The sequence below is a fragment of the Myodes glareolus genome, chromosome 10 (genome assembly GCF_982192425.1).
Source record: "Myodes glareolus chromosome 10, mMyoGla1.1, whole genome shotgun sequence".
NCBI classification, from domain to species: domain Eukaryota; kingdom Metazoa; phylum Chordata; class Mammalia; order Rodentia; family Cricetidae; genus Myodes; species Myodes glareolus.
The window spans coordinates 10723754-10784701 of NC_142035.1; the positions used below are offsets into that span (position 1 = coordinate 10723754).

Consider the following 60948-nt stretch of genomic DNA (forward strand, 5'->3'; position numbering starts at 1 on the left):
GGGCCTCAGGATGTCACCTTGGGCTGAGAAGACATCCTCTTAGTGGCCCAGATTTGATGTTGTGGCAATAAAGAAAAAGCTGGGGTAGGAGCAGGAACGGCCTTTAGACTCTGGTTCTTACTGCCTGGTTTCTATCAGGCTCCGCCCCAACTAGCACACTGACTGGGTCACTGTTGTACCTACAGAACTTCACCTGAGCCCGCATCCTCAGACTGCTGCCCACACGGGCCCTGGGAAAAAGTTACTGTGGAGGCCAACTACTGGGTCTCATGGCTGCTGGACTGTGCAGGCCCTCTGAGGTTATCTGACCCACTGCAGGCCCTCTCTTCCCCAACTCCACTCAACCCTCAGCTCAGCTCTCTCCTCAAACCACAGTCGCTCACTTTGCAAGCCTGGTGCTCTCCTCAGGTAGATGCAGCAACCCTATTAGAAGACAGTCTCCAGGACTCGAGGACTGGTATGGGCTGGGGAGGTGGGAACTGAGCCACGCTGGGACTGCGTGGTAAATAGTGACATAACTTTCCGGTGTCCATCCACAGTGAGATGGAAAGACAAGTTGAAGAGCAGATGGAAGCACATCCTGAGTCTAGTTTTGAGTATGTTACATTTGACAGGTCTGTGGAAGCCTGTGGGGATGTCCTGGAGGCCCTAGAGTTAGGGCTGGGTGGACACCTCATCTTGTGTTCAGCACCCGCCTTAGGTGTCAACTGCTGTGGGAGGCCTCAGTGCCCTGCCTCAGGTGTCCACTGCCATGGGAGGCCTCAGTGACAGCTTGAGTCCCTACTTTCTTGCCCAACACTGCACAAGTCCACCAGACATCACCATGTGCTGGCTACAGCTTGTGCTATGAACCCCCCACCTCCCACCCCTGCTCCATCATCAGACACAACCCACTTCTGCCACAGAGCCTCTGGTCCCAATCTTCAGAGCCTGTCGTGCTGTCTGCTTCTGGTGATGGGGCCTGAACTCTCCTCAGAGCCTCACCGTGCTGCTGTCTGTCTGATCATGGCATGAATAACTCGTCTAACAAACTTACTCCCCAACAATCTGACCCCATGTCCTTCTTGAACCCCCATCTGAGACCTCTCACTGAGGTATAGCAAGTCTTTCTCTGTCCCACCAGCCAGCTCCCAAATAGTGACATGGAAACTTATTAATTATGAACGCTCATCCTTAGCTTAGACTCATCTCTACTGGCCCTTATAATTTAAATTAACCCATTTATAGTAATCTACATTCTGCCACATGGCATTACCCCTCTTCCATCTTGCACCTCCTGTTTCCTCTCTGTGTCTGACTGGTAACTCCACCTTTCTTCTTCCCAGAATTCCCTCTCTGCCCGGAAGTCCCACCTATACTTCCTGCCTACCTATTGGCTGTTCGACTTTTTATTACACCAGTCACAGCAATACATCTTCACACAGTGTACGAATATCCACAACATTCTCCCCGTTCCCCCTTTTTGGCATCTTGAGACAGGATTTCTCTGTGTAGCCCTGGCTACCCTGGAACTCACTCTGTAGACCAAGTTGGCCTTGAACTCAGAGATTCTCCTTACTCTGCCTCCCAAGTGCTAGGATTAAAGGCATGGGTCACCACAGCCTGGTTTACATTTCCTCCTTTTTGTCTAAATAAAAAGGAAGGGTTTTAACTCTAATATTGTAAAAATTATATACAATAAGAAGAATTATCAAGTAAGAATTACATTCACAACATCCAGTCCATTAATATTTAGCAAATTTAAGAAATTACTCCATTATCTATCCTATCTTGGTGAGTCCAAAGTTTTATACCTAAACCATTTTCCGTCATTACTTGTATGATCCTAAAAATATCTTTTTAGTCCTAAAAACATCATCTTAGATAAATGACTTAATCTTTTATGTTTCTCAACCTTATAAACTTTACAACTTTTATGGAAGTTTCTTTCCTGAATTTGTTAACAAGGAAAATTGTAACTACAATCTATCTAATCTTCAACCCCATCAGAGACCCGAGAAGGTTGTAATATAACCTGAGTAAACAAGAAGTATAGAACAAACAACTTTCAAAACTATAGAAACAACAGAAAGATCTGGCTGCCTGGACAGCCACCCGAGTTTTCTTCCTCTGTAATGTTGGGGCATCCATCTTCAGCCCATAGGTCTAGAATATCTGACAGACTTTTCTGTGAAGCGGGAATTTTGTCTGTCTTACTTTATCTTGCAAAGTCCAGCTTGGAGAACCAACCAGTTTACTGGGCTCCTTTACCAGGACCATAGGTGACTCAAAAACTGAGAAGCCCACCCAGCAGCGGGCAGGAGGACTCAAGAAGACTGTCTCTCCGAGATTCCTCACATAGCTCGCAACAACCATCATAGACAGTCTCCTCTCCCAGCCTGGATATCCTGGGGGGGAACCTCCTGGTCCCAGGCATTTCTGATGAATCTCATGAGCCCTGTGAACCCTCCCCCAGTGCAGGAGAGAATGTTGGAATCCAGGAAACAGCCTCACAGCACCTACCCTGAGATGCATCTGACTGGTACTTCCTGCCTCCTGCATCTACTCTTCCCGCTGGCAACTGGGAAGCCCTGAACATTGAATCTGGGTTTCTTTCATCTCTTTTGTAACTGTGTTCCCACACATGGAGTAGACATGCACACTGCAGGACTTCAGTAAGTCTCTCCTTAATGAAAGATGAAAACACTTGTGGGAATGTTTTTCTAGGGAGTATTTTGAATCCTCTCAAAGGGACCTCTACCCTAAACTGATTGAAAACCACAGATCAGCTGACTCCAGCACTCAGATTCCAATGGCAAGGAGCGTGTCCTCCATCATGTGACCACAGTGGAGAGTGAGGGAAGAGACAGAAGGATGCTGGGCTTGCTAACTGACAGCCTAGCTCCAGGCTCAGTGAGAGACCCTGTCTCAAGGGTAAGGAGGTGAGTGATAGATCAGGACACCCAACAACCTCCTCTGCCTTCCACACACATGCACGGGCATGCACATCCTTACATGCATGGCACATACACCACACAAACACACACACACACACATATCACATATACACTCACATAAAAAAATTAACTTTAAAATGAAGGTCTCCTGAGGAACCACAGACAAAGTTGGCCTCTGGCGTATACACACACACGCACACACATAAACACATACAGGAGAAGAGAGTAGATTCACCAGACCCATGTGCCTAGCACTGTGCACATAGCTGGGATAGAGCCTGGGTTTCTGAAGAGTGGATCAGCAGATGTGACTGAACGCCATAGAAGTTGGGCAGGATGGGTCTCCATTCCTCGGATGAGTCTAATTAACATCCTGGCTCAAAGCTTGAATTAAATAAACACAGGCATGTGTGTTTTGAAAAGTGAGTTGGCATAACAAATGGGGCTACGGAGAGGGCTCATCCCTACTTGGGTGGCATCCGAGCCGGACCGTGGTTATCAGCCAACATTTCCAAGCCAAGTAGATTGATCTCCTGCAATCAGATAAACAGAGCGAGGACTGCAGAAATCTGCAGGCAGGGGAACCATTGCAAACCGGAGCTTACCCTGCTCCTCCTCGCTGCTGAGCCCACCGCCTCTGAGTTAGCCGTCTAACAAGAGATGATGGGAGGTGTTGGTGGCCCTGGGTGGCTGCCCACCCACTGTCGGTTTCTTAAGATCACTAACAAAGTCATCTCAGAAAACATCAGAAAAGCCACCCCCAACCCATCCTCCGTGGTTCTTTGGTGAATGCTTGCAGTGTATTTACCCTGAGACTCCAGTGGCTCCTTGTGGGTGGTTCCAGATGCCCCCTGAGGGGGGCAGATAAAGGCTCCCAGGGGACCCCCCCACTTTTTAAATTTTCCTTTGCAGGTGAGAGGCTTGAAGGAGAAAAGGCATTAAGACAGGAAGAATTCTGATCCCTGGTTCTGACTATTGGCTGGTAATACTGTTCTCGGTTTTTCTCAACTGGTGGGTTTCAACCCCTTTATGGCCAACTTCCTTTCCACAGGGGTCACATAAGACCACCAGAAAACACAGATGTTTTCTGTAGCAAAATCACAGTTATAAAGTAGCAACAAAATTAGTTTTATGGTTGGGGTGGGGGGGCAGTCACCACAACATGAGGAACTGTATTAAAGGGTTGCAGCATGACTGGGGTAGAGAGTGAGGACTATTCAAAAACCTTTGATGACCCCTAGAGGAGCCATGTGTCGTCAGACATGTCCCTCTTCCAGCTGCCTTGACCCCCAGTCTGTCTTTCTGTGTCAGAATCCTGCAGTAGAAGGCCTCTTCCCGGAGAGGGACCCAAGAAGCCTCATGAGTGTCCGTGTAGAAACAGCCACTTGGACACACATTCTCACTGCCCATCACAGTGGCCCTGCCGTGGCAGCAAAGGACACAAGCTCAGCACCACCCACCAGGAGTCTGGGCTTGCTGACCTTTTACCTCTAAGATTTTTTAACAAAGCAAGTGGCGGCAGTCTCCTTAATGGCATCCACTCGGGAGGCATCAGAGCCTTGTCTGTGCAGCGGAAGTGTTCTTGATAGACTGGAGCAACGCTTCGAGTCTACCAAGGAGATCACAGAGTGCATGCTTCAGGTTTAAGCATGGCTGTTCCCAGAGAGAGAGAGGCTTACAATGGGGAAAATCACTCACCCAACACATGACTGGGGCTTCTCAGGACAAAGTCCCCTTAAGTGTCCTTTGTTCGTTTTGTTTTTCAAGACAGGGTTTCTCTGTGTAGCCCTGGCTGTCCTGGAACTCGCTCTGTAGACTAGGCTGGCCTCAAACTCAGAGATTCACCTGTCTCTGCCTCCTAAGAGAGTGATTAAAGGTGTGTGCTATCATCAGGAAAGCTAGCCCTGACTCCTGCCTGGGCAGTGTGGCGGGCTGGCCCACTCACCTGCCACCCAGGCCCAGATCCAGGGCTTTGAGTTGGCCCACCCCAACATCTACCTCATCTATGACCTGCGGGAATGCGTGAAGGGGGTGATCCTGCCGAACCATAGCCACAGACCTCCATGATGCAGGACAACAGCAGGATATCAGAGAGGAGTCTGAGTGAGGGTCCAGTGTTAACGACACAGCAGCAGCCAGAGGCCTCACACCAGACCAATGACTCACTGTCATGAACGTGTGCAGGGGAAGCTGTTGGGACAAAAGAGGCACAATGCAGCTTCTGATATCACTACTACCAACAAGTATGTGCTGGGGGAGGCAGGAAAGATGAAGGAGTGGAGTGGTCCATGTACAGAGGGACTGGAAGTGTGACAGCTGTGTCAGGAGTGAGAGAGGCTGCGCCGACAGAGGAGCAGGTCATGCCCAGGGGTTCAGCAAGTTGGTTTTTGTTTTTTTCGTTTGTTTGTTTTTATTTTCTTTGGTAAGGGGTTACAAGGGTAGAGGGAAGATATGGAAAGACTGGGAAATGAGTGAGATTGGAGTGCATGACATGAGATTTCCAGAGAATCAATTTAAAAAATTATGTTTAAAAAAAAATATGTGCCATCATGCCTGGCACCCTAAGTGTCTTAACAGTGGCTATATATAGGATTGTGTGTGGAATAACTCCGCTCAAAGGATATAATTTATAACAAGGTTTAAAGATTAAGCAAAGTTTTTTAATTAAGTACAAAAATACAAACCAGTTTCTATAGTGATATTTCATTTGTATTTTAATAAATAAAGCTTGCCTGAAGATCAGAGAGTAAAACAGCCACCCTGGTCAGCCTTACAGACCAGGCAGTGGTGACACATGCCTTTAATCCCTGTAGCCACACTAGTTTGCCATAGAAACCAGGTGGTAGTGGTGCACACCTTTAATCCCAGCACGAGGGAAGAACATAAGATGGGAGGAGACAGCTCTGAGACACAGTCTCATTCTGAGATTCCTGGAGGCAGGATCGCCATTTCGGTCTGAGGTAGAGATAAGAGCCAGTGGCTGACTGCTTTGCTTTTCTGACCTTCAGGTTGAACCCCAATATCTGCTACAGGTTTCCTTTTTTAATTAATTATTTTATGTCTGTGGGTGTTTTGCCTGCATGTATGAAAGTCCACCATGTGTGTGCAGTGACTACAGAGGCCAGAAGAGGGCACTAGATGCCCTGAAACTCAAGTCACAGATGGTTGTGAGCTGTGTGTGAAGGTGTGTAGGGAACTGGACCTGGGTCCCCTGGAAGAGCAGCCAGTGCTCTTAATCTGAGCCCTCCCCCATACACACCCCTTTTTAGACAGTCTTGTGTAGTCCAGGCTGGTCTCGAACTCAAGGTGTAACTAAAGATGACCTAAAGCTGCCCCGGCCCCCTGAGTACTGGAATAATAAGTGTGCACAGCGCACCTAGTTTATCAGATCAAAACCAGGGCTCTGTGCACCCCACCAACTGAGCTACATTCAACCTTAAATTTTCTTCTTTTGAGGAACTGTTGTAGGAAGTTGGCTATCCAGGGAAGGCTGACAATAGCAAGCCCAGCTAGGCTGCCGCCCTGGGCGGGCCTGCGGAAGACATCTTTAGGAAAATGTGCAGCATCTCTCCATGCGGTTTTTTACCTTCTAGGTTGTGTGGAAGTCCCTTCACTTGCAGAAAATGCAAACCGGATCCCAGGGTGAGGGCCTTTCTGAGTCTCCTCATCCTATCCTCCACAGCCCCTGAGGCAGCTTCTGAGGACAGGGAAGGGAGAATTTTGTCCTCCCAAAGTCTCCAGGGGTTGGAGAACACAGACAAGAATCTTCTGTTAGGAGTGCCACCCTGGCAGAGGAAAACCCTACCAATGGGTTACAAACAGAAAAGAGCCCTGTCAGCATTTGGGGATTCAATTCCAAACTGATCAAAAAGTACACTGAGTTAACAAAGCTGTTTTCTTTTGTTTGTTTGTTTCCAGCTTTTCAAGACAGAGTTTCTCTATGTAACAGCTCTGGCTGTCCTGGAACTCACGTTGTAGGCCAGGCTGGTCTTGAACTCACAGATATCTGCCTGCCTCTACCTCCCGAGTGCTGGGACTAAAGGCGCGCACCACCACAGCCTGCTGTTTTCAGATCACCAACAGTAATTGTGCAATAAGCATTTTACACTACAATTATTTAATTATTCTGTGTGGGGGTGAATGCATGCCACACACAGCACTGGGGTGAAGGTCAAAGGGCAACTTGCCAGAGTGTGTTCTTTCCTCCTATTGTGGGTCCTGGAGATCTAGTTCAGGTCATCCATCAGGCTTGGTGGCAAGTACCTTGACCCACTGAGCCATCTTGGCTACCCCACGCAATATATTTTGGATACATAAATTTATAAACATCACCAGATACTAAGTAGCACAATGAACATGGAAAGGAAGTGTTTCATATGAATTAAGTTACATAAAAGTAATAAATCATAAGAAAAGGAACAAATTCAAAACTGAATAGAAATAAATTCTTTTTGAATGTTTCTACATGTTATTACTGAACAAACCAATTAGCTTGTGTGGAGCAGATAATAAGCAAATCAGACCCCCAGTTTAAACACGACCAAGTGTCCAGCGTTAAAACCCATCTGGTAGACCAGCAACGGTGATTCAGCTAAACCCTCTGTCACACCAGTGTGTGGCTCCTTACAGAGCTGGCTCCGTCCTCCCGCGGAGGCTTTCTTGGAGCTGTCCCTGCCTTGGTCACCAGTCTTCATCTGAATCCATTGAGGAATAGGACGATTCTGCTTTTGTTTCTTGGTCAAGAATCACGTGACTGTAAAAGAAAACAGGGGCAAGAAGCCGAGTCAAGAGTATGGTGCACATGATGGGGAACAGAAATAAAATTTTAGACAAGAAAAAGATTTGATAATTTTTTTATGAAGAGGGAGAGAAATAATGGCCTTGAGGATCGAGGACTTAAGCATTTGGGAGAATTTTGAAACAGAATCTCTTGTAGCCCAGGTTAGCCTTGAATTCACTATATTGCCAAGGATAACCCTAAACTGTTTGGGGTTTTTTATTTTGTTTTTGTTTTTTTTTAAGTAACAAGATGTTTGTTTAAAAAGGAAGTACAGAACACACTGTAAGGGAAGGGTGGGCTTCTTGGGCTAGACCTTGAACTTCTGATTCTCCTGCCTCCACCTCCTGATCTCTGAGGTCACAGGTGTCCACCGCATCAGGTTTCTGCCGTACTGGGGTGGAAGTCAGGCCATCCTGCAAGCTCAAGGATCACTTTATACAATGAGCCATGTTCCCAGTCCCATAATAAAATTTGAGTCTCGGGTAGAACTGCATTAACAAAGAGGCAAAGGCAAGCAAAACAAAGTAATATACATAAATATCCACATACATGCATATATATATATATATATATATATATATATATGTAAAACTGTGATGAGACCCAGTGTCTTACATCAGCTTTTAATTGATTTTAAAAGAGTGTACTAATTATGTCATAGATGAATTTCAAGTATCTTCTAGTGCAAATTTTTTCAACTACTAAAAAACTATGGGTCACAGCCAGGTGTGGTGCCTCACGCCATTAGTCCCAGCACTCAGGAAGCAGAGGCAAGTGGATCTCTGCGAGTTCGAGCCTAGTCTGATCTACATATTGAGTCTTAGGACAGCCAGAGTTACATAGTGAGAGCCTATCTCAATCAAAACAAAACAATCGTGGGCCGTCGAGAGGGCTCAGCAGACGAAAGGAGCTTGCCTCCAAGCCTGATAACCTGAATTCAATCCCTGGGACTCAGGTGGGAGAAAGAGAGAACTAACTCCCAATTCAGAGGTTGAGAGCGCATGTTGCTCTTGCTGGGGTGTGGCAGTGCATGTCTTTAATCCCGGCACTGAGAAGAAGGCAGAGGCGAGTGGATCCCTGAGGCCAGTTGGGCTAACATAGTGAGTTTCAGGACAGCCAGGGCTTCATAGAGAGACCCTGTCTCAAAAGAGAAAAAAAAAAACAGGCAAACAAATGAACAAAAAATCCACATGCTCTCTCAAAGAGAATTCAAGTTGGGTTCCCAACACCCACGCCAGGCAGCCCTCGCATCTTGCCACCCTACTAACGGTTTCTCCCGCGATACCTCCGTCTGTCTCAAAGTCTTCAGCCACAGCCCACTTATGGAGAACTTTTACTAGGCCCACTGTGGAAACACAAGCTTTGTTTCAGCACATGTAATCCCCCCTCAGGACAATAAAGGTGAGAAAGGGGTGTTACAAACAAGACATCTTTTGTTCAGTTTGGATTTTTAATGCAACGTGAAACCCTCCTGGGGTACCTCAAGATGGAAATAACTCAGCTCCCAGACTTTGGAAGACACTAAAATACAGTACTGTATTTTTTTTAAATAAAAAAAAACACAACAGTATTTTGGTGCTTAAAAATAGCATAGTATACCAGAATACCAAAAAGAGGAAATTTTGCTGCAATCATTAGCCAGTTGCTAGGAGACCTGTGCACAAGCCTGAAGCGAGGGCACAGGTACGGAAGGGGAATTCACTTCAGCAGCCGCAGGTGACAGGGGATGGCAGGCAGTGTCATGGCAGTGTCCTTACGAGTTTGTACCTTAGAAAGCGGTCTGAACTCCGTCCTGAACTGGATGTCCAAATACTCATCTCTAAGGGTAATTATCCACACCGCTCTTTGACCTAACGCTGTGTTCGCTCTGCAACAGCACACAGAGACTCTCCCGGTCCATGGGAAGACAGGTCTATCATCCCAGCTACTCAGGAAACTGAGACAGAAGGACTGAACAAATGCTGGAAGCCAGCCTGGGCAATTAAGTGAGGCTGTCTAAAAAGAAATAAAAAATGGAGCTAAAGATGTAGAGTCCTTGTCTAGGATGATCAAGGTTCTGGTCCCATCCCTAGCACCTGAGCATGTGTGTTCTTGCACACGCGCACATACACACACACATACACACACACACATATACATACACACTCTCTTGTTGGGTCTGATTTCTGCTCATGGGTTTCCAGACTCACACATACTGACCAATAAATATGACAAGAAAAACGGGAGCTGGTTCTTGATAAAGAGGGAAAGAGCACAGTGTGTGTGTGTGTGTGTGTGTGTGTGTGTGTGTAAATGTGTTATGTGTGTCCATATGTAGTGTGAATTCTAGTTGGTCTTAATAATAAAAACCTGGAGTCAGATATTAGGGGGTAAAAGCTGAAAGATCAGAGAAGCAGAGCAGCCAGTCACCAGTTCCTACAACTGAATCCTCAGACAGCCATCTGTCTCTACGAATCCTCAGACAGAACGCCTTGAGCTCCTGTCTCCTCCAACCTTATATTCCTCTCTCTGCCCAGCCAGACCCCTTCCTATCTCCACCTCCCTAGTGCTAGGATTAAAAGCGTGTGACTCCCAAGTACTGGGATAAAAGGTGTGAGCCACTCCCACCACCTGGCTCTATTTCTCCTTGAGATTGGATCAACCTCAGGTAGCTCAGGGTGGCCTTGAACTCACAGGGGTCCTTCTGCTTCTACCTCCTGGGTGCCGGAATTAAAGGTATTTGCCACCACTGACTGGCTTTAATTTTGCTACTTCTTCTTCTTCTTCTTCTTCTTCTTCTTCTTCTTCTTCTTCTTCTTCTTCTTCTTCTTCTTCTTCTTCTTCTTCTTCTTCTGTTGTTGTTTTTGAGACAAGGTTTCTCTGTAGCTTTGGAGCCTGTCCTGGAACTCACTCTGTAAACCAGGCTAGCCTCAAACTCACAGAGATTTGTCTGTTTCTGCCTCCCGAGTGCTGGGATTAAAGGTGTGTGCACTACTGCCTGGACTCTATGGCTAACTAGTGGCTTGCTCCACACTCTGATCTTCAGGCAAACTTTGTTAGCTCACAAACAAAATACCACCACACCCATACACATTTGTGTGTATTTGTAAAGGTCAGAAGTTGGTCAGATCTGCTTCAATTGCTCTCCACCTTTTCTTTCTTCCTCCCTCCCTTCCTTTCTTTCTTTGTTTCTTAAGTAAGGGTCTCACTCTATAACCTTGGCTGACTTGGAACTCACTATGTAGACCACACTAGCTTCCTGAGTGGTGAGAATTGAAGTCACTCTACCTGCGTATCGGGTTTCAGGTCAGCCAGGGCTACAAAGTGAGATCTTATCTCAAAAATTAAGTAAAATCTTTAAAAAAAAAAAAACTGCACCAGGATAGGATACTCCAAACACCCCTCCATCAGATTGGCAGCATGGAGGTGTGCTGCCCACCTATGCTGGCAAGGCCATGGAGAAACAGACCCTCAGACATTGCTGGAGAGATCTAACAACATGGCCCAGAGAAAGGAGTAGGCACATCTCAGAAGCCACATGCAGTCACTCTGACTCAGCGATCCTGCCTTTTAGTAGCACACACTGTTCTACCAACATCAAAAGCGAGTGTATGTAGAAAAAGCAGGGGAAATGGAACCCAGAGGCTCCTAAGCACCCATGCCCAAGTGCATGGGTTCATATGAGCAAGACCTGGGACTTGTGGTCAAGGAGCAGAGCAAAGTGCAAAAAATCAGTGGGTGTCTGTTGTGAATGTGCATGTGAGGATTACGCAGGTGTCCATGAGTGTGCACGTGTGTGCCTGTGTGTGTCTGTGTGTTCATTTAAGTATATGTGCATATGTGTCTATGTAGCTAAAGTTCCTTCTCTGGGGAGATGTAAACAACATTGACCCCGCACCCTAAAGTCCCAACAACAAACTAAAGTATGATTCCACCAAGGCTCCCCCAGGCAACCAATGAGTTGATCCGGATTCCTTACAGCACGGGCGAGGGGTGACAGGCAGGAGCATGGTGACCTTCTGTACCCAGGAGGGATGACAGCTTCCCCAGAGCTGTGTAGGTGGAGTTCCGTTCCCTAATCCCTCCCCACCTATAATACGGTAGCCTTTCCTAGAGCCCCACCGTGTACGATTAGAGCAGAATTGCATACAGACGTTTGGAAGGGGTGGCTGGATACACAAGTAGGGCTCTCATAACCCTCCCCTCTCCCTCCTTCCGTGAGGGAAAGTTACCAGTCCATAGGCCCAGCTGAAATGATCTTTTGCAAGCAGGCTCAGTCATATTCCTGAAAATGGAGGCAGTTTGGCTCAGAGGACAGTGGGTACGACCGTATGGTGTGTGCATGTGTATATGCACAAATGTGTGTGAGTGCATTGTGTGGTATGTGCACACGTTGCAGAAGTAGTGCATCGATGACTATGTGTATGTGTGGCTGTATATGTGCATTGTGTGTGCATGCATATGCGTGATGGATCCTTATAGCATGATGCACAGGAAGAATAAACCAGAAAGTAATGGGAAGTTTCTATGGAAGCGTGTGGATAAAGAGGGAGGCAGAGGAAAACTGAAGGGGACCTCAAGGCCACCTTTCTATACAGTTTTGGGGTTGAACCATATAAATTAAATAAGAGGAGGGAAAAAGCCACCCTCACGACTAAGAGTAAACAGAAGTGGGTCTCTGCCCAGCCCAGCTGCAAAAATGGACTTTACATTCAATAGAATCACTACATCAGAATTAATTTTTGAGCATGATAATTGTGTGTGTTATATAAGAATGTTCTTGCTTTTAGAAGCCCTGAGACTGAGGTATTTATAGGTAAAAAGATACAGTGTCTTCACGCTGCTTTCAAACACTTTGGAAAAGTACAAAATGTCAAATGCCAAATGGTGAGCCCAGATGAAGGCACAGGGCGGTCATTAGACCATCTTCTGACCTTTTCAACACATTTGAAGTGTGTCAGGATAAGTTTTGGGGGATAATGAGCTGAGCGTGCAAAGCCAATTGCGGACAAGGGTCGGGGCCTCCCAAGGCGAGGGGTGAGCTTCCAGAGCGCACGGCACTGCGTACCAAGCACTGTTCATGTTTCTGCCGTGGAAGCGTGGCTTCACACGGCACCAGTGGAAGCACGCCACTCGCTTACCCATTTAAACCAGGGCTGGAGACGCAGAAAACAGTCTGTAAACAAGTAATGCTGGTGACTGAGACCCAGCCCTCCCTCACTCCTGAGCAGCCACTTGGCAGAGCTTTTCAAAGACTCTGTCAATGGTCACCCACCCTTGCCCAGGTGTCCAGCTGACACATAAAGACCGTCTGTGCCGTTAAGATTTATTAAGTAACCCAAGCACAGCGTGTAGAATGAAGCTGCTTGTGCATAGGGCTGCTTCTCTGTACACATTGCTGGAAAGGTTTGGAGAAGCTAATGCTTTTTTTCTAGGAAGGAAAATCAAGTTACTGCAGTCTTGGACTTACCTTGCATCCTTTTGCTCTGTGTTGATTTTTTTCCATAGGAAAGTGTTAACTATACAAAATTTGTTTCATATGTAGTGGTGAGTAGTAGGTGAATGGAGTTTGTGAGAGAGAGGACAGATAGACAGATGGATATAGTGATGGAAGGGGGTAGGTGGGTGGATATGTGGGTGGGTGAATTTATAGATGAATGGACAGATGGATAGGTGGATAGATGGATGAGCAGGTGGATGGATTGATGGATAGATAGACAGGTGGACAGATGGATGGTTGGATGGATGGGTAGGTGGATGAATGTTAAGACAGATGGTGGGTAGATGGATTGACGAACAGATGAGCGAGTGAGTGCGTGGGTAAATGGATGGATGGACTGACATATAGAGACAGATGGATGGATGGATGGATGGATGGATGGATGGATGGATGGACTGATGGACAGGTAGGTGGATGGATGTTAAGACAGATGGTGGGTAGATGGATTGACAGACAGATGAGCGAGTGAGTGTGTGGGTAAATGGATGGATGGACTGACATATAGACGGATGGATGGATGGATGGATGGATGGATGGATGGATGGATGGATGGACTGATGGACAGATGGATAGATAGATTAGATGGATAGATACATCCATACATACACAGATGAGGGGCAGATGGATAGATACATACATACATACATAGATGATGGGCAGATGGACAGATAAATAGGTGCAGAGATGGGTGAATGGGTAGAGAGAAGATGGATGTTGCGTTGGTTTGAATGAGAATGGCCCCATAGGTTCATATACTTGTTGCTTAGTCACCAGGAGTGGAACTGTTCAATATTTGAGGTTTCGAAAGCTCACACCAGGCCCAGTGTCTATGTGTCTCTCTCCTCTCTCTCCACCGCACCTTTCTGCATGCAGACCAGGATGTAGTTCTCAGCTACTTCTCCAGCGGCATGCCTGCTTCCAACATGCTACCTGCCATGATAGTGAAATTGTAAACAAGCCTCCAATTAGATGTTTTCTTTTATAAGAGTTGCCATGGTCATGGTGTCTCTTCACAGCAATAGAACAGTGACTAAGACAGATGTTCAGATGAATGGGTGAGTGTGGGCGGAGACTGTTCGTTTGTTTCCCAGCCATGTGCATGCAAACAACCACACAGAAACTATATCAACTACAACACTGTTTGATCAAGTTTATTCATATTTCTAGCTAACTCTTACATCTTAAATTAACCCATTTCTATTAGTCTGTGTATTGCCATGAGGTTGTGGCCTGCCGGTAAGGTTCTGGTTGACGGCTGGTGTCTTTCTCCTTCGGCAGCTACATGGCATCTCCCTGACTCTGCCTACTTTCTCTCTATATCTCTGTTCAGATTTCCCACCTGGCTTTACTAAGCCACTGACCGAAACAGCTTCTTTAATAACTAATAGTAATAAAACATATTCATAACACACAGAGGGGAATCCCACATCAGGTGAGTAGATGAACAGAGAGGTAAATGGACAGATGGATGGGTGGATGGATGGATGGATGGAGGGAGGGAGGGAGGGAGGGGTGGGTGGAGGGAGAGAGGGAGGGAAGGGTGGATGGATGAAGGGAGGAAGGGAGGGAGGGAGGGAAGGAAGGAGGGAGGGGTGGGTGGGTGGGTGGATAGATGAACAGATGGATGGGTAGATTGATGTATAGGTCAGTGGGTGGGTGGACAGATGGATGGGTCAGTGGATGGTAGACAGGAAAACCAGTTTACACCCAATTCCCGCCCAGTCATTTGTTCTTCAACGCCTCATCCCCTCTTCCAATGACAGAACCGACTGCTCGGAGCTGCTCCTGCTGACTTAAGGCCACAGGCTGACTCTGTTCCCTGTTCAGGTCTTCAGTTTACAACTGGAAGCTTCTCTCTGTTCTCCCCTCCCTGGATTTCGGAAAGCTCCTCCTCCCACCCCTGCCCTGAGACGCTTGCAGCTCACTGTCCGGGGGGGGCCCAAGCCTAAGGGATTTGTGTGCCGACTCGAAGGCCCATTCCCCTTCTGTGCAGGGACAGAGCCAGGCTGCAGCAGATCCCTGGGGTGACTGAGACAGCTCAACCTCCAGCACAGAGCAGGCTTCCGTTCATGCCCCTAGCAAGTCTTCCGAGAAGCTGCCAAGGCCTCACAATTCCCTGGAGACTGCCTGCGACAAGCTCTCGGTGTCTCTGTGGTAATGTGTTTTATATGGCAGTTCCTTTCACGTCACAGCCCCAAGGACCTCATCTTCCTGGCCGTGGCCCAGGCAATGCTCTCAGGACTGTAACTCCTGCAGAAGGCAAAGGGCAGGGTTCAGAAGGCTAGGGCCTCTCACTTCTGTTGCTTGACCCCACTGGGACTGGGAGACTCAACTCTGCAGAGACACACTGTTCAGAGGGCTATTAGTACCAGGTCAGCCTCGACCCTGGCATGGGCCACATCCCAGAAAAGAGTACAGAGAAATAATAACAAGAAGGGCCGGCGCTGCACATAAGGTATTTGTGGTACAAATGTGGAGATAAGATTTCAGTCCCCTTGAGCCCATGTAATTGTCAGGCAGATGTGGTAGCCCACCTGAAATCCCACAGCATGGGAGGCAGAGACGGGATTCCTGGTGTCCTGAGCTGACTAGCCCGACTGGTCCTACCAGTGAGCTTCGGGTTGAATTCAGAGATCTTGTCACAGTGAATTAGGTGGAGTTCAATTAGGGAAGACACTAAAGTTAACCTCTGATTCCACATCACCTCCCACAGACATGCAAATACAGTTATGCACATGCACACATAGTCACACATGTGCACACATGGCCACACATGTGCACACACGGCCATACACATGATGCACCCAGACACCCACATTCACTCATGAACATGTAATACTCATAAACATGCACAAAAGAAAAAAAGGATGGAAGGAAGGACAACTGAGCAGAGAGAGAGAGAGAGAGAGAGAGAGAGAGAGAGAGAGAGAGAAAGCAAGGGAACCTAGCTTTCTCTCCAGGACAGCAGAGCAGGTCTGGGCTATCCACACCCACACTGGTTACTTTTCTCCTCCCTGTGAGCCAGCCTCTGACAGAAATAGCTTACAGGAAGAAAAGTTTGTTTAGGTCCATAATTTCAGAGATGTGGGTCCCTCGTGGCAGGGGAGTGTGTGGTAGCTCACCTCATTGCAAGTCAAGATCCAGACAAGGGGCAAGGAATGTAGCTCAGTTGGCAGAGTGCTCACCTAGCATACTCAAGGCCCTGGGCTTCAATTCCAACCCCACTAACACCTGTTAGTCCCAGAACTCAGAAGGTGGAGGCAGAAGGAGAGGAGTTCAAGGTCATTCTCAGATAAACAGCAAGTTCAAAGCCAGCCTGGGATACATGAGACCGTGTAATAATAATAGTAATAGTAATAATAACAAATGCTTTGGCGCCTTCTACTCTATGTCTCAAATCCCTATGCATGCAGTACACGTACAGCCCATTGCATCTGCACCAGCTGTTGGTAGCCTCCGCGGTCCATCGCTCCTGGGGGACAACGTTCACTTTAACTGGATGGACTGCTGTGGTTAAGACGTCTGTCCTCTCAACAATTTGGGGAAAGCCAGAGTTGGTGGTTCGCACCTGTAATCCCAGCATTCAGGAGGCAGAGGCAGGAGGATCAGAAGTCCAAGGTCATCCTCAACTACGTGGACAGTTGGAGGTCAGCCTGGGCTACCGGAGACCCTGTCTCAAGAAAAATAAACAAATGTGGAATTCAAACTTGAGCCCATAATTAGAAGGAACCATGGATTAGCTCAGAGCTGCCCCTGCTCTTGCTTCTGCATCCTCAAGGGTAGGCCCAGGATGCACTCTGCAAACCTTCCAGACACCTGCCAATCCAATCAAGCTGCCAAGATTAATCATGACACCTCATTACCATTGATTAGTAAGATTATCACTGTCCTTGTGGGACATGACAGTGTTGTGAGTCTGACTTTCTGGGACACCCACAACCGGTGTTCCTGGGAGGAAGCCTGGCTTCTGGGACAAGCAGGATAAACTCTGGGGTGATCTTTCTGGTCTTAGTGCCTCCCCCACTATCACTGCTGGCATCGATATTCTACTAAGTTTGGTAGGTCTTAGGGCAGACTTCCGGAGGGTAACAGAACCCTTAGAATGAATATGTATTATAAAAAGGATTTCTGACATAGGAACTGGGCGGCTCAGCAATGGCCGCCTGCATGCTGGAGAGCCTGACAACCCAGCATGCAGGCGGCCATTGTTGGGTCACTAGGCTGGACCCCTCAGCAGTTTCAACTTGGCAATGAAGGCCTGAATTCCTGGAGAGCTACTGGCTTCCAGTCCATGCTGGAAGCTGAAGGACCTGGGTTCTGATGGCTGCAAAGGACAGTGGTGGCTGCAGTGGTGGCCACAGAGTAGACACAATCTCAAGCTAGGCAGGGAGGCAGGCAAGCTGCTTCCCCCTCAGGTCTCTGCATCTGCCCACCAGAAGGTGCCACCTACTATGAGGAAGGTCTCCCCACTTGGTAAACCCTTTCTGGAAATGCCCCCACTGCCCTGCTAAGAGTTGTGTATCTTAGCTGATTCCACCCCACTTGAAGACTGTTCCATTTGACATACGGGAAACCAAGGCTCAGCAAACCAATAGCCGGCCCAGGGTCACACAACTGAAAGACCAGAGACAGAAACTGGCCCCAGGGGCAGTCTGAGTGCCCAGTCTATGGTTCTCTGTGTCCTGATAGACCAGAGACAGAAACTAGCCCCAGGGGCAATCTGAGTGCCCAGTCCATGGCCCTCAGGGTCTTACCAGGCTGTGAAGGTAATCTCCATTGTCTACTTAACAAGATTTAGAATCACCATGGAAACACACCTCTGGGTGTGTCTGTGAGGGAATTTCCAGAGAGATTCCTGGAGGAGGGGAGACCAACCCCACACGTGACTTGCACCATCCCATACACTGGAGCCCCAGGCTGAATCCAAAGGAAAGAGCCAGCTGAATACTGTAATCTGAGGCTTTTCTCCCACCCACAAGATCCTGAATAACCACTCACTCAGAGGCTTAATATTATTTATAAATGCTTGGCTGGTGGCTCAGGCTTATTATTAGATAGCTCTTACATTTAAATTAACCCATATTTTTTACCTATGTTTTACCACATAGTTCATGGCTTGTTACATCATTTTTTACATTCCTTGTTTCCTCAGTGGCAGGCTAGCATCTCCCAGACTCCATCCCTCTTCTCTGTATCTCTGCTTAGATTTTCCACCTGACTCTATCCTGCCTTGCCATAGGCCAAAGCAGCTTTATTTATCAACCAATGAGAGCTGCACGTATTCACAGCAGTCAGAAAGACCATTCCACAGCAGAGTACCCGCCTCTCTCTCTCTCTCTCTCTCTCTCTCTCTCTCTTTCCCAGCTGTGGATACAATGAGACCAGCTGCCTCATGCTCTGGCGCAATGGTTTCCCATGAGCACACCACAATGAGCAACAGCCTTTCTCCTGTAAGCTGCTTTTCAATTAGGTATTGATGTCACAGCAAAGAGAAAAGAAACAGATCCCACCCCACACAGCCTTGTCTGCGTTGGTACAGCAGATGACCTGGTACTCTTTCTCAACCAGAAGCACCCGCAGGCTGAGAAGGGGAACTGGAAGACAGATATTCTGTCCACAAGAAAGTCTGCACCTCCCAGCTCAAGAAGCAGGTGCCGCCCGCCCGGCCTGCAGGAACATAGCAGACACAGCCAGAGAGCAGGCTGCTTCCACGTGAAGAGAAGGGGACCCAAGGGAATAAGGCTGCTTTCATGGGTTTTATTTTGTTTATGTTCTTGTGCATGTCTTTGTGTGTGCATGCACACGTGTGTGCAGGTGCCCATGGAGACCGGAAGCATCAGATTCCCTGGGATTCTCTGAAGCTGGAGTTACAGACAGTGGTAGGCTGACTGATGTGGGTGCTGGGAACTGAACCTGGGTCCTCTGCAAGAGCAATGCGTGTGCTTAGCCCCAGAGTCAGCTCTCCATCCCCTTCCTACTGATTTTTTAATCACATCTGTTGCAGGGAGCGCAGGGAGGTCTTTACATAGTCAGACTGTGAACTCCTCTCTGTTAAGGGTTTGTAGCTCTCTCCTCTCTTCCACAGCTTGCCTGGCGCTCCACACACAAGAGGACCTGGCCGTGTGATTCACACTGGCCCCTCAACCCTCTTTGTCTCCAGCCTGGACCCAGTTCTGCCGCATTGCAAGCCCTTTCCCTTGGACGCTGGCACTGAGGGTGTGGGTGGGTTCCCTTCAGCAGCTCTTGCCTCCTACCACAGCTTCGTCTGCCGATCACAAAACCATGCAAAGCTGATATCCTCCAACAACCTGAGCAATTTGGGCTCAGGTTTATTCCAGGGCACTTCATTATACATGCATTATACATTATACGATTCCCAAATCGTATGTGTGTTGGACATGGGTGGGAGGGTGAACTTTTTGTCAACGGTTTGAAAAGTGTTGGAGTCTCGCTATGCATTTTGCAGGAAACTTTAGCATAAAGAATGTCTTCCAGAAGAGGAAAAACAGCTTAGGCTTGAGGAGGTCGGTAAAGTACTTGCCGTGCAAGCATGAGGGCCCGAGTTCAATCCCAAGAATCCACCAAAAAAGAAGCCCAGGGAGGCTGGAGAGGGGGCTTGGTGGTTTAGAATAAGCTTGCTGCTTGTTCAGTTCCCAGCTCCCACATTTGGCAGCTCATAGCCACCTGTAATTCCAGCTCCTGGGGTTTGAACCACCGAGGGCATCTGCACACATGTGGCACACACACATGCACACACACACAGACACACACACACACACACACTGAATGAATGAATGAATGAATGAATATCTTAATTTTACTGAAGGAGAAGAAACCCATAGTCGGGCTGGGATGGCAGAAACGGGCAGAACCCTGGGCTCCCTGACCAGCTAGTGAGCTAGTCTAATAATGTCTTACAAAGCAGCAAGAGACCCTGGTCCCAAGCACAAGATGAAAGGCTCCCGAGGAATGATAGCTGAGCTACACACACACACGCGTGTTTCTTTATTTTTGGATCTCGACAAGTTGAGTTAGTAGCGTTTCTTTTTCAGGAAGTCCACAGCCTACAAAAGTTCAATAGATAAGAGTGCAGAGTGCAGAGTGAATTAGCATTGCAAAGCGTGATTGGTTCCGAGAGCCACAATGAAGTATCCTGGGGATTTTGACAGAGAAGTTAATAAAGAGGGAAAATTGCAAAGCAGGAGCCTACACTACATTTCAAATGAATTTTCCAGTAAGCACGCTGAGCTGCTGGGGGTGGTGGAGGATAATAATCACATTATTTATGTCTAACTTCTCTGTCGAGAGTCAGAGCTTCACTGATGGGGCTGAAGGGGCTTTTAAACATGAAGGCTTTCTCCAGAATATCATCCTTCCAGTTTGTTCCAGTTTGCTTTCTGCTACTGGGGTAAACACCGTGACCAAAAGCGACTAGGGAAAGGGAAGAGTTTGTTTCATCTTACAGGTTATATTCACCCTGGAGGGGAAGCCAAGGCAGGAACCTGGAGGCAGGAATTGAAGCAGAGATGAGAGAGGAACGCTACATACTGGTTTGCTCAGCCTGACTTGCTCAGCCTGGCTTGCTCAGCTACCTTCCTTATTCAGCCCAGGCCCACCTGCCTGGGGATGGCACTGCCCACCTTGGACTGAGACCTTATATAACAATTAGCTATAGAGAAATACCTCACAGACAGGACTACAGGCCAATCTGATGGAGGCGAATCTTTGGTTAAAGTTCCCTCTTCCCCAGCATGACAATGAAAGCAAAACTTACAAGGACAACGTTAGCTATCTTCAGGGTTTAGAGGTGACTGGATAGTAAGGGGATCTGAATGAGAATGACCCCCATAGGCTCCTGCATTTGGATGTTGTCCCCAGTTAGTGGAACGGAGGTGTGGCCTTGTTGGAGGAGGCGTGTTAAGGATGGTGGGCTTTAAGGTTTCAAAAGCCTTGGCCAAGCTCAGATTCTGTCTGTCTCTCTGTCTGAGTGTGTGTGTCTATCTCCCTCTGTCTATCTCTCTCTGTCTATCTCTGTCTTTCTCTCTCTGTCTGTCTGCCTCTCTCTCTCCCTGCTCTCAAAGGTAATGTCCCAGCACCCAGCCTATCTGCTTCTGCCCTGGTGATAATGAACTAAATCTCTGAAACTGTAAGCGAGACCCCGATTAAATGCTCGCTTTTATAGCAGATGCTGTGGACATGGTGTCTCTTCACAGCAACGGAACAGTGACAAAGACAGAAATGTACAACGGCACCAGCGACAGATCAAAAACCAAACAATTCTCCCCACATCTAGCTCGGCGAACCAGCAGGGGAGTTTATCTCCCAACTCCAGAGGGTGTGTTTCCATCCAGAGGAAGTGGCCACACCGCCTCCCTTAGGTGACTCTACTTTGGCTAACTTGTTTAGACCACATGGGATGACTTGACACCAGGTGTCCCCTGAATGACTTTTCTTCAGCTGGTTGATCCAGTCGTTGAGAAGTCAATCTATGGGGTCAGTCTTGGGTGCACTTGTAATCTGATGGCAAGGCTGGGAGGTAGGGCCTTCCTACGGAGCAGGTCGTCCGGAGTGTGTTCTTGTGAGTGAGCTCCCGCTCAGCCCCTGAACCCGCTCCTTTGCAGCTGTCCTGAGGTGGTACCTCCACTCCGTCACACCACACCTTGCCTGGTACGGGAGCTTTCCTTTGTCACGGAGTCAGCCCACCATGGACTGAAACCCTGAACCGAAAGCACCCTTCCCCCATCCTGTCCCTCTCCGGTAGTTGCCACAACCACGGAAGACTGGCACATTCTCACCAACTTATCATTTAACACAATCCACGCCAAACTTCTTCTTGTTTGTTTTGCTTTTGTTTTCTGGTTTGTTTTGGTTTGGTTTGGTTTGGTTTGGTTTTTGAGACAGGGTTTTTTATGTGTAACAGCTCTGGCTGTCCTGGAACTAGCTCTTGTAGACCAGGCTGACCTCGAACTCACAGAGATTCACCTGCCTCTGCCTCCCAAGTGCTGGGATTAAAAGCATATGCCACTACCGCCTACCAAACTCCTTTTGTTTTTTAGTATTTATTTTTCTTTTGTTACGCACAGTGGCACATACCTTTAATCCCAGTACTCTGGCAGGCAGATCTCTGTGAGTTCAAGGCCAGCCTACTCTACCTAGCAAGTTCCAGGACACCAGAGATGCATAGTGAGGGTTTATCTCAGAGAAAGGAAAAAGAAGTTTATTTTTAACTATGTGTATGGGTGTGGTGGGATGTACATGCACACGTGTAATGGGATGTATGTACACATGGGTAGAAGGATATACATACATACGTGTAGTTGCCCACAAACTTCTGATGCCAGAAGAGAGCATCATGGCCCCTGGAGCTGGAGTTGCAGGCAGCTGTGATCTGACCAACACGGGCGCTGGGAACCAAACCAAAGTTAAGAGTCACAAGTGTTCTTAGCTGCTGAGCCATCTCTCCAGCTCTAGGATTCTTTTTGTAGTAAACCTGTTAAAACAAAAGCTGGTTTAAAAAACAAACTTTTAGGTTGCCACTCAGGCATGGGGCCAGAAAAGTCAGGACGAAGACAAAATGCAGAAAGCTGAAGTTTGCAAATTGTCCTAGGAGAATTTTGATGGAACTTTGTAGAAACTGCCTTGGGTATTATTTCCCTTTAATTGAATTCCTCTGAAAGCCATCTCCATTTCCAGTACCTCATCACGGCAGGCACTAATACAGACTTGCTGGATAATTGAGGAAATAATCAATCAATAGAAGGTGCTTACCGTAAGATCTGCCATTTTCTCTCTAATTAATCCAGTTCATAGCAACAGAAAGATCTACCCCACGTAAGTGAGGATGTCCCACAAGCCACGCCTAGCCTGCCTGCCACGGTCTAACATAAAATGCTCCCACAGCCTCACGTATCCGAACACTTTGTCCCTAGCAAGTGGAACTGTTTCAGGGGTTTTATAACCCTGAAACACGAGGCTGAGCTGGCAGAAGAGTGTCACTGGGATGGGGGTGGGGCATACTTGAAGGCTGAATTAGCCTCTGCTTTCTGCCCTGGCTCTCCACTTCCTCCTGATTGGCCAAGAAATGAGCGGACTCAGACATTCTCCTGCTGACAATGGTGGGCTGAGAGCCTGAGCTAACCCTCTTTGTTCCCCCTTTGGTTTTTTGAGGCAGAGTTTCTCTGTATGGTCCTGGCCGTGCTGGAACTCAAATTGTAGACCAGGCTGGCCTCAAACTCACAGAGCTCCAACTGTCTCTGCCTCCCAAGTGCTGGGATTAAAGGTGTGTGTCACCACCACCTGGCCCTTCCTCTCTTGAATTGCTTCTGTCATGGGTTTTTGCGCGGTGATAGGAAAGGAACCTGCTAGACCACTTTAAACAGGCTGAGACCACGTTAGCCACAGCTGGGCAATGTCATCCACTACAAAACCTGTTCTATCACAGACTAGTGAGCAAGCAACATGCAGTGTGCGGACCCTTCGACAGCATTTGAAGTGGGAAAATCACCAATAGAAGCATTGTAAGTCCAGATTGAAAAAAAGCATGCTGGTCCAGCCCTTCTGGAGGCTCAGTGGGGGAACCAGTCCCTCACCAGCTTTCACACAATCTGGGAGGCACCCATATTCCTTGGCTTGTAGCTGTTCCTCCATCCCTAGAGGCAGCTGTGATCTATGTTGTGCCTCTAGTTCTAAACATTTCCTTTCGGGCTCTGACCTTCCTGACTCCCTCCGTCAAGAACGTGTTTGGTGATATTGTTGTGGGGGGGGAGGGAAGGGGCGCGAGAGGGGTGGATTTGAGAGCAATGGCGCTTAATTCAGAGAACTAGAGACTCAATGGCCATTCAAGTCACTCTGGGCCACTACCTCCCAGGTTCATTGTCTGGGGACCAGGAAAAACAAGAGAGGACAAGGACAAGCAAAACTACTGAGGACCAGGAGCAGCTCCCTGGGAGGGAGAGGTAAGTCCTGACCTGGGCCTCGAGGGCACAACTTCAGTTTGATAAAGATCAGATCAGTGAGGATGGCCTCCCCAAATCAAGATCCCTGACCCTGGTGCATCAGAGAGCACCCTCTGGGTGATGAAGGCCCTTCCTCATGCAAAGACTTCACACATGTTTGAAAGAAGTTAAATTGTCTCAACCTGGGCAGGTGTCTCAGACCTGTCATCCCAGCTACTCGGAAAGGGGAGGCAGAAGGATCAGAATTTCAAGGCTAGCCTGGGCTACAGAGCGAACAGAAGGCCAGCTTGAGCAAATGAGTCAAAGTCTATCTCAACGTCCAAAGTAAAAGCTGTGGACAGAGGTCAGTGGCAGAGCATGCATTTAGTCTGAAGGAGGTCCTAGGGTCAATTCCTACTACCCACGACATACACAGCACACATGAAAAGCCATGTTTGAAAAATGAGAGTCAAGTGAGACAATAGATGAGCCCTTGGGCTCTGTGCAAACAGGAGGGTGCATGTGACTTTAAGACTCAGACATTCAAGACTGGAGGGCTGCCTTAGCAGTTAAGAGCACTGTTGCTCTTGCAGAGGAGCCAGATTTCATTCCCAGCACCATGTGGTGACCCACAACTGCCTGCAACTACAGATCCAGGGGATCCAATGCCCTCTTCTGTCTTCCTCAAGCTCTGCGTAGATGTGATACACAGACATACGAAAGGGAAAACACCCATATAATAAAATAATCAAATAAATAAACTCAGATATTCAACCAGTGTCATCTGAAGGACAAGAAGATGGGACTAACCCCTGTCAGGTCCGAAGGAAACTCCCTCTCCCCGCACTCCAAAAGGGAAAGCGCTACCCTCTACCAATGGGAGCCGTTTCCCTTTCCTCTGGCAGAAGGGAAGTGTGGTACCTATTAGCACATTAAAGCCCATGCAGCTGCCAGGCTCCCTTGGCACCACAAGAACCTGCTACATATTTCAAAGTCCATGTTAGCACCCTAGCCCTTCTCACCTTCTCTCTACCCTCAACTCCTTTCAGCTCATGGCTTCGCTCCTCCTAGTTCATCTTTCTTACAACGCTGATACTGCTGTATTTCCCTTTCTATCTATCTAGCTGGCTAGCTATCATCTTTATCTCTACAGCTATCATCTTTATCTCTGTAGCTATCGTCTATATCTATCATCTGTATTTATCTATCACCTATATCAATCATCTATATTTATCTATCACCTATATCTATCATCTATAGCTATCAATCATCTATATTTATCTATCTATATCTATCTATCATCTATCTCTATCTGCACTACGGCCTCTCTCACTGTCCTCTCTAGTCTCTATCCCCCCCATTCTCTCTCCTCTTGCAGACAGCCCGGCCCCCGTCCAGACTGCTGACCATGTCCAGCCAACTTTCTTCGCTCCCCGTTCTGGACTCTTCCAGATGCCTCTGACTCACTCTCCCTCATTACCAACAATAAAAACCTTCCCCTCAACCATGCCGTGGCATGGTCATGTCATCAGTTTATACAACCACAACCTGTGTCCACAGCAAGATTCTGTTTCTAAGGTGTGTGGGTGGGTGTGCATGCATGCACTCGTGTGTGTGTGTGTGTGTGTGTGTGCGTGTGTGTGTGTACAAAGAAGCTGAGCAATTAAGTATTTGTTAATGAAATGGAAAAAAGACAGTGTAGAAGGAATGAGGCCAAATTATACCCTGTGGCTCTGGATTTACAGTATGAAACCGTGATTAATTTTCTGCACTTATAAAAATATGTATTCCTATCAGGTCCGGTAATGAGCAAAGGAAGGAAAGGCGGTGGATCTCTGAGTTCGAGGCCAGCCTGGCCTATGTCATGAGTTCCAAGTCATCCAGAGTTACACAGTGAGACTCTGTCTCATTCGTCTCAGGAAAGACCTGGAAACAATGGCTGCCTTGTAACCTCAAACCCTTTGTACCAAAATTATGGTCACTAGATGTCAGAGTCACACGGGAAGCCAAGGTTCCGGGTCTAAGATGAGGAAGGGACTAAGGAGTCTGAGACCAAGAAAACTTTGGCAAAGGAGAGCCACCAGGGGCAGCTCTTCCGGGGAGAGGACTTTGAGGGGTGACATAGGAAAGATGCAACTATGAGATAATAGAGATGGGGGCAAAAGAGGAAGAAAGGGCCTCGAATGCAGGGTGAGGGACCCTGGTGGGCAGGGTGCAGGGACAACTATGCACCTGGGGAGAAATCTGGGTTCCCTTTCTAAAAGGCAGCTGGAGGGTGGGGCATGAAGTAGTCACCTGGTGTGACCAGAGCTTTCAAAAGATCCCCTCCAGCTGCTGAGGCAACAGTGACTTGCAAGAGGTAAGAAGGGCTGGGCTGGCAACATGGCCTAGCAGGTTAAAGGGCTTGCTGTCAAACCTGACAGCCTGAGTTCAATCCCCAGGACCCACCTGGTGGAGGGAGGAAAGCCCCTCCTGCAGGTTATCCTCTGACCTCCTCCACTTGTGCAGTGTGGCACGAACACACACACATACACACACACAACAAATAAAATTTACTTCTAAACAAAGGAAAAGCCCTTCTTTTCCTGGTGCCCCAGTCAGACCCAGCTGAGCCCACCACTTCTCTCCAGGGGCAGCCACAGTTTCCTTCACACTCAGAAGAACTCAGAAGTCCACAGCCTGCCTGTTCCTCACCCCGCACCCTTCAGGAAGAGGTGAAGAGGGCAGATTGGCACCAGAGGAATTCTGGGGTCCAGGCCTCATCCCAGCGAGAGCTGAGTTCTGGGACCCGCGGAGGAACAAAACGGACACTCAAGCCACATCCCCAAAATCCAGTAGGAGGCTTGGCTCACAGAAAATGTTCAGTGAAGGCTTCCAAAGGAATGTGTGGAGAGGTCAGCGAGCACACAAACTATTACCGGTGCTGACAGCTCACGTTTTTCTTTCCCTCAAAAAAAGTGTGCTTTCCAGTCTCCGAGAAAAAAGAGAAAGCCACACACTTGATCACTGAGGACAAAGTATGTCAGTCGGTCAGTCTGTGAGTCAACAAATCACTCACACACAGGGGGTCTAACAGGATGAGCAGTTGCAGTGTCTGGAGAAGTAGCCTGATGTTCCTCCGAGCCAGGGAGGCGAGATCCCAGTGTCCTGGGTCCCCACATTGAGATTCTTCCCCACTAAGTCAGCGGGCTCCACGCTGTGCGGAAGAGAACTAAATTTGTCTCTGCTGAAATGAAAGAAGGAACTGATAAGATTACTGCTTTCATGTTTTTTTCTTACTTCAAAAGGAAGCGCTTGGCAATAAATGGAAGATCCAGAAGGCAGCGAAGGATGCAGTTGACAGGGCGGGGATGGGATGAAAAGCGAATGTGCAAATTGCTAGAGACTCACCCTGGGTGAGGAGGAGGTCAGAGGTCAGCTACACTGGACACTGAAGGAGCGAGGCATCAAAGACCCCGGCCGCCCCCACCACCCCCTGCAGATCCCTCTGCAAGGCTCTTTGCAGCAGCTACAGGTCTCTGAGGGTCACACACAGGGTGGCAATTGCTTACCACCAGGGCTGCTTGGAACATGAAATGAACCGCAGTGCAACCTCTTGTCAACAACAGGAGATACGCTGAAGTTCTGCCCTCCTGGCTCCCAGAGATCAGGACAGTGGGGGGATCAGGACAGTGGGGGGGTTAGGACAGTGGGGGGGTTAGGACAGTGGGGGGGTCAGGACAGTGGGGGAATCAGGACAGTGGGGGGGTCAGGACAGTGGGGGATCAAGACAGTAGGGGGATCAGGACAGTGGGGGATCAGGACAGTGGGGGGATTAGGACAGTGGGGGGATCAGGACAGTGGGGGATCAGGACAGTGGGGGGATTAGGACAGTGGGGGGATCAGGACAGTGGGGGGATCAGGACAGTGGGGGATCAGGACAGTGGGGGGATTAGGACAGTGGGGGGGATCAGGACAGTGGGGGATCAGGACAGTGGGGGGATCAGGACAGTGGGGGATCAGGACAGTGAGGGGATTAGGACAGTGGGGGGATTAGGACAGTGGGGGGATCAGGACAGTGGGGGGATCAGGACAGTGTGGGGGTCAGGACAGTGGGGGAATCAGGACAGTGGAGGATCAGAACAGTGGGGGATCAGAACAGTGGGGGGGTTAGGACAGTAGGGGGGTCAGGACAGTGGGGGGGTTAGGACAGCGGGGGATCAGGACAGTGGGGGATCCCTCATTCATTCATTCATTCTACAGCTCTATTATCTTTGCATTGGTGGAGATTGAACCCAGGGCCTCTTGCATGGCTAGGCAAGTTCTCTACCACTGAGATATGGCCCCAACTCTAGTGGTTTAAATAAAAGTGTTCTCTGTAGGCTCAGAGGCTCACGTATTTGGATACTTGGTCCCCAGCTGGTGACACTGGGAAGGTTATGAAGACTTTAGGAGGCAGAGCCTCGCTGGAGGAAGTACACATCTGAGGTGGGTTTGGGGTTTTATAGCCTCACCCCACTTCCTGTTCTGACTGCCCAGCCACCCACACACCCCATTGTCCGTCATGATGGACTGTATCAATCTGGAGCTGTAAGCAGAAACAAATCCCTTTCCCCCTAAGCTCCTTTAGAGCGTAATATCTTATCACAACAACGGAAAGTATTCGATACATCGGCCTCTCTGGTATTTTTTCATCTCAGAAAGTCTCAAGATGTTGCCCTGCTTGGCCTTGAACTTGCAATCCCTACTGCCCCAGCCTCCCAAGTAGCTAGGATAACAGACAGACCTGTGCTACCAGACTTAGTCACACCGCCAACAGCAGTTGAGCTTTTTAAGTTCCCAGCACCATACTAGACCCAGGATGCAACTGGGAAGAGGAGCTCATCATCCTGGAACCTGCTGAGGCTGAGATCAGCCCTGGGTGCAAACACTGGCCTTCTGCGTGGTTTAGGGACCTTCAAGGAAGAGGAACGGGAAGACTGTAAGAGGCAGAATAATGTGACAGGGTAGCTGTACCTATGAACTCACAGCAATTGTGTCAGCATGCACAGGACCTGCTCAAGCTCAAGATGGACAGACAAAATCTCACCGTGGAGTGTGGAGGTGAGCATAGAATCCCATCGTGGATGGAGTGTGGAGGTGAGCGCAGAATCCGACCGTGGATGGAGTGGGGAAGTGAGCACAGAATCCCACCGTGGAGCGGGGAGGTGAGCACAGAATCCCACCGTGGAGTGGGGAGGTGAGCACAGAATCCCACCGTGGAGTACGGAGGTGAGCACAGAATCCCACCGTGGAGTACGGAGGTGAGCACAGAATCCCACCATGGTGTACGGAGGTGAGCACAGAATCCCACCATGGAGTACAGAGGTGAGCGCAGAATCCCACCGTGGAGTGGGGAGGTGAGCACAGAATCCCACCGTGGATGGAGTGCGGAGGTGAGCACAGAATCCCACCGTGGATGGAGTGCGGAGGTGAGCACAGAATCCCACCGTGGATGGAGTGCGGAGGTGAGCACAGAGTTTCACCACCACCTGAGGAGCAATTAGCATTTAGCAGCTATGGGGAGAGGGAGGGCCAGTTTTCTTTCGTCATAAGATGCCTGGTGGGTGGACCACACATCAGGGTAGACCCTGCTCCCAAGTGTACGTAGCCAGGCAACACAAACTGGACTTGATTTAGAGGGAGAGGGGAGAAGAGAAAGAAAACTCCAGGTTGGGAGGTAAGGGAGGGGCATGGCACATGGAGGTGGATCTGGGAGGAGTCAGGAGGATGACTGTGGTCAAAGGAAGCTGTATTAAATTCTTAAAAAGTGAAAAAAAAATTGATATACGGGGTCTCTTACTGACCTGGAACTCACAAAGTAGGTTAGGCTGGCCAGGGATTTGCCTGTCTCTGCCTCCTAAGAGCTGGGGTTACAATTACAAGCAACCACGCCTGGCTTTTTGTTTTTGTTTAATGTGGGTTCTAGGGAACAAACTTAGGTAACTTTACCAACCAAATCACACCCACATCCCATTAGCAGAATATCCTCAGCATTCATGCAGTTTGTCCAATTTGTGATGTGGTGAGGATTTCCTTCCTTCTGTAGTCTGACTAATCCCCAGGACCCCAAATCATTCACAAAGAACAGCAACCTCAGCTGCTCTTTGCTGTGGAAAGAAACATGTTTCCTCCTTCCAGGATACTCACCACAGAATACCCCCTAAGATGGCATTGGGTGGTAGCACACACCTTAAACCCAGCCATTGGAAGACAGGGGCAGGTGGATCCCTGTGAGTTTGAGAGCAACCTGGTCTACATAGTCAGCTTCAGGCAAGCTAAGGCTACAAAAGGAAACCCTGTCTCAAAATGATGATGATGATGATGATGATGATGACGATGATGATGATGATAACACTAGCAGCAATGAAATACAGTCTAGAACAAAGGAGCCGCACTGTTGTTTACAAGACACAGAAAAACAAGAGTCCCATAGAGGACTATTTCCCAGTCAACCCAAAGAAGATCCCTCCTTGTCAGGTCCGGACTGATCCATTCGTTCCTGAGAAGGCAAGTGTGGACTGAGGAAAGAAATAGACAAGTGACAGAATAAATGGGTTAATTTAAGCTATAAGAGCAAGTTAGGAACAAGCCTAAGCTATAGGTCAAGCTTTCATAATTAACAAAAAGTCTCTATGTCATTATTTGGGAGCTGGTGGGACAGGTTACATCCAGAGTGATGTACAAGGCACAAGTAAGACCAAGCTCAGCAAATGCTGCTCAACACAATGAGAAAGTGGGGGTCAGGCACGGGGGATCTGAAGTGACATCTTTAAAGGGGGAGCATTCCAACCGAAAGCCCAGGCGGAGAAGCAAGAGAACCCTTTCACAGCACTGGCAAACGTTCCAGAGGTTGGAGTGGAGGGAGCAGATCTGTGATGCTCGGCTTTCTGAGGTTCTGAAAAAGAAAACTGCTCTAACATCTGGGAACCGTCAGCTCTGCCTCTGCCAGTCAACCGCTGTGCAAGCCTTTCAAGTCTCTAGACCTCTCTGGACTTCATTTCATCATTTGAACACAAGAAATAAGTTTGGAAACACAACCTAGAAGCTGGTCCAACTATGGCATCTGGGAGGGGGCGGGATTTTGACTGGCCCAATCGCTAAGAAACAGAGCCCAGGAAGCAATCCCCAGGGGTGGGGGGTGGGGAACCCAGACCACAAAACTCAAGTCCAGCCAAGGGGATGAGAGCAGAGGCTCTGGTGCCCTGGCAGCCTTGTGAGTGCCAGATGAAGATGTTCTGTGTCTCCCTCCCGTCTGCAGGAACAAAGTAAGGTGGCAGGCGCCCAGAGCGATGGCTCGCTCGCTCGCTCGCTCACTCCGCTGTCAGCAGCCCTCAGCCACTGCGGCCTCAGAAATAAATGGGCCCGTCAGCCACTGAGGAGGTGAACTCGGGCTTTGAGATGGAAATGAAATAAGAGGGAACCGAGCCCAGAAACAATGCAGAGGAACGGAGGGAACCAAAATCTTCCACTGCAGCAAAGCAGAATGATCGGGGTGCACGCGGGAGCTGACCTCAGATGCAGGGACCTGGAGCAGAGCCGGTGCCTGGGCCCAGAGGGGTTGCACCTCTGTCACCTCATCGTCCCTGTGGGAAGGACCTGCTGTCTTCTTGTGCTCCCCACTCCCAGCTGTCAATCCCCTGCCTCATATGCCTGCTCCTTACCGTCTGCTCACCGACTTCAAGAGGAAGGAGAACCTCGAGCCTCTCCTCCACAGAGAAAGAAGAGAGATGGTGGTTCTGGAATAGAGCAAGGGAGAGAGCAGCTCTCCTCGAGTTCAGGGTGGGGGGAGAGGAACATGTACACCCAGGTCCTCCTGCCCGCAGGGCAACCGCAGCTGTTTGTCTAGCTTTGCCATCCCGACAATAACCCGCCCCCTACCCTGAAAAACTTCCTTGTGGGGTCAGAGATTTAAAAATCTTAGAAGAGGTTCGGGGAGATGGCTTGATGGGTAGTCACTTGCTACCAAGCCTGATGACCCGAGTTCAATCCTCAGGACCCACACGACGCAAGGAAAGAACTGAGTCTTGAAGTTGTCCTGTGACCTCACAGGCACGCTGCGGCAAACACATACCCAAGCACACCCACCAGAACACAAAAATAAGTAAATCTAAAAACTGTGTTCATCTGAGAACAAAGCGTAGTATTGGTACCCATCAGCTCTCTCTCACCCTTCTTTTGTTTTTTGTTTTTGATTTTATTGTTTGCTTGTTTGCAAGATTTCTTTATTTTTTAATTTTGTTTTATGTGTATAGGTGTTTTGCCAACATGTGTTGTGCACAGCGTGTGTGCAGTGGCCATGGAGGCCAGAAGAAGGAATCAGATCTCTTGGAACTGCAGTTACAGATGGTTGTGAGCTGCCATATGGATGCTGAAAATCGAATCCAGGTCCTCTGTAAGAGCAGCCAGTGCTCTTAACCTCTGAGCCATCCCTCTATCCCTGTTGGGTTTTGAAACAAGGTTCCATGATGTAGCACAGGTTGACTTGGAACTCCTAGGCTCAAGTGATCCTCCTGCCTCAGACCCTCAAGTAGATGGGACTCAGGCTTAGGTCTTTCCTCTGTAAAGTAGCACTCTATATTCCAGTTATGCTGGGTGGCGGTGACACACATCTTTAATCCCAGCACTGGAGCACGTGGGAGGCAGAGGCAGGTGGATCTCTGTAAGTCTGAGGTCTACAGAGGGAGTTCCAGGACAGCTGGGGGAAAAAAAATACTAAAAACAAAAAACACGCAAACAAAACAAAAAATAAAAAAACCACAAATATTCCAGTTACTTTAGGGTTATCTCTGCATGGAAAGGCAGACCATATAGAGTCAACTGAGATGAAACACCCACCTGAGTTCGCTGAGACTGTTTGTTCGGAGCAGGTTCAAAGCAAGCACCCTAATGTCCGACCTTCCCCTCTGCCATCCTAAGAGTTCTCCAGGCACTCCTTCCCCCACAGGACATCACTTGTTCAACAATGTAGATTGCTCTCCTGATCTTAAATGCCACCAGTGTCTAATCATTAGCAGTGACTTTTCCGAGGCAGTCCCCTCCAGAGCCTATATGCCAAAAGTCTAGTCTGGTTAAGTCTCTCTCCCTGCATGTGTTACTGAGGACCAGGCAGGCATCTTCTCGGTGAAAGAACCACAACCTCCCAGCTGAGCTAACACTCTGGGCAGACCATACCAAAGCATCCTGAAACACCTGCTGGCGATGATGAACTCGGGCCGGGCAAGTGGAGCCGTTGAGTGCTGGAGCTGGGGAGGAAAGCTGAGGAGGACATGGGCTTCCAGAATAGGGTTGTCAGACAGAAATCATAACCCCAGGAGGGGACTGAGGGAAGCGAGATCTCCCAGCCGGGTCCTGAGAGAGGGCTCCCAAATGCTAAGCAGCAAGCACTCTTTGGAGGAGGATTCTGTTAGGAGGACCACGTGGCTGATGGAATCTGGATCAGCACTGGAAAGGCTCAGCTGTCACAGGGCTCTAGAACATCACATCTCACCTCCAAGCCACCCACTGCACAGACCACACTCAGCGCAGGATCCCATGGGGCCATCTGGGCTCCCACAGTCACGAGACAGTGTCCTTGGGGCTACAGATGTGGTCAAGATGGGGCTCAGTTCTTGCCATGATAGAGATCCCTAAGGGATGTCTGTCAGATGATCCCATGAGAGAAACTAAGGGATGAAGAGCAGGACCATCCCATACCTCCCAAACAGAATGCTGCCAAGAGAGGGAAATGAAAAAAAAATACAAGTGACATCCCAACATGGCTGGGGTCAGCTATAGATGGAAGTTTCTGTCCTGCTTGATTCCTCAGCCATTCAGTCCCAAAGAACCACACAGACACTTATATAAATTATAAACTGTTTGATCTGTTAGCTCAGGCTTATTATTAACTAGCTCTTACAAGTTGAAGTAACCTACTGGAGACCAGCTTTGATAAAGATATCACTTACCAGCATAGGGGAGCGGGGATTAGAAAAGTTAGTAAAGAGCATGAAGACGTGAGTGAAAACAATGAAACAGAAACACAGGAGAGAGTTCCAGTGAATATTGAATGCCCGTGTTTAATTTCTATTTGCTTAAAATCCCCCTGATCCCAGAAGGCAGGAGTAAGATTTTTAAAAATGCATTAACATTATACAAGGAAATACCAGTTGAAGGTTGAGGGCTACATTTTTAGTTAAACATTCTATTGCTAGAACAAGACAAGTAATGCTCACACTCTAAACTAAAATAATCTGTAGGCAAACCACTCCCTCTGTGGAATCCAATGTCATCTCCTTAAGAGAACTGGACCCTTAGTTGGATTCTTTGACTTTTGTTTGAGGTAGAAACATATCTACTTCTCTATTCCTGAAATACAAGGGCTGGATACTAGCCACACCTGTTGACAAAACCTTGAGAGAGCAGAGCTCTCTGCTCTAAATCTAGGTGGGACCTTTGTTTGAGGTAGAAACAGACAATAACCTTGAAGGACTAGAAGTAAATTCCAACTCTCTGGCCTTTGCTCAGGGTGGATGTCAACAACTGTGAGCAACTGAAACTCCCTGACCTTCAGACAAGGTGTAAATAGGCTCATATTTTTGGGCCTCCACATTAACCCATAATTATTATCTATATTTAGCCATATATAGCTTGGTATCTTTTCTCAGTAAGGCACCCTCATCTTGCTTCCTCTGCTTCTGGATGGTGACTGTATCTCTGCCTTTCTTCTTCCCAGAATTCTCCTAGTCTAGTTGCCCCGCCTATGGTCAGCAGTGCCCAGAGAAAGACTTAGTGTATCTGTCAGAGTTCTAGTGGGTCTCTTGGGTCATTCTAGAACCAGAGTCCATGGTTAACAGTGCCATTGGGAGCTATGTGTGAGAGCACAGGCTGGATCTAAACTTGTTCTCCTGCATCCAGCCCAGCCTTGCTTGCTTGTTTGCTTGTCTCAGTTGTGGGGAGAAGGTGTCTCTATCTAGTCCTGGCTAGCCTGGAACTCCCTATGTAGACCAGGATGACCTCCAGCTCACAGAGAGCCTCCTGCCCCAGAATACCCAGTGCAGGGATTAAAGGTCTGACTATCACACCTGGATACAGATAGAGTTCCTTCCAAGGAACCCATGCAGGGACTAGGGAGATGGCTCGGGGGCTCTTGTTTCCCAGCACCCACAAACAAGGGGCTCACAATTGCCTTTAATTCCAGCTCCAGGGGATATTATGCCCTCTTCTGGCACACACATGAACATACATACAGACACTATTTTAATGAAAATAATTTTTTAAAGATTTATTTTTATGGGCTGGAGAGATGGCTCAGCAGTTAAGAGCACTGGCTGCTCTTCCAGAGGTCCTGAGTTCAATTCCCAGCAACCACATGGTGGCTCACAACCATCTGTAATGAGATCTGGCACCCTCCTCTGGCGTGCAGGCATACATGGAGGCAGAATGTTGTACACATAATAAATAAATACATCTTTTTAAAAAAAGATTTATTTTTATGTGTATTGGTGTTTTGCCTGTGCGCCATGTGCATGCCATAGCTGCCAAGGCATGAATAAGGTGTCAGATTTCCTGAAACTGGAGTTTTAACTGGTTGTAAGTCACCATGTGATGACTTACTGGGAACTGAACCCAGGTCCTCTGCCAGAGTAGCCAATGCTCTTGACCAATAAGCCATATGTGTGTGTGTGTATGTGTGTGTGTATACATGTATATACATATGTATGTGTGTGTGTGCATGCGTGGGTGCATGTGTGTGTGTGTGTATATGTGTGTGTGTGTATGAAAGGGGGCCTAGGCATGGTGGTACCCACCTTAAGCCCAGCACTTCAGAGGCTGAAGCAGGCAGATCTTTGTGAGCTCCAGGGCAGGCTGGTCTACGTAGGAAGCTCCAGGCAAGCCAAGGGGGAAAAAAAAAATGAAGACTCCAAGCTAGAGCTGGGATGAAGCAATGAGAAAAAGTAACCTTGTAGTCTCTTTGAAAGAACTCATTAAGGAGAATCAATAACATCTCGATACAATTTTTCCATCTGTTTGTTTTTCCAAGACAGGGTTTCTCTACGTAGCTCTGGCTATCCTGGAACTCACTCTGTAGACCAGGCTGACCTCGAACTCAGAGATCTGCCTGCCTCTGCCTCCTGAGTGCTGAGATTAAAGGTGTGCGCCACCACTATCCAGCCCGATACAATATTTTAAAATATCAAAATTAACGTCAAAAAATAATCCAGGATGTGCTCAATGTCAAGCTTTCAACAACTAAGTAAAGGCATGTCCTTGAGGGACGCATCCTCACACACTGCCCACACCTACACCTGGTCTGCATGGGGAGTCTCAGGGTGACAAAGGAAAACTATGGGATGACCTAGGGTAGGGGAACAGGGCTGTCAAGAATCAGAAGCATAGAAAAGGGACAGAGTGACCAGAGGACAGAGTCTCCCAGAGAGAAAGGAACCTTGCTCATCTCCCTGGCTCGCCTCAGCAGACTCAGCAGTTCCCTTACAGCAAGCTGCACCCCTCACATGCCCAAATAAGATCTTCGGGGTCTTGAGCTCTAGCCTCTTATAACTCACAAGTCTAATCTAAGCCTTTTCATCTCAGGCAGAGGACGGATACGAACTTCAGACAGCTGTAGATAACCCTTGCTGCCTTGGAAAACCAGCCCCAGACTTGGTGACTGCTGACAGTGGCTAGTGGCTAAGAAGGAAAACATTCTTAACCTGCTGACAGCAGCTCCCTTTTAAGGCACGCTCTGAGGCAGCACTCACGCATCTCTGGAGCCTGGAGGGGAGTGCTGCTTGGTTTTCAGTGTGAGTTAAGGTTTGGGGGGGGGGGGTCAGTTTGGCCTGGCTTCAGCTCTGGCTTTGCCATCTACCATGGGACTCGAGATCTGCAAAGATGACCCATACCAGCTCTGGCTCCTGGAGGCGGAGCGGTGACTTAAATGTAGGCTGAGAAACAAACCACACTAGTATTGCTTCCTTAAAGATGCTGGCTAGGAAGGCAAGAGGGCCAAGAGTTCAAGTTCATCCTCAGACTCGTATCAAGTTCAAGGTCAGCCTGGCCTTCAAGAAACCCCATCAAACCCCGTCTCAATAATCACTTTTAAATTAGATTTTAAAAACAAGCATTATGATAATGGTGCACACCTGTGGCCCAGCACTTGGAAGGGGGTGACAGAAGGACCCGAAATTCAAGGTCATCCTTAGCTACATAGCAAGTTCAAGGCCAGCTTGAGTCACAAGAAGCCCTTTGTCCAATGAATAAAAACAACAAAGAATGCTCGTCAGATCTGCCGGCTTTTCAAAAGAAAAAAAAAATGTCATATGAAACCTCGGTTTTTAAAATGTTGGCAATCAATTTTAAAATTATTAAGGCTTAACCCAGGAGAGACAAATAAGACAGGGATGTGTGCCATAGCCGTCTGCTGGTCAAGTGTGTGCCTGTTCCCACAGGATGTGTGCCATAGCCGTCTGCTGGTCAAGTGTGTGCCTGTTCCCCACAGGTCACACCGGGCTCAGCAAGTCTGATGGCCCTCATCTTTTCCAGAAAGCCTGCAGCAGCAGCAGCAGCAGCAGCATCCTTCTCCGCAGGACAGCTTGGGCAGCGATGCTTCTTAGAAGGGTGATGGAGGCAGGGAGAGCCGAGGATCTGGAAGGCTCCACAGGAAGGAGGGACTGCAGAGAGGGATTCCTTAAAAGGATTTAGGAGGATTTTACTGGACATGGTGAAGCACAGCAGGGGATAAAATCATAAATTCACCCCTGAGAACAGCCTGGGTCTGAGACTAGATGGGGGTGACAAGGAAGGAGGGAGTCTGCCCCTGCTGTCCTGGATCTTCTCTGCAAGTCATCTCCAGCACCAGATCCAGGTGCCTGGTGTCCTGACAGGCCCACTCCACCGGCATACTCCCTCTTCGTTCAGAGGTGGCCGTGAGGTCCCCTGATCCTAAACACAAAGGAGGTAGCTTGAGCCTCACAGTCCATCTAAGTATTTCTGGTGAGCTCTAAGGTCAGGCAGGGATGGGCTGGACCGAAGTCGCCAAAATCTCAGACCAGGGAACTTGCTAGAAGGGCCACAAGCAGAGTCCACTGGTTTTGAAGAAGTCTCCAGAAGAGTCCGACCACAGGGAGGCTTTGAGAATTACTCACATCCTGGTCCTGTGGTCCTCCATCGGGACAGCAGCTGACTTGCTGTGGTGACCAATTCTGCTGTCACAGGACAGTCCTGGGTCCTCCCACAATCCCTGAAGAAGCTACTGTTCAGTCCAGCGGTGTGGAAGCTGCCAGTCAGAAGGAAGACAGACAGCATAGTCATTGCTCTGGTGGAGCCTGAGGCTCAGAGAAAAGCAAGAAAGACTGAAGCATGGGTTTTTCTACTCAAGAAGGCAGGGGCAGGCCCGGTACAGCACCTCTCCTTAAAGACACTCCTTGCTGAACTCCTGGTACAGTCATGCTCTCAACACGGGACCCAGGACCACTGCCACCAGGGTCCATACAGCCAGGGAAACCCTATGCTGGCCTTCTTACATCCCTCCAGCATATTGTTTCCAGGTCTCTCTACAATCCAGAAATCTTCGCTTTATGCCTGAATAGGGTCTCTGCAAATCTTCTCTGCTCCTGCCCAGTGTTCTGGCCCCTCCTCGAGGGTCCCGTCTTTGTCCCATCTGTAGTCTTTCCTCCCTGGACCTTTCCCTATTCCTGCAATCCCCAGCCCTGTCTCTGCTGGTGTAGCCTCTGCAGAAGCTGGGGAGTTCTCGGGGCAGGTCCTTGGCTCACTCTCTGACTCTGCCATCTGTCTCCACCCACCCTCTGAGTGAACCCAAAGCTTATACCCCAGGGCCAAGCCTCACCCTCTGTAATGAAGCCCCGCAAAGAATAGGAGCCCAACTCCTGAGCCTGGTCTTTGTGACCCTTCTGTTTCCCTGCCAGAGGAGAAAGGGCAGTACTAATCAAGAGCCCCAGTCCAGCTCTGCAAGTGGCTCTCTCTCCTCTCAGACAGCTCTCCCACCTAACCCCAACACCTGGTGGAACTTCTACCAACTCAGAGACCTCCGGAGTTCACCCTGCCCTCCCCAGGCTACCGAGTACAGGACCCAGAGACTGCAGGACCGGGTCCCAATGCCAGGGTCCACCTGGGACAGTGGGCAGCTAGAGCATAGGGTCACTCTGGGGCACCAGGCACCCATTCTTTAGCTATGGTGACACTGCAAAGATGGTGCAGGCCCTGGGGTTGCAGGGGCAGGAAGGGCCCAAAGTTACCAGTGGAGAAGGCACGTGGTATGGCTGGTGTGGTCCCCTGGAAGGCGATGTTTAGGTGGAGTGCAGCATGGGGTTCTCGGGCTGCCAGGCATGAAGTACCCTCCAGACATGACGCAGCGCCCGCGGCAGTGCGGGGAGAGGTCCACGACCTCGTGTGCGCTTGGACCTTTGACGAGACAAGACAGAGCGCGTGGCATTCCCACAATAAAGACCCGCTTGCGGAATGAGACTCAAGTCCTGACAGTCACTGAGCTCAGGGTGAAAAGGAGGCACGAACGTCCCACGATCACCGTGAAAATGAGCGACTGGAGAGGTGATTGCGCCACGGGCCAGGAGCCTCGGGAGGAGGAGCGCGGGGACATAAAGGCCACCACGGGCAAGCAAAGGCCTGAGGGGCGCAGGAGAGGGGGGAGACCAGGATGAAGAGAGGGCGACCCTGTGTTCCACCGGGACCCAGCACCCAAGAGGGCTCCGGGCCCGACCAAAGAGCGTGGCATCTCCACGCCGGAGGGGTCCCGCGGTGGCTTCATTCCCCACATCCCGCCGCCCGCCCCTCTCTCCGCCCCGTGCGCAGTCCCCTCCCTTCGTCCCGCCTCCTGCCCCGCCACCTCCCTCAGCGGCTGCTTTGCCGCGTTGCCGGCGCACTCGCAACCCAGCGGACACCAGGAGGCAGAGGCGGGACAGCCTGGGGTCCGACCGTGCAGTCTAGCGGCCCCAGGGCTAAAGTTTGCCAGCAGCCCCGGGAGATCAAGCGGGCGCTACACGCCGCCTGCTGCCCCCTCGCGCATCCTTACCCCGGCATTGCTGCACTGGGGAACCGAGCTGCGGCCGGGCCAGCTCCAAGGAGGGGACGCCGCGACGGAACTTAAGGTGGGAACTTCGCGGGCTGCTCCCTGGCGGGATCCTGTTCCTGCAAGCGGCACTCCGGGCTCTGCACGTGGCCGTGGCCCCGGTGCCTTCTGCGGATGCCTAGGATCCCGGGAGAGGGCGCCGGGCGGTGAGGGATGCGCCCACGCGACCGCGGTTTGGTCCAGCCCCGGATCCTCTCGAGGGGTCCCCGGGACGCAAAGTGCGCTCTCTGGCGGGGCACCGGAGAGGATTCTGACTTTGCATGCCGGGTTCTTGGGGTCCCCCGGGAGGAGTTCGGTTGCAGGGTCGTCTTTCACTTGCTGGTTCACTGTCTGTAGGCACGGGATGCAGCACCCCCACCAGTGGGCCTCATTAAGTCATTCATTAATTATGAACACAGAGAGGGTTTATGGACTGCCTACTTGGTCCGTCCTTGGCCCATGGCAAGGCCCTGGGGACAGTTGAATGGTCGTGGGCCTCAGCATCTAGTAGGGAAGTTAGGGGTCTCCTTAGCCTCAGGGTACCCGTGCCTGAGTGGCCCAGCTTTGCTTACAGTTTTTGGGTGTGAACGGAAAAGAGACAAATGTGTTCATTCCCTGAGTTGTACGAAAATTGGTTGGGCACCTACTGTGGGCAGCTCACTATACCAAGTTCTCGGTGTTCATTCATTTTTTTTTTTTTTTTAGCAAGCCTGTCTTGAACAATGACCAAGATGGAGACGGGACAAGATAGGGGCAGCCCTCCTAGGGTTTAGGTAGAGGTTGAGACTCAGGCCCTGCCTTGGAAGTTCACAGTCTGCCACGGTGGCCGGTAGCAGCCATGTGTATAGATGCACGGTTGATGCATAATGCATTCGTTCTTAATGGCGGAGAGGGGGTCCTGGAAAGGGAGAACTGGGCTTTCCAAAGCTTTTTTTTGGCGGGGGGGGGGGGGCGGTGATGAGGGCCAAGAAGGTTTATCTAATGTTAGGTGAACACAGTCTCCTAGTGATGGGGTTCATGAGCTAAGCACACATTTTCCGTTCAACACACATTTTCTTAACCACTTGCAATTCGGATGTAGTTAAAGGATGCCAGGCACCAGAGTTCCCCAAGTGGATGATAGGTGGGAGGCAAAGGCATATTCACCCCCTTCAGTGACACCTGAGCTAAGTGCAGAGAAAGGTGAGAGGTGGGGGCAGGGACTGGTCTGATTCGCTGGAGAAGGGAGGAAGTGTCTCTGTAAATCTGTGTTCCTATTCACTGGGGTCTGTTTGACACCCCCACCACACACACACACACACACACCTGTGACCACACTCTGAATCACTGTAGGGTGTCTCACCAGTAAATACACCTCCAGGTTAAGGGGTGCCCCTGGAGATTAAGGCAGTGGGGTGAGCACGTGGTGGGTGCTTCTACCTGTGGGTCTTTAAGCTTTTGTGGCTTCGCCAAGGCACCTGCTGAGTGGAGGGGGAGGGAAGTCAAGCCAGGCGTGGAGGCGTAGCCCCAGGGGATTGCTCTTACCAGCCCAGCTCTGAGCCAACTCATTCCAGTGGAAAAACGTCTGCCGTGGGACACACTCCAAACCCACAGAGGACCAGCACACCAAAAACAAGACACCCCGAGCCTTTGCCCAGAGATGGAGGACCCAGGTTGTGAGTGCCCTGCAGCCTGATGAGGTAGACCCGGGAACCACACTGAGTCCTCTGTACTGGGTAAGCTGCTTGACTCTGGCAAGGGGTGAGCCACCTGCCCCAGGGACAGAAAGCAGAGATGTCTCCTGAACACCAGAGGCTCACAGGGACTGCCCTTCTCCAAGAATCCACTCTGGGTTGGTTGCCTAAACTCAGAAAAGAGCCCCTTCCCCCCACACACACACACCCGAAGAAATGGCGGATGATAATATGACCTAAATAGAATTAATAAAAAAAAAAACAGAAGGGGATGAAGGAGGCTGTGGAAAGCCCTGTTCTGTTTACCTGGCAGACTGTTCTTAATGAACAGAGTCAGCATGTAAATCTGCCACAGGATCTGAACTATACCTAAAGTTACTCCCATCTCAGGCCTGCACCTGCCCAGCAGAGGACAGGCACAACATGCCCTCCCCACTACTGAGCCCTGCGAGCAGCTTCCTGTCTGGCACCTCCCCAGGTCCCATCACACCTCTGTTTTAGCCCATGTTTCCCGATTTCTAACCACAAAGAAACAAAGATAAAAGACGGCTAGGTCGGTAGGTAAGCCAGAGGACTTGAATTTGATCTCCAGAAGCAGAACCAAGAACAGCGGCAACAAAAATGGGCATAGGTTCCTGGGCTGAGGAGGCAGGGACCAATAACAGATGGTCTCCGAGACTCAGTTGTCTGCCAGCCCAGAGAGAGGCCCTGACTCAAAAACAGGTGGACAGTGATAGAAACAACACCCAAGATTGTCCCCTGGGCACACACGCATGCACGCGTGCACGCACGCGCATGCACACACACGAAGAGGCTAATGGAAAAGGTGCCCTAGCCCCAGTTCTATAAAGCTCTTGGGAGAAGACAGGTGTGCACGAGGAGCCATTTTGCCAGCAGCAGAGCCAGGTGGCTCAACAGTCTGCCCGCTTGACACTGGGGAAAGCAGCTTTGCCTTGTGCTACAGGTGAGGAATGAAGGAAGGAACCCACCTCCCATCCTGTAATCCCCCAGGGACTTTGAACACCTCCCCCACCCCCAAGATGCAAAGCTGCGGTCTGTGGGGACAGGATGGATGGCAAGTGTCAAAGACACTCAGCATTGCTGAGGTGAGGGGGGCAGCGTGCAAGGCCCAGGGCAGGCTAATAGTTGGATCTATTATAATTAATGGTTTAATTGGGGGTGAAGGCAGCATGACCAGCCCCTGAGTCAGCCCAGCCAAGAGCCCTAATCCTGACAGATGAGGCTCACGGGAGAGCCAGGGAAGAGATGGAACAGCGCCTCAAGTCCCTATTCACAGTCCAGAAGCCAAAACCAAGGCACCAGGAGCTTAAGAAACAAATATCCTAACTTCTAGAAGTTTGCCCAGGGGTCTGTGTTAGGCCCCTGCTTTCATATGTTAACGCTGAACAGCAAAGAGTTTTGGGAAGGTAAGAAGTCCAAAACGTGTCTTCTAGGGAGAATACACTCCCCTGTACCTTCTTTAGCTCCTGGAGGCCTCCTACATTCCTCGCTAATGACCGAGCCTCACTGTAACCCCTGTAGTCATGGTCACATCTCTGGAGGCCACAGTGGTGACCCAGAACTCAATAAAAACAGAGACTCTGTTGGTTTTCTGCCCTGATCCAGTGTAAATATTAAGATGATTGCCGTTCTCAGCCTCCAGTCACCTGCTTCTCCCTATCCCCCAGACCCCTCCACAGCTTGCCCTGCAGAAACAGAGTTGAGGTCCAGTCCCTGGCCTCCGGCAACTGGTGAAAATAATATTCACCCTGGTCCCCGAAAGCACAGTAGGATGCAGGGATCCAAGGTGCCTGGGCTGCAGCCCCTCCGACCATTGCTATTCCTCACTGCCAGTCATGTGTGCTTATTTCACTGAGCCTCAGTTCCCCCATCTTGCCTTTTAGGAAAGAATGCAAGTGCCTGAAGTTAGGGCCCCAGCATCACACCTTGGTTCCTAGTGAGTGTGCCATGGAGGGAAGTCTAGTGTGTTACCGTTTGGGGACAGGTGAGGTTTAGCACTCTGCACCTACCTTTAAAAAAAAAAAAACTGCCAAGAGTTCCTCAGAAGGGCTGAGCTTTAAAAGCAGAGGACAGACCAGCAGCTTCTGGAATGGCCCCAGGAGGGATCTCAGGGATCAGAATCAACACACAGTAGTTTATGGACCCCTTTTGTGAGAGGACCGTAGGATGGGAGAACGGGTGAAGCCTACAGAAACCTCCGCTCACCAGCCCTCAGATCCACTCTGCATGGCGCTATTGCTCTCATTTTAAGAGGCAGGAGGTGGCTCAGGCTTGAGTGCCGAGTCCTTCACAGAGTTGTGGCCATCGGTAGTCATTTTGTCCACTGCCACTACTTCCTCCCCAGATCCAGGCCCCACCCCTTGAGCTCACACCCTAAGCCCATGGTGGGCCCAGTGCTACTTAGAAGCCTCCCTCTGAATTAATGTTTATCTTTGGAAACGCTTGCTGGGCCTCTGTCACCTCACCACTCCCAGAGTGCTATTTTTCTTCCAAGAGGAAGGACAAGAAACAGCCTAGGGCTTGCCGTGGGTCTTTGGACTCCTAGAGGCAGGTTGGAGGCATATTGAAGGGAAGTGACTGACTGAGAGACAGAAAGGGGAGGGGCAGTGAAGGGAACTGAGCAGTTAGTTGGGCAGGAGGCTTATTGCAGCCCTGCATGTATGGAGCCCTCCCTCCCACTTCTCTTTGGGATTTTAACATGAATGGCTGTTACTGAGGCAGCCAGACAGGCTGGTTCCAGGGCTGAGGGAATCTCGGAGGAACACCATGTTCCGCTGTCCCTGCGGAGCACCCAAGACCATTCCTGAGCTGGGAGCTTTATATGGCTTGTGCTTTTTGGCTGTTGTGGGACCCACCTGCTCACCTCCAAGCATGCTTCCTCCTTGACTAGTGCAGGGCCGTCTTGTATTCCCTATTTCAACTCCCTTCCAGTCCCCAGGCTCGGTCTCCTTCCCTCTCTCCCTCCAGGCACCACCATGTAACACACAGATCCTTCTGTGTTTGAGTCCTAGTCGAGGTAATGTGTTCATGCACATAAATAGCCCGATGCTGCAAACTTCTGCTGTTTTTCTCATGCTCGGCTTACGTTTTAAAGACCCAGCTGTGCCTCAGATCCTACCCAGACCACAGTCATTGCCTCTTCTGTCCTCCTCCACCAAGACTCACCAAACCGGTCCCTTCCGGATGGACCCTGGAAACTTCCCACGGCCACAAGTAAAGGGGGTAACATTCTTGTGTCTTGTTCATCCCTGAGGTCAGGTTTCCATGAAGCAGACCCCCCAAGTGAAGATTCAAAGGTGGATAACTTGTTATGTCAGTGTCTCCCGTCACCTCTGTGGTCCCAGAACTGGGAACCGGACGGACGCCGGAGCAGGGTTCTCCAGCCACAGGGGAGCAGCATTCCTTAGTGTCCCTAGCAGTGCAGGATGGCCTCCCTCCCCTGAAGGCTGGCCAGACGCCACTCCCTCCAGCCCTGGGCTGTGAAGTCAGATGGTGCCGAGTTCAGATCCTGGCAGGTTGGTTCAGGGGAGACGCACTTGGCTGGTGGGCGAAGGTGGGTAACAGACACTTCTCAGAGCTAAGGCTGAAACGGCAGGTGTCTGTTGACCAGGCACTGACCAACCGCATCACTCATGTCATGACTTCACCGTAATTCAAGGGAGCAGGAATTGTTCGCATCTCCATCTTATAGATGCAGAAGCCCAGGGTCATAAAACAACCAGCCTATTTCCAAACTAATGGACTCCCCTTTGCTCTCACCCCAACCCCGAGTAAACAAATCAGCTGATTGACCCCCGAGAGGGAGGCCCAGCCCAGCTGAATCACATCTCCTGTATTTATTACCTCCTTCCGCTTCTTCTCCCTCTCCTCTTCCTCTGACTCCTGTTCTTTGATGAGGCCTTACTATGTAGTCCTGGCTGACCTAGAACTCACTACACTAGCCTTAAATTCACAGAGATCTGCCTGCCTCTGCTTCCTGAATGCTGGGATTAAAGGCATACTCCACAACGCCTGGCTATTTTATATTCGTAATGCCTCAAACCGAATGGTTTGAGATAATCTACACTGATAGCCTTCTGGCTGTGGAAACCATGTGTTTAAAGGGGAATCAGATGGCTAAAACTGGGGGCTGGCAAGACAGTGTCCCTTTCTGGTCTTTCAGAAAATACTTGACTTGCATGTCTTCGCCTCTGGGGGCAGCCTGCACTTATGGCTCCCAACTCTCACTCTGTCCCCAAAGCCACTTGTAACCTACAGGTTAGTACCCTTAGCAACCTTCCCCATCTGCAGCCCCAGGCCCTCCTGGCTGTAGAGTGCTCACCAGGTACAGGAATTGGATGTGTGTGCCTGGGGTGACGCTCATCTTCCCGATGTATGTACGACTCCTGTGATGTCTGTCTGCCCTGAACTCTGGGGTCTGATGTGGGGGGCCATTTCAATAGGGTGCTGGGTTCTGGGTACTGTACCCAGGTCAGTTCACACACTCATCAGAGCACACACTGGTCAGGTCTGTGCTGGCGCTCTGACACCTGCCTGTGAGATACTGCATTCCCCTGTCTCCTACGCTTAAGTCATATCCTGCCCTGTCCATCATCCCTGCCAGTTTGTTGTCATTCACGCCTGCCTCAGCGCCACCTACTGGTCACTTCTGTAAATGTCATCTCTGCAATCACCCTCCTCTCTAGTTCCTTCCCTGCCCCCCCCAAGCCTCAGTAAGTTCTGCCTACTCTGCCTCCAAGCCCACTGAAGCCATGCCAGTCCCCAGTCCCCTCCACTTTTCCTAACCGTGCTCTTCCCATTGTAGTCTCTTGCCACCAAGTCTACCCCTGATCCTGCCAACCCTGGCAGTTCCCTCCACCCAGAGTAACCAACCCCAGGAATGGTAAGACTGACTGCGTCACCTGCACAAGGCCCTGCCCTGTGTTCCCTCCCTGAGAACCCCCCACTCCTCCAGACAATGTCACTATCCCATAGTCATCCTCCACCATCACCCGGATCCGACTCAACACATCAGTCACTGTATCCTGAAGTCACTGGTGTGCATATGTGGAAACCGTGTCCCTCTGTGGACCATCAGCTGGATGAGGACAGAGGCGGGATCTAGGTTGCCCTCTGATGTATCCACGGACCCAGCATAGCATCTAATATATGGGAATGTTCAAGAAGGAACACATGGCTCCTTTGCAGCCCCTTTCCCAGCCAGCAGTCTCTCATGAGCCTCCATAGCACCCAGAAGCAAGACACACACACACACACAATCCTTGCAGGCGGCCTAACTAACTCAGTGAAAGGACAGACCTGACCCTTGGGAGGAATTGGGTTGGAGAAAGCAGCATTCGTGTGCAGGAAGCTGGTTGTGGGCCTGTTTGAGGAATGTGCTTAACTCTGAAGTCTAGAAATGCCAGCTATCCTCCTGTGCCCATCAGATTAGATGTCTGTAGAACCGCAGCCTGGGAGAAGTGTTCTCAATTCCTCCTTCAGCTGCTCAGTGCTTTGACTCTCCTCCCAATGAGCTCTGACTTGGAGGAGACTATATCTCCAGCGCTCACCGGCTACCCTCTGGTCCAAATAGCCTCTTGGGACAACTCCATGTGAAAACCCCATTGTGAGCAGGGGACCCCAGGAGATGCTAATGGGGAGCCTCTGCCCAAGAGAAGGAGGGAGCGCAAGCGGCACTCCTCCAGAGAAGAAGGCTCGTTAATGCGGCTCTGAGGAAGCTCCTCTGCTTCCAGGCTGTTCTAGCCAAGTAGAACACGGCTTTCCCCTTGTCTTTGGTGGCACGATAAAGTGGCAGAGCTGAGAAGCATGGCACTCTTGAAACTTAAAAGGGATTGTTCCCACGCCTCTGAGGGATCCCGTCAGGCTTAGCCCGAGGACATGGGTTCCAATTTAGGAAAAGTGAAAAGCTCCCAGCCGCTCTAAAAGGCAGTCATTTGCCTTCAAACAGGTGTAGCCTAGTTTCCCAAAACCCCGTGTGTGGTGCTAAGGCCCTGAGAAGAAACTCCCGGAAACGAGGCACCTTGAAATGAGCACCTCCCTGCTTGGGTTTTAAACTGTGCACCCTTGCAGGGGAGGGAGCTCCCTAAGCATCCTGTCCCTATGGAATTCTCCGATCGATATTGGAAATAATCATCTCCACAGGCACTGCTTGCCTCCTTCAGGCAATTTGATTTGGTCCTCCTGTAGCTAGGACTAGCCTCTTTTGCTATGTAGTAGTGCAAAAACACTGCTTCTTCTGAGCAGTCGTGGTACACACACACCTTTAATCCCAGCACTCGGGAGGTAGAGGCAGGCAGATCTATGTGAGTTTGAGGCCAGCCTGGTCTACAGAGTATGTTCCAGGACAGTCGGGGCTACACAGAGAAACTTTGTCTTGAAAAAAGCAACAAACAAACAAACAAAAACACTGCTCTTGTCTCCAAAAGGAAGAGACAGTTTGTTCTGAAGCCAAATCTTAATGGTCACAGCCCAGGATAACAGATTGATGTTTCCCCAAATAGCATATTCCACTATGGAAGCGGTTGGATGAGATCTTTTTAGTTACAGGACAGAGAAATCAAATATTTACCTAGGATAATTTTTACCAAATGATTTACTAAGTTATTGTCAAATGATTTACCAGTGATAAATCAAAGCATTTGATAAGTGCAGCAGTGGGAGCTACAGGTGGTGGGTCACAACAAACCTAGTGGTCTGGTGGAAAGCTATTTATTCTAAGGGCTCAACAGTCACAAGGAGATTAGATCAGACATAGTTGTGGGCAATGAATGGCTTTTAAAGGGACTAAAAATAACCCAAGATAATTTGGTTCTGGTCTGCAACATTTTAACGGTCCATCATCTTCCAAGTTCAGTCATTTCGCCTCATAGAATATTTAGCACCGGTAAGCCTCCCCTGCCCCTCTGTTTCTATCTCTGCCTTTTTTCTCTCCTTTTAGGAACTTCAGTTCATATTAGCGAAGAACAGTCTTAAACATACAACTATCCTTCCTCCACCTCCCAAGTGCCAGGTTATCGGGGTATACCAACATGCCCAGTTTCTTCAGTGCTGGGCATAACCCTGGGCTTCCTTCATGTTAGGCAGGCTTTCTACCAACTGAGCAACATCCTGAGCTGTTTGCTTTTGTTTGTTAAGACAGTGTCTCTATGGACTGGAGAGGTGGCTCAGCAGTTAAAAGTACTGGCTGCTCTTTGAGAGAGCCTGGGTTCAATTCCCAGTATCCACATAGCACCTCACAACTATCTGTAACTCCAGTTCTAGGGGATCTCACACCTCTGCTGATACCAGGCACTCATGTGCATGCATGCAGGCAATACACTCAAACATGTAAAATAAAATAAAATAAAAGTGGTGGTACATGCCTTTAATCCCAGTACTCAGGAAGCACAGGCAGGCGGATTATTTAATTCAAAACCAGTCTGGTCTAAAAAGCAAATCTCAGGACAGCTAGGGCTACACAGAGAAACCCTGTCTTGAAAATCAACAACAACAAAACAAAACCAAAAAAAAAATCACAACAAAAAATGTGTCTGTAGGGCTAGAAAAATGGTTCAGCTCTTAAGAGCACTGGCTGGTCATCCAGGGTACCCAGGTTCAATTTCTAGCACCCAGATGGTGGCTCACAGACAGTTCATTCTTCCAGCCTCTTTGTGGGCACTACGCACTTGCAGTGTAGACATACATGCAGACAAGACACCCATTCATGTTCGATAAATGTTTTTTAAAGAAAATAGTGTTTCACTGCATAGTCCATTCTGGCCTTCAACTCAGTAATCCTCCTGCCTCAGCCTCAACCTCCCAGGTGCTGGGATTACAGACACGCACTAACAAACCCAGCCATGAATGGTGATTTTAAGAAGCCAAGTATTCCCTAAGCATTAAAGTGGAGACCTATAATTCCAGCACTCCTGAGACTGAGGCAGGAGGATCACAATTCTGAGGATACTCTAGGCTATGTAGTGAGATTGGGAGAGGGGCAAAATACGAAATCTTTGCTTCTTTCCTATGTGTTTAGTTCTAAAAAGGTCTTTTGGGTAACCCCGGGTCTCAAATGCCTGTATTGCAGGAAGGAAACTGAAGGCGTAAGTCACAGACAATCCCACACAAGTTTGGAATTATAATTAATAGAATGGTTATTTATTCAAAGGGGAAAAAATTTACAGATTACCATCCCAGACAACAGCCCCTCCGTTCGAACAGGAAAGGAGTCTAGGAGCTGGAAGCGGAGCCGGAAGCCAGAGAGGGAGTGGAGGACAGCTGCTGCTTTTTTTAAAGAGAGCGAGACCACGCCTCAATGGGCTGGTAACTCAGCTGCGATTGGCTGAAGGAGCGGAAGGAGCTCCCGCAGCATCTCCCCCTTTTGTTTAAGTAAGAGAGTTCTAAGCCTACTCCGAAATTATATACAAGTACAAACCTACAAAATTATATACAATAAATACAAATATCCTATTCTAACTAGCTTAAGTCTTGTATAACAAATAACTTGGCCAAGTCATGAAAGGAAAGTAACTACATTTATATAATCTTTAATCCCATCGAAGATCTGAGAAGGGAAATAATGTTACCTGAGTAATTAGGAAGTGTAATTAAACAACTTCTAGAACATGTAACAAATCACAGAGACAACTGGCTACCTGGGCAAACACCCAAAGTCACGTTTGCAGCGCTGAAGCAACCAACTTTGGCTAAGGCCTGACATAACTGACATACCATTTTGAAAGGCAAGAAACTTCAAAACTATCTTACTCTGTCTTGGCAGGATATGACAGTCCTGTTTTATCCATTTACGGATATTCTGTAACTCTCTCAGTAGTTGAGGTATGAGCATTTCTTTACCCAAAGGCCAGTTCTGCCAAGAAGAAAGCTCCAGGTGGAGTGTCTTTGGTGGTCAACATTCTCTCGGGAATAGATCGGTGTTGCCAGGAGTGATTGTGTCTCCCTACCACAGAACTCTGAATTAGATTAAAGGCCATTTTGTACAGCTCTTTGAAGAGGTTGAAGATTATGTATCTATACTGAATATCATCTTTATATATCTAAAGAACCTGATTAGTCTAATTATAAATGACAAACTTAGATGAATATTGATCTATATAATTTTCAATATCTATCTAACTTAAAGACTGAGATAATAAACAACTGTGCAATAAATGAGGACAATGTGACCTCCAAATATAAACAATGTGCAAGTATACATTGTAATATGGTAAATATATATCAATACATAAACAATATATAAGTATCTTAATCAGAGGTAGAAGTGTACAATGCAATATGGTAAATATACATATATCAATACAATATATACATATATCAATACATAAAAATGTTTTAAACAGAGGTAGAAGCATGCATGCATAAAATAGTCAACATAATTTAACTTTGTATCAATATATAAGAATCGATACCAATATGTTTGTCTAAAAACAATAACTCACAAGTACAAATCTATTATTCCATAATCCAATTATCCCTCTTTTTTTTTTCCTGCTCCCGCAGCAGGAAACAGCAATGGAGTAGAGCATGCGTAAGGACAGTGGGGCGCGGCTGGGGCTGCAGTAGACTAGAGCCGGCCCGAAAGGCACAACTATGTCTCAACTGGAATTCAGGCCATGAATGCACAGTACATGAAGTTTCTTGATTATCAGAAGTATTCATGAGCCGAGCTGGAGACTGTGAGCCATCTCATTCACTGGGTGCAGACCCTTCACTCTGAGGCTAGGAAGGAAGGAGTTCGTAATTGCTGCTATGCTGACCGCGTTTCCTAAAACTGGCGCATGCTGTTGGCTTCTCTGTAGCGCACCACACCCGTCTGCACTCTATGCGCTACCATTCAGTTCCTGAACTGGGCAAGGGGCTGGAGACTGAAACACATAAAGACACACAGAGACACGGGTCATCCTTGAAACAGGAATGCCCCCTTTATTGTGACCAGGGGCAGCTTATATAGGGATAGCCATGCCCCAGCCAAACCCACCAGAAATCACTATCACGGGCACTGTAGGCTGTTGAGTTAGCTGCCTCACTGGCCCCTCTGCTGGAAGCTAGAACTTCCCAATACACCAGCCAAAGCTACCTCAGACATTGCTGCATGTCCCAGTAGGATGAAGTTAGGTCCACCTGAGAGCGACTGACCCCTGCCCAATTGTCCTCAGGTGGGCCAATCTGTTCAGCGTTAGCTGGGCTAGGGATGCATGCTATGCTGGCAGAGTTGCCTACCCAGCATGCACCTGGGCTCATCACCACCTCACACACTAAACACTAACCCAATCCCAGGACCACTCTGGCCCTCATGGATCCCGGTTACCTCAGAACCCTGTCTCCAATTCCCAACACCAAGAAGTTAGAGTCTCAGGCTGGAGAAATGGCTCAGCAGGTAAAGGCTTGTGGATCAAGTCTGGTGACGGAGTTCCATCCCCAGAGCCCATATGAAAGTGGATGGAGAGAACCAACTCCACCAAGCTGTCCTCTGGCTTACACACACATTCACACAAACACACATACACACACCCGCCACCACACACAACAATAAGTTTTTTTTGATATATAAGTATATTATATATAATGTACATGGGGGGTTAGAGAGGTAACTCAGTGATTAAGAGCACTGGTTTCTCTTGCAGAGGGCCAAGATTCAATTCTCAACACCCACAAAACAATTTGCGACCACCTCTAACTCCATTTCTAAGGAACCTAGCACCCTCTTCTGACCTCCTTAGGTACTGCACACATGTGATACATATAGACAAGTAGGCACAGACACATACACATAAATAAAAATATTTAAAGCCCACAGTAGCAGCCAAGCAGTGGTGGCACACACCTTTAGTCCCAGCACTCAGAAGACAGAGGCAAATGGAACTTTGTGAGTTCGAGGCCACCCTGATCTACAGAGCAAACGCCAGAACAGCCAGAGTTACACAGAAAAACCCTGTCTCAAAGAAAGAAAGGAACAAAAAAAAACCCCTCCACAGCAGCGTTTTTTAATGAAATTAAAAATACATATTTACAATTTTTTTTTATTAAAAAGTCATGGGTTTCAACCTGTGGCCTTTGGGACCCAGATCAAGGAAGTGTCTTTATTTTTTTTTAAAGATTGATTGATTGATTGATTGATTGATTATGTATACAGTATTCTGTCTGCATGTGTGCCTGTAGGCCAGAAGAGGGTACCAGGTCTCATTATGGACGGTTGTGAGCCACTATATGGTTGCTGGGAATTGAACTCAGGTCCTCTGGAAGAACAGCTAATGCTTTTAACCTCTGAGCCATTTCTCCAGCCTCAGAAGTGTCTTTAGAATCCAGTCAGTGAGGGACTCAGCTAAGACTCAGAGTTCACCAAGGTTCTCTCCTCTTTCTCCTCCCCAGGCCCAAGAGGGATATAAAGCCCCAAAATGACCCTGTTACCGGGAGATAACTCAGACTATGACTACAGCGCCCTGAGCTGTGCCTCAGACACCTCCTTCCACCCCGCCTTTTTCCCTCAGCGCCAGGCCATCAAGGGCGTCTTCTACCGCAGGGCCCAGCGGTTGCGACCGCAGGATGATCTGCATCAGGGCAGCTCACTCGGGGACCGCAGGCGACAGATCATCATCAACGTGGGTGGTATCAAGTACTCCCTACCTTGGACCACGCTGGATGAGTTCCCACTGACACGCCTGGGCCAGCTCAAAGCTTGCACCAACTTTGACGACATCCTAAGCGTGTGCGATGACTACGACGTAACCTGCAATGAGTTCTTCTTTGACCGCAACCCCGGGGCCTTCGGCACCATCCTCACCTTCCTGCGGGCCGGCAAGCTGCGGCTGCTGCGGGAGATGTGTGCCTTGTCCTTCCAGGAGGAGCTGCTGTACTGGGGCATCGCCGAGGACCACCTGGACGGCTGCTGCAAGCGCCGATACCTTCAGAAAATAGAGGAGTTTGCAGAGATGATGGAGAGAGAGGATGAGGACGAGCCGCTGGACAGCGAGGACCAAGACACTGAGGGGCCATCCACCGGTGAGGGCCGCCTGGGCCGCTGTATGAGGAGGCTGCGGGACATGGTGGAGAGGCCACACTCAGGGCTGCCTGGCAAGGTGTTTGCCTGCCTGTCTGTTCTGTTCGTCACCGTCACCGCTGTCAACCTATCTGTCAGCACCCTGCCCAGCCTGCGGGAGGAGGAAGAGCAGGTAAGACATTCTGTGACTCCCCTGGGCGGCCTGCCCTCACTGTGCTAATTGAAGAGCCTTGGTGGTGCCTGACATTGTAATGTGTGGCTGTGTTTGCATCCATCTTCTCTGCCTCCTTCCTAGAGTCAGCAACTGTGACAAAAGGAATCAGTGTCCTATGTCCCCTACTCTCCTGTCCTGTGAGATCTAGAACCAACCCCAGCCTCTTCTGCAGATTGTGTGAGGGAACGAGCAAGGGAGCGAGCGAGCGAGGCCCCCACATGCCCGCCTCTGTGCTGGGCACATTCCAGAGGCCATCAAAACTGACCTGAATCCCTCTCCCCTTCCCATCTCCCTTCTATAGTAATATCCAAAGCACTTTTCCTTAGCCATGGAAACAATTATTATCCATAGGTCTGTGTATATGTGTATGTTCCCATTGGGTTAGCATGTCTCTGTGCACAGTAAAAAGCTGCACATAAGACATTGACTCCCAGCCTGACACAGGTTATGTGCTCCTAAAAGCCATGGGAGACAGGGGGAGGGTGGATCTCTGCCTCCATCTTACCTTCCCACAAGTCCTTCTGTCACCCTGCAGGGGACATGTTCTCACACCCACAGGAGATGAGGACATTGGGGCAGGCAGAGCAGTTTGCCAAGTCTGCATTCATGGAACCCCCAGCCGAGGACCCAGGATAACCCCATAGAAGTCCATGACTGCCCTACACTGCGCCTCCCAAAACTGGACTTGGTTGAAATCTTCAGAAGTACGATGTTCTCCATATAAAAATGCACACTAGGCTTTTCTTACAGATGACAGAGAAAGGTCTTTGGTGAGAGCTGGGTACATGGGAGTGGTCCCCTAGTGCATCTCCTTACCTGTAAGATCCCTGGGCCTTTGAGCTGTGACTCCTGCCTCACACATGAAGGAACAAGGTACACATTGTATAGGCGTTTGGGCATTAAATTTGATGACATGAAGGAGCATAAATGTCCTGCCAGCCAGCATTTATCAAGCACCAATTAGACACCCTGTGTGTGCTGAGCATTTTATACTGTTTGATCTTACCTTTTCTTGCCAGAGAAAGTCCTTCTATCTACAGATATTTTGGAGGACGTGGTCATCACTGCTGCATTTACAACCCAGAAGGGATTACTGGCATGGTCTTATACACTGAAGGAAAATATGTCACTAATAAAATTAACTTTTGATGATCATAGAGACCGAGAACAAGGAGGGAGGGCTAGAGCCAGACAGCCTGAACCTGAATCCCATCTCACCCACTCTGGCTACATAGCTGTGGGACAGTTACTAGACCACTCTGTGCCTCAGTTTCCCCACCTGCCCAAGGACTATGAACGCTATCGTGAACATTCGATTCAGTGAGTAAGTCTGTAAAGGGATCAAAACAGAGCCTGGCATGTTATCTAGTACCTGGGTTGGTGGCCCCCGCTCCACAACCATACAAGGAGGTGTAGCCCAAATAATAAAAACCCAGAGACAGATACGGGGATTAAAGCTGAAGATCAGAGAAGCAGAGCAGCCAGCTACTAGAGAGATCTTTTACCTCTACCAATGCTCAGACTGAAGGGACGATCCTCAGACTGCCCAGACTACTCTGTCTGTGTCTCCACCAAACCTCAGACACCACACTCCAGTGAGTTCCTGTCTCTTCCCCTTTACAGTCCTCCCTCTGCCCAGCCATATTGCTCCTGTCTCCACCTCCCTAGTGCTGGGATTAAAGGCATGTGACTTCCAAACACTGGGATTAAAAGCATCAGCCACCACCACCCGGATCTGTTTCTGGATCGATCTTGTGTAGCCCAGGGTAGCCTTGAGCCCACAGAGATCCATTTGCCTCTGTCTCCCGTGTCCTGGGACTAAAGTTGTGGCCACCCTCCTTGTACTCTAGTGGCTTAGCTTTGCACTCTGATCTTCAGACAAGCTTCATTTATTAAAATACAAATAAAATATCACTACAAGGGGGCTGTGTGAGAGGCCTCCTGTACACACCTGGGCTACTCAGGTGGGATGCATTCCAGGAAGGCTTCCTGAAGCAGGAGGGATTCCCACCCCCAGAGACTGGAGACATCAGAGTCCCCAGGTCAGATCACATTCCCAGGCTGGGGTGCATTTGCAGAAAGACAGACTACAAAGTTCCTCTGAGAACCTGGCCATGATCGAGACCCTTTAGACTGTACCTGACTGGGACATCTGTAGCTTTCCAGGGCTCCAACTTCTGGGGGCCTGTGTGCTAGAAGTGGGGGTGGGGTGGGGGTGGGGGCAGGCTGCCTGAGTTTCATGGACTGCAACATCTGTGTCCTGTATCAATATTCTGAAGTAGGAAGAAAGACTGACAGAAAAAGAAAGAAGGAAGGGCTGGGCAGTGGTGGCACATGCCTTTAATCCCAGCACTGGGAGGCAGAGGCAGGCGGATCTCTGTGGGTTCGAAGCCAGCCTGGTTTACAAAGCTGATGACAGGACAGCCAGGGCTGTTATACAGAAAATCCCTGTCTCGAAAAAAAAAAAAAAAAAGGAGGAGGAGGAGAAGGAGAAGGAAAGAAAGGAAGGGGAAGAAGGAAGAGGAGGAGGGAAGGAAGAAGAAAGGGTGAGGAAGAGGAAAGGAGGGAGGGAGGAAGGGAAGGAGAGAAACTCATACAAGACCAGGGAGCACCAGCCACTGGGTGGTTGGGGATTACCTAAACTGAGGAAAGAGAAAGGCCCAGAAAACAGGAACCGGGGGTGGCAGCTGCAGAGGAATCTGTCTGGGGATCAAGATCGACAGCTAGAGCAATGTCCCTGGGCCTGGTGGCATGGAGAGGCAGGAGACTGTGTCCAGTCCAGGCTAGAGCTTCCTTCCCTGCTGGCTTGCTGGTGTGACCCCTGCCCTGTCTCTCCCCAGGGCCAGTGTTCCCAGATGTGTCATAACGTCTTCATCGTGGAGTCGGTGTGCGTCGGCTGGTTCTCCCTTGAGTTCCTGTTGCGGTTCATCCAGGCACCCAGCAAGTTCACCTTCCTGCGGAGTCCACTGACCCTCATTGACCTGGTGGCCATCCTGCCATACTATGTCACGCTGCTGGTGGATGGCGCCGCCTCCAGCCGCCGCAAGCCAAGCACCGGAAACAGCTACCTGGACAAGGTTGGGCTGGTGCTGCGCGTACTGCGGGCACTGCGCATCCTCTACGTGATGCGCCTGGCTCGACACTCACTGGGGCTGCAGACGCTGGGGCTCACAGCCCGTCGCTGCACGCGCGAGTTTGGGCTTCTGTTGCTTTTCCTGTGCGTGGCCATTGCTCTCTTTGCCCCACTGCTCTATGTCATTGAGAACGAGATGGCAGACAGCCCCGAATTCACCAGCATCCCTGCCTGCTACTGGTGGGCCGTCATCACCATGACAACTGTGGGCTACGGAGACATGGTACCTAGGAGCACACCTGGCCAGGTGGTGGCTCTGAGCAGCATCCTCAGCGGGATCCTGCTCATGGCCTTCCCAGTCACCTCCATCTTCCATACTTTCTCCCGCTCTTACCTGGAGCTCAAGCAGGAACAGGAAAGGGTGCTGATCCGCCGGGCTCAGTACCTCATCAAAACCAAGTCCCAGCTCAGTGGCATGTCTCAGGATAGCGACATCTTGTTTGGAAGTGCCTCTTCAGACACCAGAGATAACAACTGAGACAAGAGGCCATCCCTGCCCTGCCTGCCAGCTGCGGCTTCATGCAACCACCGTCACTATTGAAGCCTGGAGAAGAACTTTTGTGCTTCAAGTCCAGCCCTGGCCTGGGACTGACCCGAATGAGCCATGCCACAAGAAGGATCTGTGCCACATCACCCAGAGTCCTTGCCCTCCCTCTGAGCCCAGAAGTGAAGGGGAAGTTAGCTGAAGCCAGCACCTCACCCCCTCCCCCAGCCTCGCATCTGTTTCCCTCCCTCGGGAGCCGACTGACTCCTTTCCAGATGTAAAGAACACGCCCAGCAAAGCCTGCACACACACAGGATACTGCCCGGAGAAACATCCAGACAGCAGGCGGCTACATATGACTTCAGTGTGTGTCCACTGAAGAGGAAAAAGCCTTCTGTTGGGGGCTCTCGGGGAAGGAGCTGTGTCTCTAAGTGAAGCCAGCAGTGGGGTACCAGAAGTGCAAAGACCATGCTGCTGGGGTCTCTGGGGTGGTGAGGCACTGGTGGGATGAGAGAAAAGGGGACAGACAGACCTTTAGGGTACTGCCACGAATGCGGTCTCAGGCTCCTGCTGCTCCTGACCCCTCCAGCCTGTCCTTCACCCTTCCTGCTCACCTCCACCCTGTGTCCTAGTATACTCCTTGAGAACCAGCCCTCTTTTCAGACTCCCCTCATACCAGTAGGGGGCGGGGCACCACAAGCCAGTCAAGTCAGCTCTGCTGAATTTAAGGGCAAAATCACTTCATTTTATGGTTAAAAAAAAGTAAAATTTTAGCCTACTCTGATTTATTTTAATATTACTAAAAAAGAAAGAAAGAAAGAAAGAAAGAAAGAAAGAAAGAAAGAAAGAAAGAAAGAAAACCAAGCACTTTATCCCCCTACCCGAGCCTCAGTCTAAACCCACAGTGGCCCTACTTCCAGCAGGTGTGGTCCCAGGAAGTCTGGGGAGTGTGCGGGAAACCTCCTCGGTGCCCTCAAAGGGAGCCACTCCATGGTCTTGAGAAGTATAGTTTCTGTACCAAGAGGGACCCCATGCCAGGCTAGACGAATCCATCTCAGCTCACTGTGTCTGAGTGCTGGGTACTATTAAGGGGATGTCACAGACACATGTACATATACAAACATACGTGCACACACGAACACATATGCACACACACAGACACATGTACACACATACCACACACACTTGCCCCAGCCTCACCGGTGCAGCAACTTCCCGGACTGCTTTATCCCACATTCCAGCTGCCTTCTCTCTGTTCAGCAGCAGAAATTGCGCTTTGAAACATGACTGATTCTGACTGTGGGCTGTGCAGCTCAAACCCCTATCTGCTGCCACGGCCTCTGGCTTCTCCTACACCCCCACACCTGTCCAGACAGCCCACCAGCCCCTCTCACACCCCCACACCTGTCCAGACAGCCCACCGGCCCCTCCCACACCCCCACACCTGTCCAGACAGCCCACCGGCCCCTCCCACACCCCCACACCTGTCCAGACAGCCCACCGGCCCCTCCCACACCTCCACACCTGTCCAGACAGCCCACCAGCCCCTCCCACACCTCCACACCTGCCCAGACAGCCCACCGGCCCCTCTCACACCTCCACACCTGCCCAGACAGCCCACCAGCCCCTCCCACACCCCCACACCTGCCCAGACAGCCCACCAGCCCCTCCCACACCTTCACACCTGCCCAGACAGCCCACTGGCCCCCCGACACCTCCACACCTGTCTGGACATTCCACGGGCCTCTCCACCCTCGCTTCATGCACACCCAGCCCTCCCTAGCTCATTGTGGGCCTTCACACCTGCAGAGCCATCTGCTGGAATGCCCTCCCTACAGAACACTGCACGGCTAACTCCTTCCTGAGCACCCACCCCTGTAGTCTGCAGCTTCCCAGCTTTCTCCCTTGTCTGCTGAATCTCTACCAGGTGAAACTCATTTCTCGGCTCCTGAGCTCTGGTTCACATCCTGCAGGACCAGCTCAGTGTGTATTTGGCAGGGTCTCTAAAGCGGTTCCCTGCTGCCTTCCAGGGCCTCGTGCAGGGTCAGCACCTAAGAGGTGTTCAGAAAACATTTTTGAAATGCAGAACAAAGGGGAAACCGCAAAAAGGAACAGATATGGAAAATGTATCCACTACAGCTTAGATCCAAAATGTCCCCAACTGTCTAGAGCCATACCACCCCAAATGTGCCTGATCTCATCTGAAATGTCACCCAGAAGCTCACATGTCAAAGACTCGGTTCCCCATGTAGACAGAGGTGGGACCTCTGGTAATGGTGTCACGAGGGCTCTGACCCCACCGACGGCTCGACCCATGATAAATCCACAGTTTCAATGGAAGCGATAGAAACTTAGAGGTGGTGGGGCCTGGTTGGAGGAAGATCATCAGAGATGTGCCCTTGTGGGGTGTGTCGCCCCAGATAACTTCCTCTTGGTTTCTCTCTGCTTCTGGCTACAGTGAGGGGAGTAGCAGTTTGACTAACGTGCCCCTGTTGAGATGTTGCTGTACCTCAAAATGGGCCAGAAACAATGGAGCCGAATGACCATGGACTGAAACCAGAAACCAAAGTAAACCTTCCCTCCTTCAAGCCGCTGTCGCCTGGTGTTTTGTCGTAGCAATGGAAAGCTATCTGTCACCAAGTTTATTTTTAACACTGGAGCCTGGGTCCCTGGAGCACCCCCTTCCCACAACACACACCTCCTTTTCTTACGGGGAGACACAGCCATCTCCACATAGCATGTCCATAAATAGGCAGAGTGGAAACACCATTCAAACCCCGAGGGCCCCCCTCAAAGCTCCTCTGACACCTGCTCAGACCTGCAAAGAAAGGTTTCCTAGTTAGCATCACCTTCCCTGACCCTGCAGGCATCCCAGCCCAGCTGCTTCAGGGCAGCACCCCAGAGTGGTGGGGTGCCCTTTCCCCCTCAAAGATGGCTGTGAGAAATGTCTAGGAATGCACAAAGCAGGGTGTAGAGCGAGCCTTCTCGAGTTGGAGTGAGAAGAGAAATGGCCACTTGTTCAGGAGGGGGCCCCTCAAACTGAGGACAGGGCCGGGAATGTGTGGAGAAGCTGAAGGTCTTTGGCCGGGGCCTCTAGCCTTACCTTGCAGATTCAACTCTGCCCTGGCGTGTCAAGCTGATTGGCCATCATCCAGGACCTTACCTGAGGACAAGAGGCTCCAGATTTCACCAGTTACCACAAAGAGAACTCAGGCCCG

At 49.7% G+C, this 60948-nt stretch overlaps 1 protein-coding gene and 1 long non-coding RNA gene across 2 annotated transcripts; one reads left to right on the plus strand and one right to left on the minus strand.

Annotated features, from left to right (window-relative positions):
* Positions 1 to 37211: 37211 nt before the first annotated feature.
* LOC125404920 (uncharacterized) lies at positions 37212 to 39870 on the minus strand. Its single transcript, XR_007233409.3, has 2 exons — positions 39381 to 39870; positions 37212 to 38401 (listed from the first exon to the last, which is right to left on the minus strand). It is a non-coding gene; the product is annotated as an uncharacterized LOC125404920 (long non-coding RNA).
* Positions 39871 to 39998: 128 nt separating this feature from the next.
* Positions 39999 to 60318, plus strand: Kcng1 (potassium voltage-gated channel modifier subfamily G member 1). The gene is made up of 3 exons (XM_048441156.3): positions 39999 to 40250; positions 53272 to 54071; positions 56954 to 60318. Exons 2-3 carry the CDS (start codon positions 53298 to 53300, stop codon positions 57722 to 57724), a joined length of 1545 nt encoding a protein of 514 aa, XP_048297113.1. The 5' UTR covers positions 39999 to 40250; positions 53272 to 53297; the 3' UTR covers positions 57725 to 60318.
* Positions 60319 to 60948: the final 630 nt, after the last annotated feature.

Excerpts from the sequence above, each read along its gene's own strand:
- Kcng1 (XM_048441156.3), top strand. The coding sequence starts at position 53,298 with ATGACCCTGTTACCGGGAGATAACTCAGACTATGACTACAGCGCCCTG. Across the intron at positions 54,072-56,953 it reads TGCGGGAGGAGGAAGAGCAG|GGCCAGTGTTCCCAGATGTG; the intron begins GTAAGACATTCT and ends GTCTCTCCCCAG.